Source organism: Lactuca sativa, chromosome 7, assembly GCF_002870075.4.
Source record: "Lactuca sativa cultivar Salinas chromosome 7, Lsat_Salinas_v11, whole genome shotgun sequence".
Lineage (NCBI taxonomy): Eukaryota > Viridiplantae > Streptophyta > Magnoliopsida > Asterales > Asteraceae > Lactuca > Lactuca sativa.
The window spans coordinates 203,803,455-203,875,543 of NC_056629.2; the positions used below are offsets into that span (position 1 = coordinate 203,803,455).

Genomic DNA, 72,089 nt, shown 5'->3' on the forward strand with positions numbered 1-72,089 from the left:
TGAATTCAATAGCTTTTTGTTTATCTCGGACTTAGTCAAGAAGATCCCGACTATATTCATCTCAGTAGTGAGTGTAGTAAATCGCTGCAACTGAGTTTCGAGCGTTTCTCCAGGGACATAATCGAAAAAAGTTGAAATTTTGTCTTAACATATCCTGACGACTTTCTTTCATGTTTTCAACTCCCTCGTAGACCTTAAAATCAATTAAAAAAAACTAAAAGCTAAAATAAAACTTAAAAGTCAAAATTAAAAAAAATTAAATTCAAAAGTCAAACATGAAAAAGTCAACCTTGAAAAAGTCAAACTTGAAGGTCAAACCGAAAAGTTAAATTTGAATTTTTTTTTTTAAATTAAACGAAAAAGTCTAGGTTTAAAGTCAAAGATCAAGCTTGAAAGTCAAATTCAAAATTTAAAGTCAAAAGTTAAAAATAAAAGAAAAAAAATTAAAACATAATTTTATTTATTAATTTTAATTTAATTTATATTTTTTATTTATTTATTATTATTATTATTTCAATTATTTTGGATGAAAAAATAATTTAGAATTAAAAGGAATTGAGTTTTGGGTTAAAAGTGTCAAAATAGGAAAAGTGGTGCGACAGGGAGTGTTTATGAACAAAAAACGAAAGGTAAGATGCATGTAGCAATGTAGACCAACTGGTAACGTGCTGGTCTTCTATGGAGGAGGCCCGGTTTCGAATCCCGGCACCCCCCTAATTCCCTTTCGATTTTTTGATGCGAGGACGAGGCGAGGATCCGATATGCTCTGCGAAGACGAGGTCTGAACTCGTGCGAGCCGTAAACCACCGAAGACCGCAAGCCGACGCCGTAAACTCCGAGCCGCAAGCTCGGACCGTGAACTTTAGGCCGTGAACCTCCGAAACCCTAGCCGCCGGCCGTGAACTGTTTCCGGCAGTAAGCTCCGGCCGAAAACTCTTCAACGATTACGTGAAAACAGCGATTTTTCGACTTTGAAGCTCCAAAAATCAATCAAAAACCTCTTTTTATGAAAAACACAAAGAACAAACCCCCCTTATTTTTGCGAGATCTATCCAAAAACCGAAAAATATTTCGAAAATAAGATCAAATATTGCTCCAAATAGAGTTTACGGCCCAAGAACTCGGTGTTTACGGCCGTAAGCTTGGACCGTAAACACCAACTATTCAGATTCCAAACGAAACAATAAAACTTTTTGACTGATACAACTTGGCTCTGATACCAATTGTAAGTCCCTAATTTGCCCGTGTATCAGTCAGATCCGTTTGATGGTGCGGAATCTCAATCAAACGGATGATGTAAGATAAAAAATAGAAGAGAAGGAGAAGAAGAATTAATACGAATCTTGTATGTATTGATATGAATTATAATCTGGATACAAAAGATTCACACACCCGATTTCTCTCTCTAGCCGTAAACTACTTTGTAGTTCATCAATCTCTACTCCTCACCCTAACACCTCTATTTATACTTGAATATGGGCCGGAAACAAATGGGTCGTAAATGAGTTTACGGCCGTAAGGTGTTTACGACCGTAAACTCGGCCGTAAACTAGGCCATAAAATCATAAAATATTACACAAAAATACAATTGCCCAGAAAAGTAAAGTATAAACCATATTTTGACCCAACAATAAGCTCATAAACTCAGGCATAACCTAAACAGGCTATCCTACTACTGTCTAACCAGTACTATCATGCAACTCAAAAGCACATATAACAAGCACATAAGGCATCCTCCCTAGATCCTTAGTCTTAATCTAGCATGCCGTTCTACTAACTAATAATCATAACATCAACTTGTATGGGTATTTTGGGGTACTTACTTGAGCTCGGCTGATTGCATGCACCACACCCTTTTCTCTTATCAAAATTCTTTTCTTTCTGAAATCTTGTTGCTTTACTAAAACTGTTTTCTTTCTCAAAACCCTTTTTACAAAGCTGTCTTTTCCTTTTGAAAACCTTTATATCAATCCCTTATTTTGAGTTCAGACACGCCCGAGGGTATGTCCGAATCCCTCAAACCAAGGCTCTGATACCAACTTGTAACGTCGCAAAAATCCGTACCAAAAATTTTTCTTTAAATCATTACAAAAGCCATGTTTATCGAAACATATCATAAAGCTTAACATAAATTAAGAGTATTAATTCCAAAACATAATTCATTATCAGAGTAAACATCCCAGGCTGACTAATCAATGGTGTGTGCTATGCGATCACCCCGAGCTCTTCCCTCTACTACCGGAAGTACCTAAAACCAAAACTGAAAATCGTAAGCACGAAGCTTAGTGAGTTCCCCAACCTACCACATACCCTGCATAAGCACATACAACACATACTGGGCCACACCCGCTATTTCGGTCCCCGCCCGCTACAACGGCCCCACCGCTCCAGGCCCCGCCTGGCTTCGAGCCCCGCTCGGAATACATATCTGTTTCACTTAGGCCTCGCCTGTCACTGGGCCTTGCCCGCTAACATATACTATCACATAAACATATCACAACACATAAGCTAAACATATATTAATGAATCCTGTCCTAAGGCCTCACCTATCTTGGGCCTCGCCTTTGTCCTGTCACTGATGAGTCATGGAACCCCGTCCACGCTCCTACTGATAGTGAGATACGGGCCCAACCCACATTCACTCCTTCCCTAACTTGGGCCTCGCCCCTGCTCTGCTGCTAATGAGATGTGGAACACCGTCCGCACTCTGCTATTGGTGAGATACGGGACCTCGCCCACACTCACCTCCCTACTAGGCACATACAACTATCACACGAACAACAACTATACTTTATCATGCAAACCATTCCTTTGGGCACCCGCCCGCTATCAATGAACCTTGGTCCTAAATATCATTCTGGCATACAGTGCATAGGGCTAACCCCTGGGTCTTCCTGCTCATATCTACATGGGCCGACATTGTAGCCTTAGACCCATTCACACAAAGGGAAACTCATCTGCACTGCTGAACTTGTTGATAACTCTCTTGCTGCTGAACGGAAATTCTCCGAACCGCTGCTCCACTAGCTCCCCGAGCTACCAATATCAATATACATATCACTTAGTTCCAAACTAAACTCTAGAAACCAAACTGAGTCAACTCTGGTCAAAGTCAGCATTTCTGGCTGACTCTACTTGCCGAGTCAGTCCTGTAACACCCCAAAGTTTGGAAAGTCAAGAAAAGAAAGAAGACCTCAATTTTAAGGGGAGACTCGGCGAGTCCATGGAGGGACTCGGCGAGTCCGAGCGGGATCCGGGTCGAGGTGTAAGCGACCGACTCGGCGAGTCGGCCAAGGAGACTCGACGAGTTGGGTCTGAGTGAGGAAAACCCTAAATCCGGGACTTGGAGCCTATTTAAGCGTCTCATTCTCCTTTCTAGGGTTCCTTTACTGGCTCTCTACCCCAGAACACCAAACCCTAGCCACCATATCCGTTTTAGAGCTAGATCTTGCCTTGAAGAGTGCACTAAAGCTTGGAAAAGGAAGAAAGGCCTTGGAGGTGCAAGAAGGGACTGTAGATCCGGGATTGAGAAGACATTTCAGACCAATTGGAGGTAATAAGTTGTTGCTTGGAATCCCTTTGCACCTAGATCTATTCTCATGTGTGATTTTTGGACATTTTGGCATGATAAGTAACCATTTCGAGTTAGAGGTCCAGATATGAGGTTGCTACCTCAGATCCATGTTTGTTTTGGTCTAGAATCCCCTAAAGTATCAGCCCTTGGTATGTTGAAGATGTATGTTGCCATAAACCCTAGTTTGAATGTGTTTTAAGCCTAGATCTCTTGATCTACACGTAAAGTTTGCCACTTTACGTGGGGGATAGGCCTTAGAAGTATGGATCTATGAGTTGGAAGCCTTGCTTGGCTCGAAAAGCCACTGCATGGATTAAGGACTGAATAGACTCGGCGAGTCCTTCGAGTGGACTCGGCGAGTATCTTGAAGATGAGGAGGAACTCGACGAGTGGGATGAACAGCTCGTCGAGTCGGATGAAGTTAGGCATCAACTCGGCGAGTTGGAAGAACAACTCGACGAGTTGGTTGAAGATTGCCTAGGACTCGGCGAGTCTATTAGTGGACTCGGCGAGTCAGGTCGCGAAACCTCAAACCCTTCGAGTTGAGACTCGAATCAGTGAGTCGGGTGGTGACTCAGTGAGTTGGACAGGACAGGACTTGGAACTAGTTGGACTCGGTGAGTCATAGAATTACTCGGCGAGTCGAGTCGCGAATAGAAAGACCCTGAGCTTATGAACTCGGCGAGTCATTAGGAGGACTCGGCGAGTAGGGTTGACCTGGAAGGTTGACTTTGACCAGAGTTGACTTAGTTGACTGTCAGACTAAGTGTTATATGTATATTGATAGCTCGGAGAGCTAGAGGAGCAGCGGTTCAGGGGATTGTCGAGTAGCAGCCAGAGGTTTATCAGTAGAGCTCAGCAGTTCAGGTGAGTTTCCCTTCAGTAGGAACGGGTCTAAGGCCACAATGCCGACCCGTTTAGCTAGCAGTCAGCTTCGGATTTCGGTCCGATGTAGTAGTTAGTATGTTTGATGCCTTCGTGGCTCAGACTGGGTTTATGTGTTTATGCCAGTTGATATGTTTATGATATGTTCAGTCAGCTTCGGACTTCGGTCCGATGTAGGGGACAAAGGTCCCAGTCAGTTTTGGACTTCGGTCCGATGTAGTAGTTAGTATGTTTAATGCCTTTGTGGCTCAGACAGGAGTTATGTGTTTATGCTAGTTGATATGTTTATGCTATGTTCAGTCAGCTTCGGACTTCGGTTCGATGTAGGGGACAAGGTCCCAGTCAGCTTCGGACTTCGGTCCGATGTCAGCTTCGGACTTCAGTCTGATGTAGGGGACAAGGTCCCAGTCAGCTTCGGACTTCGGTCCGATGTCAGCTCCGGAATTCGGTTCGATGTAGGGGACAAGGTCCCAGTCAGCTTCAGACTTCGGTCCGATGTCAGCTTCGGACTTCGGTTCGATGTAGGGGACAAGGTCCCAGTCAGCTTCGGACTTCGGTCCGATATAGGGGGCAAGGTCCCAGTTAGTCCGGACTTCGGTCCGATGCAGTGGGCAAGGCCTAGTATGCGCTTTATATGTTATTGTGTGGTATGTGGTAGATTGGGGGAGCTCACTAAGCTTCGTGCTTACGGTTTTCAGTTTTGGTTTCAGGTACTCGGTTTTCAAAGAGGAGCTCGGGAAGATTGCAAAGCACACACCGTAGTCAGTTAGCCTGGGAATGTTTGACTCTGATAATGATATTATGTTTTGAATTTAATACTCGAAAGTTATGTTTAACTTATGATGCGTTTTTATAAATCTAGTTTTAGTAATGTTTTAAAAGAAATTTTTAGTCGTGATTTTTGGGTCGTTACAAGTTGGTATCAGAGCCTTGGTTTGAGGGATTCGGGCACACTCCCGAGTGTGTTTGAACTCAAACTAAGGAAGTGGTATAGAGTTTTCAAAAAAAAATCGTAGTTACAAAAGAATTTTGAGAAAAGAAAACAATTTTAGAAAAAGTGTAAAGAAAAGAGTTTTAGAAAAAGCAAAAAGAGTTTTGAAAATAGAAAAGGGTGTGGTGCATGCAATCAGCCGAGCTCAAGTAAGTACTCCCAATTTTTCCATACAAGTTATGTTATGATTATCAGTATCAGTTTCAGTTTCAGCTTCAGTAGAACAACATGTTAGAATAGGACTAAGGATCTAGGATGATGCCTTATGTGCCTGCTTTATGTGTTCCATCTTGATGAGAATTGCATACTAGTATTGAGTAGACAGTAACGAGATAGCCTGTGTAGGTTATGCCTGATAGTATGAGCTTAGCATTGTATGCTAGTGCAGTTTCTTGTTACGAGAATAGTTTTGCCTGAGTATGTTTCCTTTATCCGAATGCTGCTTGCTTTGTGCTTTGTGGGACTCTGAGTGATGGGAGCTAGCCATTAGGTGAATACGTCACATCACATGTGATCAGGGTTGAATAATCTCAGAGTGTTGGATTTGGCCCTACTGCGCAGCTCTCGTTTGAGTCTAACCGTTGTAGGGACGAGACTTTTAATTGAAGGATTATCCGAGCCTCATTGCATGTGATGGTATTCAGGTGGTGGCTAATTGGCATTACAAGGAGGCCTTCAGCAGCTGAGGACTGGATTGGGTGGAGTCAGAAGTTCCCTAGGGCAAGCCTAGGAAGGTAGTAGCAGAGATCAGTAGCAGTAGAGCGACTTGGTGGAGTCGAGGCAGTTCTAGAGGAAAGTACGGATAGATGTGGAAGGTAGTAGGGGACCATACTACTGAAAGCAGAGGATCCGTACTCGATTCAAGAGGGGCCAAGACGAAACCAGGGAATGGTGGAGTGAGTGAGAAATCCCTCAGCAGTAGTGTGTAAATTGATCAGGAAGTGTTATATTTTCAGCATGGTGACATTGCGCGAGCTATCAGTTAGCAGTTCAGGCGTTGAGGAGGGATCTGGCTCGGGCTTTAGAGCCGGGCAGCTTGATGATCAGATGAGGGATTTCATTTCCGCAGAGATCACGCGCAACATCATTGATCAGACTCCAGTGATTTTCGGTTCGGTTAGAGAGGCCATTGTGGAGCTCATGGACCGTCATCTTGAGGCCTTTAAGGCCGGGATAGTTTCAGGACAAATTGGGACTCGTCTAGGTCCCGAATCTTATGGAGTTCAGGGATACATCAGGGAGGGAGATCCCATTTCTAGTTTCTGCCGTCAGGGGACAAGAGTGAGTGGGGCACCCTGTCTCCAAGAGAGACCTTTGTATGATTGGATAGTTGAGGAAGTTTCGCGAGCCATTCGCGAGAATCTGCCCGACATGGTCATGAGGATCACTGATAGATTGATCAAGAGGCTCCAGGATCAGACAGCTGTTGTTCAGTCGGCGGGCAGGGAGTCGGAAAGGAAGAGGAAAGCGGATGAGACTCAGGTAGCCTCAGGTTCGGGTAAGAGGCCCAAGGGTTCGGATTTGATGGCGAGGAACTATCAGAACCGCAGTCGATGCGGGAAGTGCGGAAGGACGCACATGGGTGTGTGCAGGCGTAGAAATGGTGATGATTTTGGCTGTTTCAGATGCGGTCGAATGGGTTATATTAGCAGGGATTGTACTGCTACCATTGCCCAAGGACTTGACCCGATATGTTTCCATTGCGGTCAGAGAGGCCACAAGAAGGTCCACTGCCCGATTTTGTTTACAGCAGGGCAGGTGTCAGCTCCTGCCCCTGGGACTTCGAGAGCCCAACGAACATCAGGGTCGGGCAAGGGCGCCTACGGCTCGGAGCCGAGTTTTCCGGTAGATTTCAGCAGGGATTCGAGCAGCACCGAGTGATGGAGGTATGTATCTTTTGCTTTTCTGTCCTCTATTATTGTGATATTATTGTTATGTTGCTGCACTACCTGCTTGTGGTCGAGTTTTATGCCATCTGCATACCTTGGAATTCGAATAGTGAATTGGAGGTCGTTTCCTCTAGATCAGGTTATTTCGGATTCAGTATCTGTAGCATGTATGTGTAAGATGCAGTAGTGCTTTACTACTTGCGGAGGGCGTTAGTCGAGTAATGATCAGTTATATTCTCAATTGTGATAGTTCAGAGTTTTTAGTGGAATAGCTAACGGTCAGTAAGAAAGTGGGTTGGGGAGGTGCACCCCAAACGCAGATTCACGGGATGTAGTCCCTAAAGCAATTACAGTTAAGGATCGAAGGGTGCTCAGTCAGATAGCAGGAAGGGTGCGGACCTGGCAGGAGTTAGTTGGAGCGCTGGCAAGGGTAAACGTCGGCGGTCAGCATATCGCCCTTCTAATGAAAGGAAGGTTGGAAATCCTTTAGACCAGTGAGCAGTAAGGATCTAGTCGAATCCAAGTGGGGGAGAACCCTTCCAAGTATACAATAATATGAGCCACGTGGACTCAGAATGAGTGCGCGGCCTCTGAGAGGAAATGATAGTAGCATAGTGATCGATGGAGCGAGAAGTTCAGAATTGGGAGTTCGAGGACCTTCCCAGCAGTTAGTTCATGTAATCGAGATGATTAGAAGCTGGTTGAGAATCCAGGATTGGAGGACCACCTGTAGAGGCTCAAGTGAGTCAGAATGGGGATCCTGAGAACGGATAGCAGGAGATGTTTTCGTATTAGTAGCCAGTGATAGAGTCAGTGTAACGCCTGTGTTTCGGGCATGCCATTTGTAGCAATGTAATAGTCTAGGTTAACCTCTGTAACCCGTTTTGAAATAATAAGATTGTATTATTTGAGTATTGTGTGTTTTGTGCTTAATTGCTTAATTATGTGGTTTGATTAATTAAGAATAAAAATAAGCGTCAAAATTTAAGTGTAAAATAAACTTAATATATTTGGTTAATGTTGTAGTAGTTGAAACGAGGTTTCCGAATATATATAGAACGCCCAAATCTGACTTCGTATGAGGAAGTTATGATTTATCGAAGTTCCGGCTTAGCGGTATACAGCCTGTTTTACTCGATTTGAGATCGAGCGGTTGTTAGCCGAAGCAATCTAAATGAGAATCGAAGATCTCATTGTTGGTATTGAAACGATAAAAAGTTAGGCGAGAACGGACGTCAAACGAAGAAGTTATGAATTTATAACGAAAGTTTCTGTCCCGGCCTATTAAAAATAATTAATAAAAATAAAGTCAAAATTAGCCGACGGAGTCTAAACGAAAGTCGTAGAGCATGGTCTCACCTTCGCGTGGATATAAAGAACGTCGAAAACGGAGTTCGTATGATGAAGTTATGAATTTCCGAAGTTTATTAATCATTTTGTATTTATTTTTAATTCAAAATTCGGAAGCATTATCCGAAGGAGTCACCGATCTGATCCGAGGTACGCCCCGCGTACTCGAGTACGCCCCGCGTACTCCGAGGGATGTCGACACTCGCACTCGAGCACTTCGGATACGTAAGCAATGACGTTTTGGGCAGTACGCCCCGCGTAACGCAGTACGCCCCGCGTACTCCGAGGCTCCAGCCTCCTATAAATAGGATGCGAGGGTTCCGGGTATTTTTGCCAATTCCCTCTCGTTTTCGTGTCGAAGCTCTGTGCAAAAACCCCCGAAGCTACCCCGAAGTCCCGGTATCATACTCTAGCCCCGAGGCAAGTCCCGAGATCCTGAAGATCCCGAAAAGTGCGGTTCCCGAGTCGAAGCTCTGCCCGCGAGAAGTTCGATTTTCGAGAAGATCTTCCAGATCTGCTGTGGATTACTACTTCTATAAGCCGTAGTGCTGTCCGATCATCTTCTGATCAAGTGAGTGTGTAGTTATTTCTTCTAATACAATAATACGAAGTATTTTACATAAAAATACGTGCTATGTGTATATATTTGGTTGTGTTATGTGTGAATGAGTATTCACTCTCTTCTATCTTATAGATCTGCTTATTTCTTTATGAGATATGTGTTATGTGTGTGTGTGCCTCATCTGTTATGTGATATATGTGTTGATTAAAGCATGCTATACAGGTTTTCTTTAAACTATGTATACAAATGTATATTTTTATCTACTAATATGTTGGGTAGAACATGGGTAGACCGTTGGTGTGTAATAAACAGATGAGAGGCCTCGTTGTTGTTTGATTGAGTCATCTAGCGGAGTTTAGATGACGACCACTGGCTATTCTAGACAGTCTTGTGGAAACATTAGCAGGTTCGCCACCTGTAGGTGTTAATGAACTTGGGTGTTCATTCGCTGTACTCCATCCCCCTCATGGTTGCCTTATTTGACTTATATTGCTGAGGTACCCCCGAAGCATGTGTTGTCACCCCGATGAAATATTCTTAGACTAGGTCCCTTATGTTAGTTGTTTTAGGGACATTAAAGTGAGAATAACAGGAATGGGTAATTGGGTTATTGTTGGTTGGTGAAAAATTAAATATGATATTTATTGTGGGTTGAAAACCCTATATGCTCACCAGGCTCCCAAGCCTGACCCACTCAGTTTTAAATTGTATTACAGGTAGTGGCGGAAGGGCATGAGATGGATGAACCATCAAGTTGTTTTGTTTACAAGTCTGCATATGTTTATATTTGTTATATGACTTGTAATGTATTCGTTTATGCTTATTGGTCTGAATCGGAACATGACACCCCGAGTTTTGATTATAATGAAAATACATTTCTTTTATGAAATGCTTCGGTAAACAATGTTTTATCATGTTTTGTTTTTGGGAACAAATTCCGCAACTCTTTCAAATCAAAAGGATTTACTCTGAAAATATTTAAAAGCATAAATGAAAATCGGTCTTTTCTGGCCGAGATTTTGGGGATGTCACAGTTGGTATCAGAGCATTAGTTTAAGCGAACTAGGAATTTGTTGGATTTCTAGACTTAAACTTAGAATGCTAAGTGAAGTTTTGAGATGTGTGTCTGTTGTGATTTAGACACGAGCACTAGTTTATTTTAGGAAAGTTGCCTAAAATGATTTATGTGCTAAATGTTATATGTTGCCATATATGATATTATTTGTTCGGATCTATGGTCTGTTGCCGACCGGATCTAGAAACCTTATGTGTGTAGGATTCTAAGCGTACGTCTACGATATTAGAACTAGCATGTAAACGTTTCGGAGTGATAAGGATGATTTGAATATCTATCATGATTGAGGATCTAATTTCACCTTATTCGGTGTAGATCAAAATGGTGAGAACAAGAAGTGGAGTTGGAAATGCTGACGAAAACAGGAATCAACCACCAGTGATTGAGCCAATACCTGTCGTAGCAGCAGCACCTGAGCCAATAACCATGGCTGGTGTGCAATTGATGATTCAGACGATGTTGGATCGTCAGATGGATGAAACTAGACGGTTGCTTCAACAAAATCGTGAAGAACTGTCGATTCGTGTGGAAGAGCCTGAACTGAATGAAGGGCACTCGGAAGGTGGAAACTTCAGTGGGTCTGTTGGTCCAGCCAACCCACCGATAGTTAGGCAAGATAACCATGATGGAAGGAATGATGGAATGGGATGCAAGTACAAGGACTTTTTGACTTGTAAACCATCGACCTTCAATGGAAAGGAGGATCCGATTGGGGTTATGGATTGGATCTCCGAAATGGAGTTAGCCTTTATAACATGTGGCTGTAGAGGCAAGTTGCAGACTATCTATGCCGTGCGACAATTCCGAGGTGGAGCCGTTCGTTGGTGGAACACTCTAGGGAAGACCTTAAGCCCTAGCGAGCCACTGCAATTGTCATGGGCAGAGTTCTTGGTGCAGTTTAAGCGCAAGTTCTGCTCGGCTCAAAATCTGTTGGAGTTGGAGAACAAGTTTCTGACATTGACGAAGGGTAGCATGTCAGTAGATGAATACACCAATAACTTCACCGATAAGATGGAGTTTGCCTTGCGTATCGTTCCAGACGAGCTGACAAAGGTGGATCGGTATGCGAAGGGACTTCCATGGGAGTACGAGGTGCCGGTACGTCAGGCACTTACTCTAGAGGCAGCTATCTGGGCTGCCAAGTCTGTGGAGAACATGATAAAGGGAAGAACCACCGACAAGGTTGAGGTTGGTGAGAAAAGGAAGTTTGAAGGAACATCTGGTTCCAGTAAGAAGAGTAAATTTTCGAAATTTGATTCGAAAAAGTTTGGAGGAAAAGGAGGCGAAGCGAAGTGGTGTGATAAGTGTAGGAAAAAGCACTTTGGGAAATGTAGCGAAGATGTAACCTGCTACAAGTGTGGAAAGGTTGGACATTTTGCCAATGAATGTCCGAACAACAAAAGGATGTGTTTTGGGTGTAATGAAGAGGGGCATATTTTGAAAGACTGTCCGAAGAAGAAGGAGGCAGCTAGGCCCAACATTCCACCAAAGCCGAAGGCAAGAGCCTTCCAGATGACACTTGAGGCTGCGAAAGATGAAGCTGATGTCGCTTCAGGTACCTTTCTCGTAAACGAATTACCTGCTCATATATTGTTTGATTCGGGAGCCAACTACTCCTTTATTTCGCATGAGTTTGGTAGAAAGCTAGTTTTGCCTGTTGATAGACTAAATAATGCTTTATTAGTCGAAGTAGCTAGTGGCAAGTTTGTACCTGTTAGCCATCGTATGAAAAACGTCTTGATCGACCTTAATGGGAATAAGTTTCTCGAGGAATTATTGCCTATCGAACTAAATGGTTTCGACATCGTCTTGGGAATGGATTGGCTTAGCGCCAATGATGCCGAAATTTTGTGCAAGAAAAAGATAGTTAAAGTAAACCCGCCTGGAAAGGATTCGTTTATGGTGTATGGGGACAAACACAGAGTGAATTCTGGAATCATTTCTCTAATGAAAGCCAGAAAGTGTTTGACCAAGGGATGTACATCATATTTAGCATTCGTGATTGATGCTAAGAAAGAAAAGAAGGTGATGCAGAGTATTCCAGTGGTGTGTGATTATCCGGAAGTATTTCCCGAGGATCTTCCTGGATTACCACCTGATAGACAAGTGGAGTTCAGAATAGACTTGTTACCAGGAACCACGCCAATAGCAAAAGCACCTTATCGATTAGCACCGACGGAGATGAAGGAGCTGATGATGCAACTTCAGGAGTTATTGGACAAAGGTTTCATTAGACCTAGTTCATCGCCCTGGGGAGCTCCGGTGTTATTTGTAAAGAAGAAAGATGGAAGTATGAGAATGTGCATCGATTACAGAGAGCTGAACAAGGCAACAATAAAGAATAGATATCCGTTGCCGAGGATTGATGACCTGTTTGATCAATTGCAAGGTTCGAGCTATTTCTCGAAGATCGATCTTAGGTCAGGATATCATCAGCTGAAAGTAAGAGAGCAAGATATCGAGAAGACTGCATTCAGAACTAGATATGGACACTACGAGTTCTTGGTTATGTCGTTTGGACTAACCAATGCTCCAGCAGCGTTCATGGATTTGATGAATAGGGTTTGTAATCCTTTCCTTGATAAATCCGTGATAGTGTTCATAGACGACATTCTGGTCTACTCGAAAAGCCAGGAGGAGCATGGCAGACACTTGCGAGAAGTGTTAGAAGTTTTGAAGAAGGAGAAGCTTTATGCGAAGTTCTCCAAATGTGATTTTTGGATTCGTGAGGTCCAATTCTTGGGTCACGTGGTCAACCAAGAAGGGATAATGGTTGATCCAGCGAAGATTGAAGCTGTGACGAAGTGGGAACAACCGAAAAGTCCCACGGAGATTCGAAGCTTTTTAGGATTAGCCGGATATTACCGAAGGTTTATCCAAGGCTTTTCTTCGATTGCTACTCCATTAACAGCTTTGACCCACAAAGGAGCTACTTATGCTTGGAGTGAGAAGCATAAAGAAGCATTCGAGAAGTTAAAGAAGAAGCTATGCGAGGCACCGATACTTTCTCTACCCGATGGAGTCGAAGACTTCGCTGTTTATAGCGATGCGTCTGGTGTTGGATTGGGTTGTGTTTTGACCCAAAGAGAAAAGGTGATAGCATATGCGTCTCGACAGTTGAAAGAGCATGAAAAGAATTACCCGACTCATGATTTGGAGTTGGCAGCGGTAGTTTTCGCTCTGAAAATATGGAGGCATTACCTCTATGGCACGAAGTGCAAACTTTTCACTGATCATAAGAGTCTCCAATACCTCTTTAATCAGAAAGAATTGAATATGAGGCAACGACGCTGGCTAGAATTACTTAAAGACTACGACTGCGAGATACTTTACCACCCCGGTAAAGCTAATGTTGTTGCTGATGCTCTCAGTCGGAAAGTCAATCTTGAAAGGAAGAGGCCAAGAGTGTTGAAAATTGAAGTTGTCTCGACTATTGTGGAAAGTATAAGGAAAGCTCAAGAGGAAGCTTCTGAGAAAAATGACCGAAAGGAGGAACGTTTGGGTAAAACGTTGGTGTTTGGTACTAACGGTCATGGACTGAAGGTATTCCAAGATCGTATTTGGGTACCTAAGTCAGGAGGAATTAGGGATCTTCTGATGGAAGAAGCTCACAAGACCATGTACTCGATTCATCCGGGTAGCACTAAAATGTATAGGGACCTGAAACCCTACTACTGGTGGCCGACGATGAAGCTTGATGTTGCAAAGTATGTGGCCGAGTGTGTGACTTGTGCGAGAGTCAAGACACAACATCAGAAACCTTACGGGAGTTTAGAACCATTGCCTGTGCCTATGGGTAAGTGGGAAGACATTGCTATGGATTTTGTCACTAAACTGCCCAGAACAAAGAATGGTCACGACATGATTTGGGTGGTCGTTGATCGATTCACTAAGAGTGCACATTTCATAGCGGCCAGGGAGAAATGGTCTATGGAGAAGCTTGCGAATTCTTACGTGAAGGAAATTGTGAGGCTTCACGGTGTTCCGTTAACGATTGTATCGGATCGTGATAGCCGTTTCACCTCAAGGTTTTGGAAAAGTCTACAAGAGGAAATGGGTACCAAGTTATGTTTAAGCACAGCTTACCATCCGCAGACTGATGGTCAGAGTGAAAGAACAATACAAACACTTGAAGATATGCTGAGAGCATGTACCTTGGAATTCCTAGGTAATTGGGATGAACATTTACCGTTGGTAGAATTTTCCTATAATAATAGTTTTCACTCGAGCATTAAGATGGCACCTTATCAAGCTTTGTATGGACAGAAGTGTCGTACGCCGTCTTGTTGGCTTGAGGCTGGGGAAAAGCAGTTTATGGGACCGGAGTTGGTTCATCAAACTGCTGAAAAGTTGAAAATAATTAGGGAAAGAATGTTAGCAGCTCAAGATCGTCAAAAGAGCTATGCTGACAAGAAGCGAAGACCGATGACTTTTGAGGTTGGAGATTCGGTTTTGCTTAAAGTCTCGCCGTGGAAGGGACTTATAAGATTTGGTAAAAGGGGAAAGTTGAGTCCAAGGTTTATTGGACCGTTTAAAGTCCTTCAGAGGATTGGGAATCAAGCTTACAAGCTCGAATTACCCGAAGAACTGAATGGAATTCACAACACCTTTCATGTGTGTTATTTGAGGAAGTTCACGGGAGAAGTTCCCGATATAATTCCAATTTCTGAATTGAGAATTGATGAGAACAAAAGGTTGATTGAAGAACCAGAGGCAATTGTTGACCGAAAGACTAAGAAGTTGCGACGCAAAATGGTTGGGTTAGTGCTTGTCCGATGGAAACACACGAATGGGCCGAATCTCACCTGGGAGACGGAGAGTGACATGTTGAGTCGCTATCCGCATTTGTTTGTTGATGTGTGATTCCGGGGACGGAATCATTCTAAGGTGGAGAGAATTGTAACGCCTGTGTTTCGGGCATGCCATTTGTAGCAATGTAATAGTCTAGGTTAACCTCTGTAACCCGTTTTGAAATAATAAGATTGTATTATTTGAGTATTGTGTGTTTTGTGCTTAATTGCTTAATTATGTGGTTTGATTAATTAAGAATAAAAATAAGCGTCAAAATTTAAGTGTAAAATAAACTTAATATATTTGGTTAATGTTGTAGTAGTTGAAACGAGGTTTCCGAATATATATAGAACGCCCAAATCTGACTTCGTATGAGGAAGTTATGATTTATCGAAGTTCCGGCTTAGCGGTATACAGCCTGTTTTACTCGATTTGAGATCGAGCGGTTGTTAGCCGAAGCAATCTAAATGAGAATCGAAGATCTCATTGTTGGTATTGAAACGATAAAAAGTTAGGCGAGAACGGACGTCAAACGAAGAAGTTATGAATTTATAACGAAAGTTTCTGTCCCGGCCTATTAAAAATAATTAATAAAAATAAAGTCAAAATTAGCCGACGGAGTCTAAACGAAAGTCGTAGAGCATGGTCTCACCTTCGCGTGGATATAAAGAACGTCGAAAACGGAGTTCGTATGATGAAGTTATGAATTTCCGAAGTTTATTAATCATTTTGTATTTATTTTTAATTCAAAATTCGGAAGCATTATCCGAAGGAGTCACCGATCTGATCCGAGGTACGCCCCGCGTACTCGAGTACGCCCCGCGTACTCCGAGGGATGTCGACACTCGCACTCGAGCACTTCGGATACGTAAGCAATGACGTTTTGGGCAGTACGCCCCGCGTAACGCAGTACGCCCCGCGTACTCCGAGGCTCCAGCCTCCTATAAATAGGATGCGAGGGTTCCGGGTATTTTTGCCAATTCCCTCTCGTTTTCGTGTCGAAGCTCTGTGCAAAAACCCCCGAAGCTACCCCGAAGTCCCGGTATCATACTCTAGCCCCGAGGCAAGTCCCGAGATCCTGAAGATCCCGAAAAGTGCGGTTCCCGAGTCGAAGCTCTGCCCGCGAGAAGTTCGATTTTCGAGAAGATCTTCCAGATCTGCTGTGGATTACTACTTCTATAAGCCGTAGTGCTGTCCGATCATCTTCTGATCAAGTGAGTGTGTAGTTATTTCTTCTAATACAATAATACGAAGTATTTTACATAAAAATACGTGCTATGTGTATATATTTGGTTGTGTTATGTGTGAATGAGTATTCACTCTCTTCTATCTTATAGATCTGCTTATTTCTTTATGAGATATGTGTTATGTGTGTGTGTGCCTCATCTGTTATGTGATATATGTGTTGATTAAAGCATGCTATACAGGTTTTCTTTAAACTATGTATACAAATGTATATTTTTATCTACTAATATGTTGGGTAGAACATGGGTAGACCGTTGGTGTGTAATAAACAGATGAGAGGCCTCGTTGTTGTTTGATTGAGTCATCTAGCGGAGTTTAGATGACGACCACTGGCTATTCTAGACAGTCTTGTGGAAACATTAGCAGGTTCGCCACCTGTAGGTGTTAATGAACTTGGGTGTTCATTCGCTGTACTCCATCCCCCTCATGGTTGCCTTATTTGACTTATATTGCTGAGGTACCCCCGAAGCATGTGTTGTCACCCCGATGAAATATTCTTAGACTAGGTCCCTTATGTTAGTTGTTTTAGGGACATTAAAGTGAGAATAACAGGAATGGGTAATTGGGTTATTGTTGGTTGGTGAAAAATTAAATATGATATTTATTGTGGGTTGAAAACCCTATATGCTCACCAGGCTCCCAAGCCTGACCCACTCAGTTTTAAATTGTATTACAGGTAGTGGCGGAAGGGCATGAGATGGATGAACCATCAAGTTGTTTTGTTTACAAGTCTGCATATGTTTATATTTGTTATATGACTTGTAATGTATTCGTTTATGCTTATTGGTCTGAATCGGAACATGACACCCCGAGTTTTGATTATAATGAAAATACATTTCTTTTATGAAATGCTTCGGTAAACAATGTTTTATCATGTTTTGTTTTTGGGAACAAATTCCGCAACTCTTTCAAATCAAAAGGATTTACTCTGAAAATATTTAAAAGCATAAATGAAAATCGGTCTTTTCTGGCCGAGATTTTGGGGATGTCACAGTCAGCATGCAGGATTGCGTGGATTCAGGAGTTGGGAGTTTGGAAACTTCCCAACGAAAGCTTCTTGTATCCGGATTAGTAGACGGTTGGTTTGGGAACCAAGCCGAAGAGTTCTTCGACGAAGCGCTAAGTATATCAAGGATATAAGATGTCAAGAATGATGCAGTATTCAGAGACTGAGGGCTGTTTTTGAGAAATCAGGATGAGGAATCACTAGCAGGACTAGGGATATTCAGGATGTTCTCGAGATAGTAGTAGTGTTGTAAGTCTGCGGGGGTAGCCGTAGCATTCACTAGCAGTCAGATAGTAGTAGTAGTGTTGTAAGTCTGCGGGGGTAGCCGTAGCATTCACTAGCAGTCAGATATTAGTAGTAGTGTTGTAAGTTTGCGGGGGTACCCGTAGCATTCACTAGCAGTCAGATAGTAGTAGTAGTGTTGTAAGTCTGCGAGGGTAGCCATAACATTCACTAGCAGTCATATAGTAGTAGTAGTGTTGTAAGTCTGCGGGGGTAGCCATAGCATTCACTAGCAGTCAGATAGTAGTAGTGGTGTTGTAAGTCTGCGGGGGTAGCCGTAGCATTCACTAGCAGCCGGATAGTATTAGAAAGTTGTAAGTCCGCGAGCGTGGTCGCAGCCTTTGTCAGATTGGTAGGTAGCATGAGTGCGTCGTTGGACGTGGGAAAGCAGTAGTACCCACCAATTCGGGTGCAGTAGTGAGGATATGGGAATCCACGAGTTAGATTCTGGATTTCCCAAATGGTTCAGTTATGGTTAAGTCGGCGATTTGTCAGTAGATCGTCGCCTCAGTTATGAGATCAGAGTAGTAGTGGACCGTTGGGGTTCGGGTATGTTAAGGGCTACCGTCAGTCTGGGAGCCATCATGTTGTTAGTCGTGGAATTGATGATGTCAGGGTATGACGTATGGACCCGATCGGTTGGATCGGAAGGTTGCTTGAGCCACAGTGACAGGATTGTTGGAATAGTGTCTAAGGCTGCAACTATATTAGGCAAGTATTTGACCCGGTTGTGCATGGTCCTTTTGGGTTGCCTTCACCATAGCAACTTGATAGGATGGTTTATTACGAGAGAGTAAATATTATTAATATATTAAAAGAATAATATATTGTTATTTGATTAATATAAGTCATAGAATTAATTGGAATTAATTTGGTGACTTAAAGAGATTATTTAAATAAAGGGGTATAAACTGTCAATTGTTTGATAGTTAAACTTTAGACTGTAAATCCATTGGGATATGCTTTGGACGAATTCTAAGAGTTTTAGGATAGCTAAAATCGTCCATATAGATATCTAAGGAATGGATTTGGATAGCCTTAAGAGAAGATTATCCAATTAGGGTTTAGGTTGTAACCTTTAAGGAGTCTACAAGTATAAATAGACCCCATGGCATAAGGAAATCGACACTTCTCCTAAAGCAAGAGAACCCTGGCCGATTTCCTCCCCTCTCATCTCTCCTAAATCATCTTCCTTGCTATTGGTGTTTGTAAGCCATTAGAGGAGTGACATTTGTGACTCTAGAAGCTCCAAGACCTCAAGATCAACAAGGAACTCAAAGGTATGATTCTAGATTTGTTTCAATGATGTTATTTAACCTAATTAGTCATTAGAAGTCTTGGATTCAAAGCATGTTTATTAGAAAGCCTAGATCCAAGCATTAGGGTTTTGCATGCGCACATAGGAAAGTTCTTATGGCTAAAACACATCAGTGGTATCAGAGCCTGGCTTGGTTTTCTTTAAATTGTTGCTTGATTAACTGAAACAAACCTGCAAAATTTGATTTTTAGGTTTCTGAGTCATGGACTCGGCGAGTTCCAAGGTGGACTCGGCGAGTAGGCCTGACTCGGCGAGTCCCCTTGTGCACTCGGCGAGTCCAGGCGTCAGGAATTGCCAGATTCAGGATTTTTTCATAATTATTTTATGGAAACTTACCTTAATCATAATAGATCAATCTAAATCCGATTTTTTGATATATATGACTATTATCTTGATCTAGTTAAAGGTATTTATCAACTAATAAAATATTTAATTTCCTTATATGATAATTAATTAATTATTTTAATTATTTTGGTAATTATCTTGAATAAAATCAAATATAGATAATTAAAATATTAATTGTTAATTGGAATTATTTGTTATTTGATCCTCCATGTTTTAAATGTTTAAAACTTGCCCTCAAGTTTTGAAATTTATATTTGTGATTAAAAATTTTAATTTAGACAACTTAAATTTCAAACCCTAGATTTTAAAAGTTTTAAAATACAGCCCTATACTAATATGATATTACTAGAATAATATATATATGTATAACTAAATGCTAGTCTTACCGTTAGTAGGCCTCATTCACGAAGCCAATCTATAAGGTGGGTATAAGGTTGCGGCCTATAAAATGGTGCTTAATGGGTGTACACTCACACCCACCGCTTGCTTGATTGGTGGAGGGTCGTTAGCCGAACGAGTAGGATAGGGCAACCTCATCCTCTCATTAAAAGTATAATAAGAAATATAAAGTAACTACACATATTTTAAAAATTTCCCAATCTTAGTTACTTTAGGAAAGGTGAATTGATGCAATCCCATGAAATTACACTTTGCACCTTGCTAAGAAGTTAGTGGAGCGTGTGTGGTTTACCGGCACACTAATTGGTTCTAAGCGAAGGTGGCAAAGGGTGATTCATTGTTTATCATAGTTCGATGGAGCGTGTGTGGTTTACCGGCACATCGAATAGGTGATCGTTACAATGAAGGTACCATGTGAATTTGCATGGTAATTCACACCCGCTTTGTGATCCTCGGTATCCCAGTCACAAACAAGAGGGGCATATCGAGATTTAAACATGCCATTGAATAGTTTCAATGAATCTCATCCGAACCTAGGAATTCTCGAAAACACTTAGGTCTAATAGTTTAGGTTTTTGTGATGGAGAATTAGTGAATCGTCATTCACTTACCTTCAATTTATTTGCATGTTAGATTACGGCATCCCTTTTCTAATATGTAAATGTTATTGTTGGATCCTAGCCCTAATTTTCTTATTGGGTGATAATTAGGGATTCTTATTCTAATCTATCTTTGTCCTTTCTAATTGTAGATGTCAAACGCAAACAACGCTGCTGCTAGTTCTTTCACGTTGATGAGCCTTTGCCAAAAGGTCACCTTCGATGGAACGAACTTTAGCGAATGGATAAGATACATTCGCACCATTGCTCGCTATGAGGATAAGGAGTATGTCCTCGATGAGAAGCTCGAGAAAATCAACCCCGAAATTGCTACTCCCGCCGAAATTACTGCTTTTGAGACTCATGAGCGAGATGCAACGAAGGTACATTGCATCATGATCGCTACCATGAACTCCGAATTCCAAAAGTCCTACGAGGACATGTACCCGTACGAGATGCACCAAGACTTATTGGAGAGATACCACCAAAACGCGAGACAAGAGCGTTATGAGATTTTCACCAACATGATTTCCGCTAAGATGGGTCATGGAGAATTTCTTACCGTGAACCTGCAAAAGATGCAAAGGTATGTCGACCGCCTTCGCAAGTTAAATGTTGACTTCGATGAAGACTTGGCGATCGATATGGTGATTCACTCTTTGCCTCCGATGTACAACCAATTTAGGATGACCTACCACATGAACAAAGAAGAGGTCACCCTAAGCAAACTCCAAGGTCTCTTGAGGGTCGCTGAGAGCAACTTCAAGGACAAGTCTGTTGCACCTACTCCCAATCCGCCCGCTGCTCCTGTCTTGGCTATTGGTCAAGGAAAGGGAAAGAAGAGGAAAGCTTCATCGAAGAACTATCGCAAGGTGAAAGCCCGAGATGGCACCTCTTCTAGTGGGACCAAAGTTGATCCCGCTAAGCCCTGCTCTAACCCAAAGGAGGCAGAGTGCCACCACTGCCACAAGATAGGACATTGGAAGAGAAGCTGCCCGGATTACCTGCAAGCAATCAAAGAGGGAAAGATCAAGCCATCTTTCGCAGGTATATACACAATCAAATCTAACGATTCTAATCATGCTATTTCTTGGGTTCTTGATACCGGTTGTGGTTATCACATTTGTTCTAATGTGCAGGGACTAAGAAGAAGTAGGGATGTGGAGCAAGGAAGGATCAATCTAATCATGGGGAACAGAAGATCGTCGCCTGTGACCAAGATTGGAGTGTATTCTTTAGTGCTTAGGAATAGTTTGGTTTTAGATTTGAACAATTGTTGCTATTCGCCAGAAATGGCTAGAAACATCATTTCGTTTCATGGTTTATATAGACAAGGATTTAGATTTTCTTTTAATAATGAGAATGGTTCTATTTTGGCTTATCTAAATGGTGTCTTTTACTTTGAAGCTATACCATGTAATGGAATATATGAAATCGTTATGATTGTTGATAACTTAGGAAATGATGTTTTGAATATTGATTCTTCCACTAGTATGGATAAAGCATCCTTGTGGCATTGTCGTCTTGGACATGTCAACAAGAAGCGCATCGCCCAACTCCAAAAGGATGGAGTGTTGGAGTCATTCGACCTTAGGGAAGATGACACATGCGAGTCTTGTTTGCTTGGAAAGATAACTAAGTCACCCTTCACGAGTACATGTGAAAGGGGCGAGGGTCTATTGGACCTAATACATACCGATGTATGTGGACCGTTTAGATCAACCACGAAGGATGGGAACTGCTTCTATGTGACTTTTACCGATGGCTATAGTAGATATGGGTATATCTACTTAATCAAGCAAAAGTCAGACACCTTTGAAAAGTTCAAAGAGTTCAAGAATGAAGTGGAGAATCAATTGGGCAGGAAAATCAAGATGCTTCGATCCGTTCGAGGAGGAGAGTACCTAAGTCTTGAATTCCACGATTATCTCAAGGAGTGTGGAATAGTTTCACAACTGACGCCTCCAAGGACACCGCAGTTAAATGGTGTGGCAGAAAGGCGTAATCGAACCTTATTGGATATGGTTCGCTCTATGATGAGTCGTGCTTCACTACCTATCTCTTTTTGGGGGTATGCCTTAGAGACTGTCGCCCATATCCTTAACCGAGTCCCTACCAAGAAGGTTGCCAAAACACCTCACGAGATGTGGACAGGGAAAGCTCCCTCGTTGGCACATATCAAGGTTTGGGGTTGCGAGGCTTTCGTAAGACGAGATACTCACGACAAGCTTGAACCTCGAAGTGAGCGATGTATTTTCATCGGCTACCCGCAGACATCCTTTGGATATCTCTTCTATAGACCGAAGGACAATGTGGTCTTCGTTGCGAGGAGAGGAGTTTTCCGAGAGCGAGAACTCATAAGCCAAGGAGACAGTGGGAGGCAAATCGAACTTGAAGAGATTCAAGAGTCGATAGATGAAGGAACCTTTACCGCTGACACTCAACCCGAGGAGGAAACTCCGGTTGAACCAATTGACGAATCCTTACCTCTTAGACGTTCCGATAGAGTTAGAGTTCTACCCCAGTTTTATGGCTTTCATATTACTACCGAAGGGGACACGTATATTAGTGATGGTACACTAGTAAACCTTGATGAACCTAATAGCTATAAGGAAGCCATGGCAGGCCCGGAGTTTGCAAAGTGGAAAGAGGCAATGGATAGCGAGATCCAATCCATGTATGATAACCGAGTTTGGAATTTGGTTGATTACGTGCCCGGACGTAAGACCGTTGGGTGCAAAGGGATCTTCAAGAAGAAGACCGACGTGGATGGGAACGTACACACATATAAAGCGCGATTGGTTGCGAAGGGCTTTACTCAAACTCCCGGCGTTGACTATGATGAGACCTTCTCACCAGTTGCGAAGATTAAATCTATTAGAGTGATGCTAGCAATTGCCGCATTTCATGATTATGAGATTTGGCAAATGGATGTCAAGACCGCTTTCCTTAACGGAAAGTTGTTCGAGGATGTTTACATGGCTCAGCCAGAGGGGTTTGTGGATCCGAAGCATCCGAATAGAGTGTGTAAGCTTGAGAAGTCCATTTATGGACTTAAGCAAGCGTCTCGCAGATGGAATCTTTGCTTCGATGAGAAAGTCAAAGAGTTTGGATTTGTACGAAGCGAAGACGAATCTTGTGTATATGTCAAAGCCAGTGGGAGTATAGTAAGCTTCCTCGTTCTATATGTCGATGACATATTACTCATAGGAAATGACATCCCGACCCTGCAGGAGGTTAAGTCCTGGCTCGGGAAGTGCTTCGCTATGAAGGACCTCGGAGAGGCTTCTTACATTTTGGGAATAAGGATAGTAAGAGAAAGAAGTAAGAGACTAATTGGACTTAGTCAGAATACTTACTTAGAGAAGGTACTAAAACGTTTTAGTATGGAAAACTCAAAGAAGGGAGAACTACCAATACAAAGTAATGCCAAATTGAGTAAGACTCAAAGTCCGAGTACCGAAGCTGAGATAGCATAAATGAGCCGAGTACCATACGCTTCCGCAGTTGGCTCAATCATGTACGTTATGACTTGTACTCGCCCTGATGTAGCCTTCGCTTTGAGCATGGTTAGCAGATATCAAGGGAATCCTGGCAAAGCACATTGGATTGCGGTGAAAAACATCCTTAAGTACCCTCGGAGGACGAAGGAATGGTTCTTAGTCCTCGGAGGGAGTGATGACTTGAAGGTGCGAGGGTATAGTGACGCCAGTTTTCAGACCGACAGGGACAACTACCGTTCGCAGTCGGGCTGGGTCTTTACCCTAAATGGAGGAGCAGTGACATGGAAGAGTTCCAAGCAGGAAACCGTAGCTGATTCAACGTGCGAATCAGAGTACATTGCAGCGAGCGAAGCGTCGAAGGAGGCAATATGGCTGAAGAACTTCATCGGTGATCTTGGAGTTGTTCCTGCCATAAAGGAGCCAATGGATATTTTCTGTGATAACGAAGGTGCGGTTGCCTTGACCAAGGAACCGAGGGATCATGGTAGATCAAGACATATCGACAGAAAGTATCACTTCATTAGACATCGTGTAGAAGAAGGACAACTCGTAGTAAAGAGGATATCATCAGAAGATAACCCAGCAGATCCGCTTACGAAGGGACTGAGTAGGGTTAAGCACTTGCAGCATGCTAGGAGTATTGGGCTGAAGGATGATATTAGCATAGATTAGATAGTATTAGAAACATGTAATAGATAAATGTAATTGACATTTGATGATTAAATAAAGGAGTTTTATTTATGAGTAATGTTACTATCTTATGTTAATTGTTTAGCTATTGTTTCATTTTGCATGTTTTGACTTCCAGAATAATTAAGATTATTAAGAATAATAGAAATTGTTCAAATGGTCCACAATCGTTCATATGTTGGGAGTAGATATGAATGAAGATTGTCATGAATTGGTGTGTAGAGTGTCTAAATGGTGTTAGACATAGCAAAGGATTGCTACAACGTTCATGAGTGCTTATGAACTAGTTTTGAGCATTGGAACAAACCCGCGCTTGCTGGAATCACCTTATGGAATACGATATAAAAGGTGATCGCAAGACGATAATATCATATGGTCTTAAAACCTAGATATATGGTTTATTATTTGTTATTTGATTGTACATTGATAATACGAAAACGCATCAGTAACTCGGTGTTATAAAACGTATTGTTGTGTATAGTTGGTTAATGAACAAGTAAATGCATATAAGTCGAAGTTTATCTGTAACTTTTATCTAAGAAGGTAAAAGCGATATCTCGGCCGCTCGATGATTTGATTTGACTTATGTGTCGGGCCCGGTCAGAACTGAATTGATGTGTTCGATGAAGTTCTATGTCGAATAAATCAGAGATCGAGAAACCTAAATGCTTGACTAACCATTCCATAGGATTGTCAGCATGATATCTAACAGAGGACTGTACGTTCCCTTATCTAAAGGACAAGATTGATTAGATCAGAGTTGACAGCGTCTTTGAGAGCTACGATTGCAAACCGAATTGTACTTGTGAATATAGTTACTAGACTTATCCAAGTGGGAGACTGTTGGAATAGTGTCTAAGGTTGCAACTATATTAGGCAAGTATTTGTCCCGGTTGTGCATGGTCCTTTTGGGTTGCCTTCACCATAGCAACTTGATAGGATGGTTTATTACGAGAGAGTAAATATTATTAATATATTAAAAGAATAATATATTGTTATTTGATTAATATAAGTCATAGAATTAATTGGAATTAATTTGGCGACTTAAAGAGATTAATTAAATAAAGGGGTATAAACTGTCAATTGTTTGATAGTTAAACTTTAGACTGTAAATCCATTGGGATATGCTTTGGACGAATTCTAAGAGTTTTAGGATAGCTAAAATCGTCCATATAGATATCTAAGGAATGGATTTGGATAGCCTTAAGAGAAGATTATCCAATTAGGGTTTAGGTTGTAACCTTTAAGGAGTCTACAAGTATAAATAGACCCCATGGCATAAGGAAATCGACACTTCTCCTAAAGCAAGAGAACCCTGGCCGATTTCCTCCCCTCTCATCTCTCCTAAATCATCTTCCTTGCTATTGGTGTTTGTAAGCCATTAGAGGAGTGACATTTGTGACTCTAGAAGCTCCAAGACCTCAAGATCAACAAGGAACTCAAAGGTATGATTCTAGATCTGTTTCAATGATGTTATTTAACCTAATTAGTCATTAGAAGTCTTGGATTCAAAGCATGTTTATTAGAAAGCCTAGATCCAAGCATTAGGGTTTTGCATGCGCACATAGGAAAGTTCTTATGGCTAAAACCCATCAAGGATAACTAGTGGAAACTAGTCCTAGAGGAAGATTTCGTTCAGAAGTCGTGGAAGCGACTAAGTGAGGAGTCCCTTGACTCCACAGCTGGGTTGGAGTTTAGTGTCTCAGTCAGATCAGTGTTTCAGGCAGCTCAGTGTTTCAGCCAGTTCAATGTTTCAGGCCGTTCAGCGTTTCAGTCGGTTCAGCGTTTCAGGCAGTTTAGAGTTTCAGGCATGTTCAGTATAGCAGGCAGTTCAGTGTTTGGAAGGTTTCAGAGTTTTGGGACAGTATTAGTATTTGTGTTGGAATGCAAGTGTTGACGGTATAGTTGGTTGATTTGGAAATGGCAAGTCTCTCTCATCAGGATCAGTTGAGCCTTCTGCCAAGTGTAAGTGATCTGTAAGGATAGCTAGGCAGGTAGCTTTTCTTTCAGGAGGGAAGGCTCGAGTTAGTAGGAGTTGAGTAATCAGATGGGATATAAGCAAGTTGAATCCAACAGCATCGTTTCAGTATGAGCGGCAGAATGGATAGAACAATTATAGATAGTCGAAGTATCTTCAGGAGTCGCTGGAAGTGACTAGGAGATTGCGATGGACTGTAGTGACCGGTGGGAGTCCGGTAACTCAGATATCGGTAGATTAGTTGGACCAGAGTGGTCTCAGTGCATCCAGTAGGCGGATGAGGGGTACAAAATTCTCAGTCGGAGGAAGTAACATTGAGGAAATTAGGGAAAAGAGAAGAATTCAGTATGTACCAACAGTAGTGACCAGCACTGTGAGTGGCTGGAGTGATGGACAGAAGGGTGTTAGTTTTCCAAATAGAGGGTTGGAGGCAGTTCGCAGGACAGTTGGTCATAGCAAACTTCGAGGACGAAGTTTAGTTTAAGTGGGGGAGAGTTGTAACACCCCAAAGTTTGGAAAGTCAAGAAAAGAAAGAAGACCTCAATTTTAAGGGGAGACTCGGCGAGTCCATGGAGGGACTTAGCGAGTCCGAGCGGGATCCGGGTCGAGGTGTAAGCGACCGACTCGGCGAGTCGGCCAAGGAGACTCGACGAGTTGGGTCTGAGCGAGGAAAACCCTAAATCCGGGACTTAGAGCCTATTTAAGCGTCTCATTCTCCTTTCTAGGGTTCCTTTACTGGCTCTCTACCCCAGAACACCAAACCCTAGCCACCATATCCGTTTTAGAGCTAGATCTTGCCTTGAAGAGTGCACTAAAGCTTGGAAAAGGAAGAAAGGCCTTGGAGGTGCAAGAAGGGACTGTAGATCCGGGATTGAGAAGACATTTCAGACCAATTGGAGGTAATAAGTTGTTGCTTGGAATCCCTTTGCACCTAGATCTATTCTCATGTGTGAGTTTTGGACATTTTGGCATGATAAGTAACCATTTCGAGTTAGAGGTCCAGATATGAGGTTGCTACCTCAGATCCATGTTTGTTTTGGTCTAGAATCCCCTAAAGTATCAGCCCTTGGTATGTTGAAGAAGTATGTTGCCATAAACCCTAGTTTGAATGTGTTTTAAGCCTAGATCTCTTGATCTACACGTAAAGTTTGCCACTTTACGTGGGGGATAGGCCTTAGAAGTATGGATCTATGAGTTGGAAGCCCTGCTTGGCTCGAAAAGCCACTGCATGGATTAAGGACTGAATAGACTCGGCGAGTCCTTCGAGTGGACTCGGCGAGTATCTTGAAGATGAGGAGGAACTCGACGAGTGGGATGAACAACTCATCGAGTTGGTTGAAGATTGCCTAGGACTCGACGAGTCAGGTCGCGAAACCTCAAACCCTTCGAGTTGAGACTCGAATCAGTGAGTCGGGTGGTGACTCAGTGAGTTGGACAAGACAGGACTTGGAACTAGTTGGACTCGGCGAGTCATAGAATGACTCGGCGAGTCGAGTCGCGAATAGAAAGACCCTGAGCTTATGAACTCGGCGAGTAGGGTTGACCTGGAAAGTTGACTTTGACCAGAGTTGACTTAGTTGACTGTCAGACTAAGTGTTATATGTATATTGATAGCTCGGAGAGCTAGAGGAGCAGCGATTCAGGGGATTGTCGAGTAGCAGCCAGAGGTTTATCAGCAAAGCTCAGCAGTTCAGGTGAGTTTCCCTTCAGTAGGAACGGGTCTAAGGCCACAATGCCGACCCGTTTAGCTAGCAGTCAGCTTCGGATTTCGGTCCGATGTAGTAGTTAGTATGTTTGATGCCTTCGTGGCTCAGACAGGGTTTATGTGTTTATGCCAGTTGATATGTTTATGATATGTTCAGTCAGCTTCGGACTTCGGTCCGATGTAGGGGACAGAGGTCCCAGTCAGCTTTGGACTTCGGTCCGATGTAGTAGTTAGTATGTTTAATGCCTTTGTGGCTCAGACAGGATTTATGTGTTTATGCTAGTTGATATGTTTATGCTATGTTCAGTCAGCTTCGGACTTCGGTCCGATGTCAGCTTCGGACTTCGGTCCGATGTAGGGGACAAGGTCCCAGTCAGCTTCGGACTTCGGTCCGATGTCAGCTCGGGACTTCGGTTCGATGTAGGGGACAAGGTCCCAGTCAGCTTCGGACTTCGGTTCGATGTAGGGGACAAGGTCCCAGTCAGCTTCGGACTTCAGTCCGATGTAGGGGGCAAGGCCCCAGTTAGTCCGGACTTCGGTCCGATGCAGTGGGCAAGGCCTAGTATGTGCTTTATATGTTATTGTGTGGTATGTGGTAGATTGGGGGAGCTCACTAAGCTTCGTGCTTACGGTTTTCAGTTTTGGTTTCAGGTACTCGGTTTTCAAATAGGAGCTCGGGAAGATTGCAAAGCACACACCGTAGTCAGTTAGCCTGGGAATGTTTGACTATGATAATGATATTATGTTTTGAATTTAATACTCGAAAGTTATGTTTAACTTATGATATGTTTTTATAAATCTAGTTTTAGTAATGTTTTAAAAGAAATTTTTAGTCGTGATTTTTGGGTCGTTACAAGTCCTTTGACTCGTCGAGTACATATACTCAGAACTCTCATAATGCGACCCAACTCGCCGAGTCACCCCAAGACTCGTTGAGTTCAACGATCTCTGAATCCCATCATGTCCAACTCATTGGGTCACCATTTAATTCACTGATATGAGCCTTAACCAGAAAAGGTTGAGGTTCTGCGATCCGACTCGTCGAGTCCAACAACAGACTCGCCGAGTCCATGGCAATATTCAACAGACTCGCCAAGTAGTTCTTCCAACTCGTCAAGTTCCTGCCTATCTTCATCCAACTCGCCGAGTCCACCCATGTGACTCGCCGAGTAGCTTCAGTTCTTAATCCATACAGTGGCTTTTCGAGCCATGCATGGGCTCCAACTCATAGATCCACCCTTCCTAAGTCTATTCCTCATGTAAAGTTGCAAACTTTACGTGAAACCAAAGAGATATGGGCTTAGAACACTCTAGGGCTAGGTTTTGTGACCAAGGGGCTTCACCAACAACTTATTGGCATAAACTTTATGGCTTTCTGGATCCTTAATAGCCTAGATCTGAGGTAGCAACCTCAATTCTACTCCAAACTCGAAATAAACCTCCCCCATACCCAAAAATGCCCAAATCTCAACCATAAGATAGATCTAAATGCAATAAGGTCAGCTTATTACCTCAAGGGATCTGAAAAGTCACACCAACTCTGGATCTAAAGCCAATCCTTGAATCACCAAAGGTTCCCTTCCTTCTTCTTCCTTCAAATCACCTAAAATGGCAAGAAAGCTTGAATGTGCTAAAATGGAGGCTTAGGGTTTCGTGTTCTGGATAAGAGAGGCTATAGAGAACCCTAAGGGAGAGAATGAGATGTTTATATAGTGCACAAAGTCCCGAATTTAGGGTTTTCCTCTTCAGAACGGACTCGCCGAGTCCTCTTGCCGACTCGTCGAGTCGGTTACTTACTCTTCGACCCAGATCCCGCTCGGACTCATTGAGTTCCACCCTGGACTCGACGAGTTGACCCCCTTGACTTAGGGTTTTCCTTTCCTTTCTTGGTCTTTCTGATTATGGGTGTTACATCACACTAGTATATTATCATAAGTCACTAGGAATTCCCAACCCACCCTTTTATGGTGATTTCTTGTACTTTGTTGTACGTAAGAATGATGTGTGAACATTTGAACAGTTTAAGTGTATGATTATTGTTTATGTTTTTTTTAATATTTTTTAGATTTACAAAAACAATCAGACTTCTTTTACAAAACAGGTACCTAACAGGTTTTCGTATCCTACGATGATTTTTAGCCAAACTCGTAAAGGATTTGACGTGGCAGGGCGAGAATGCATATAAAGGTTGGAGGTCGGGTAAAAAGATGTGGAATGCAATCCCCATTAATATCTGTCTCCGGTTGGATCCCTAATTGTCATCATGTAGATTTAGAGTCCTGTCAATGGAGCGGGTTTGGAGCGAATCAACCTTGATCAAAACTCTTTTAACAAATTTCAAAATCCGATCCAAACCCGCTCCGTAACCCACAAGGTTTTAAATAATCAGACACATACCCTTATCCACCGAATTAACGAATATCCAAACCCGCCCCGTAACCCAAAGGTTTTTTTAAATAATCAAACACATTTTAACTAATTCCTAAAATAAAATTTCTTAAATAAAAAAATCTATACTATATCTTAATACTTAAAATAACATTTGTTTTTAAATAAAAAAATTGATTTAGAAAAGGACACTACATACTCGAGGAATTTCAATCATAATTTAAAATCACTATTACAACAATTTTGCTTTGATTTATAACTGTCGGTTGTAGTGATAACGAATAATAATTGCCAACTTTTTTAATGTTAAAAAATGATTTATTGAATTAGAAATGGATATGACGATTTTTTGATGAATATAAATCGAATGACATTATGATTCTTGATAGAAGTCTATAATTTTAGAAACCGACTTATCGAGTCTTATGTAAAATCGTTTTTTTCTTTGGCATTTTCTTTTTGGACTTTTGATTGGAATTAAAATTAAACGTTAAGAATTATAAAATACAAATGTATAATTCTAAAATTTATATGAGGCGGGTTATAAATGGAGCGGATCGGTGATGATCCACACCCAACCCATTTAATAAAAAGGTTAGCGTGTATGAATCATTAACGGGTAAACAAATATAATTTTTACAGGTTTGGATCGAATCAGGATAAAAACTCACTTTATTGTCAGGTCTAAAATTTAGGCTCGAATCGAAGCAACCACAAATTATTTCCTTTTTTTGTTTTTTGGGTTTTTGAATTTGGGCCGCGCGTCCAACACATAGTATTTTCTTAGAATTTTATGTTTTGGACTTCAAAACTATTTGTTAGCCCATAATTATAACTGGTGAACCTCAAAACCCTAAATCGACCGGATAACATTAACCTTACTCGATTCGCTATAAAATGCTGTCGCTTCCTCAATCCATCCTCATCGTGGTTGCAGCTGTTCTTTCATCCAAGTTCACATCATCTGAGAGAGAGGCTGTAACAATATATGGTTTGCGACCCCTCGATCTGCCCTTGCTTGTTGCAATTTAGAAAGATTCGTGAGCTTCCTTATCTGTTTTTATCTGTTACAGTAGTACTTTTCAAATTCAAAGCGTTTTTGGCTGAATATGATGAGAGTTATTGTCGCCCCAGTCTTACGAGCTTCGTACAACTACGTCGCTCGATGCTGATAGACATATTCATAATCTGATTTTTCAAATTGTGCGTCTTTTCAATCTTCGATTTTCAGAATCGGAACATAAAATAATTTCAGAAACAATTAGGTCTTTGAATAGATTTTTTTTTTCCGATTTAATCTGAAGTTTTTTGTTTTGAATATGATGAGAGTTATTGTCGCCCCAGTCTTATGAGCCTTGTATCATTACATTGCTCAATGGTGATAGACATATTCATAATCTGATTCATTTTTCTCAAGTTATACAGAATAGATTTCAAAATGGTATGCAAAATCTTAGATTTTTTTTTGGTTATAATGGAATTTGGAGATGGTGTGCTTTGCTAATTGATTGATGTGATGATTTATTTACCCATTTTGTCTGTAATATCAAATGATGATATATAATATACATGCATCACCATCTGATCTCTCTTTTGCAATCACTCCATCCCTGATTGGTATTTTTTTATAAAAAATAATTTATATGTTCATACGTATTTCAAAAAAGAAGTTGTTGCAATCAATGATGTAAATAATTTTTTACACTGATGCTTATCTGTGATTAACTTAAATTGATCACCATCTTTCGGCTGAGATTATGCAACAGTTTTTTGTTATTTTATATTTATTACAAACTCTTTATGAAATCAATGCCCATGGTATCTAATGTCTTTACCTAATCAATGTAGAAGACATCTCGTTTGACGGGCAAATAATAACGAAAACAGACATTGCGACACAGTTTGCTGTATCTTAAGCTCACTGTTACTTTATTTTGCTGTTCATATTTTCGATTTATGTCAATGAAAGTCATTTTTTATTAAAATTTTTCTAAAACATTCAATTGGATTTGTTTGTATATGTGTTATTTTCAACTAATAATGATGAATTATTCATTAAGTAGACGCTTTCATATTAATTATTTTGTATCGAAATTGTATACAATATATTTTAGAAAACACAAATACAACATATTTGTCTCATAATAATTTCTAGGAGACCTGTTGAATATGAAATCCATATCCATATGATAGATCACTTTTTGTAAATAAACATTTTAAGAAAAAGTGAACATTTATAATTTTAAGTAGAGAAATTTTTATTGAATAATTATAATTTTAAGTTGAAGAAGTTATTGGTGTGGGATCTACTTTGGTAGCAATAATGACAAAAAACATATTAAGAGGTAATGGACAACAGTAAGTTATGAGATAAATTAGAATTTGATTAAAAGAACTTTAACTCGCACAAATAAAATTAAGAAAAATAAGAAGTGGAATGTGATGTCAAATCGAAGCTAAACTTTACAACGTAAAAAAATCTAAATCATATGAAGGATTTAGTAGGTTTAGGCTGAAGGAGGGGTTAGTGATTGAATTGGAAATTGATTGAGAAGATATATCATTTAGAAACCGCAATGAAACATTAGTCGATTTAGGCTGAAGGAGGGGGATCTTGTTGGCACGATTATACCGCTAATTATAGTCTATTACGTCAATTAAAATTTCATTATAATTGCAAAGATCGCATATACAATTTCGATATGTTTTGTTTTATATTTACAAATTTTATCCTTTCGATTTACAAAAATTCCAATTTATTTTCCACCACTACTCAGCCATAGAACCACCGATAAGGAAAATGACAATAATAAGGCGGAGAATCGGAATTAGAGGTTCGCAATAGGTGACAGGGCTGGTCTCCGGTGACTTCTGCTGCTTCGTCTTCTCCCTTGATCTTTACACAATTGGAGGGGCTGATTTATAGTCTCTCAAAAGTATGGGGGGTAATATGGTCATCGTCTTTGTCCATGAGGTCTTGACCGGTTGTAAATAAGAGCGAAGGCAGAAATCGAGGGAGGTTCTTCGATCCTCGTCTGATCGAGAACGAAGAAGCAAGAATGGAAAACAATAAAAGGTGGGGTTGTTCATGGGATTTCTCAGGCAAACCGCAAGGAGAGGAAGGAATTCGTTTTCCGATGATCCTTTTGGCATTCCTTGACTCCGTCGTCAATTACAGATCGAAGGCAGATCATTGACTCCAGAGAGTTTCATGGTGTCGTGCTCTTGACATTCCTTGACTTCGTCGCCGACAACTACAGGTCGAAGGGAAGGATCAAAGGCAGATCAGAGAGAGAGAGAGAGAGATGTGGGCCCCATTTTATTATTAATAAAACATTAAATTAAATTAAAAAAATATAAAAAATATATCAATAGGGCAATTTAGTCATTTCAATTTTTATAAAGACCATTTTTTATACAAACTAGTTCAAAAGAACCACTAATCCAAAAAAGTTAAACCCCTAAAAAAATGCGTACAACAGATATTATTTTTGCAATTCTTTTTAATTCGAACAATTATATAATATCAAAATCGTATGAAACATGTAGGAAAATTATTTCATCTAATAAGATGAAAATATAATATTCTATTCAATTAAATTATCAATAGGTAGAAAAATATAAATAATATTAAAATGAAGATATTTGTGGCTATCTTTTAGTAACATTTATTGAAAAGAAACTAAACTTTAAAAATTGTCTAAAACAATGCTGGTTAATCAGACTACGATTCCAAAAACCATAATTCAATTCGTGAAGCCAAAAATAAGCCAAACAAAGAGACAAGAAATAAACACCTATTCGCCTTATTCAACATTTGTCTCCCCTATCATTGTTTTTAGTAGATTCTTCTGTATGTTCATTGGACAAGTAAACAACATCCTCACATTTGCTTGGTTACGAGCCAAATACATGAGAACACTTGGTATTTCATGGTGTTCCAAACCTATCGGTTGCAATTCTTAATAAATTTCATCATCTATGAACATTCACGATCTTTGTTTCAAATGTTTCTGGTTGAGGTTAAGGTTCAACTTCATTTTCTACTTCATCTACGAGGAGTTTTTTTTTTCCTTCACTTTTTCATCATCTACCACCATTTGAAATGTCATATAACAACTATTCTTGTACACGTCATCGTTTGAAAAGAGTTTCTTTAATAGGTAAATTAGGACCATTGTTGATGGTAAGTTTGCGTTGTACTAAAATAGCCATTAACAAGCAAATTAGATGAACAACATGTATTTGTCGTGATTTCAGAATATGAGCGGGTGAGGGAAGGTATACAAGTATTGATATTTAGGTTATTACTTACAAGTTACGTTAGTTCATACTTAGTTATTTTTGTTATAAAAAAATTGAAGTTGTTTTGTAGCATGATTCACTAGAATGATGAAACCATTCATCAGATGGTATATATACATTACAACAGTTTGAAAAAATGTTGAAGGGTATTAATATTCTCAAATCCAAGCAACCACATTTTTTTTTTTCGAATTTGGGCCGCGCGTCCAACACATGTTTATTTTATTTTCTTAGAATTTTGTGTTTTGGGCTTCATAACTATTCTGAGTTGTTAGCCCATAATTAGAACCGGTGATTCTCAAAACCCCTAAATCGACGGGATAACATTAACTTTACTCGATTCGCTGTTGAAAGCCGTCGCTTCCTCAATTTATCCTCATCGTGGTTGCAGCTGTTAACATCATCTGAAAGAAAGGCTTTAACCATATATGCTTTGCTACACCTCGATCTGCCTTTCTTGTTGCAATTTATAATATCTAATGTAGAAACATCTTTCGGCTGAGATTATGCAACAATTTTTTGTTATCAACTCAAATCAATGTGTAACGTCCCAAAATTCAAGACTAAAAATTTCTTTTAATAAAACATTACTTTAAGCAAATTCATCATTTCAAAACATAAACAGAGTATTAGTTTCCAAAATACATGTTCGTTATCAGAGTAAACATTCCCAGGCTGTCTAAGCTATGGTGTGTGCCATGCGATCACCCCGAGCTCTTCCCTCCGCTACCGGAAGTACCTGAAACCAAAACTGAAAACCGTAAGCACGAAGCTTAGTGAGTTCCCCATCCTACCATATACCATGCATAACCACATACTGCACATACTGGGCCACGCCCGCTATCCTGGGCCTCGCCCCCTACCTCGAGCCTCGCCCGCTACAACGGCTCCGCCGCTCCAGGCCCCGCCTGGCTTCGAGCCCCGCTCGGATACAGATCTGTTTCACTTAGGCCCGCCTGTCATAGGGCCTCGCCCACTAACATATAATAGCACGTAAACATATCACATCACATCACATAATCTAAACACATACTAACGGATCTTGTCCTAAGGCCTCGCCTATCTCTGGGCCCCGCCCTTGTCCTGCTACTGATGAGTCATGGGACCCCGTCCATACCCCTACTGATAGTGAGGTACGGGCCCAACCCACCCTCACTTGGGCCTCGCCCCTGCTCTGCTGCTACTGAGATGTGGAACACCATCCACACTCTGCTATTGGTGAGATACGGGACCTCGCCCACACTCACCTCCCTACAAGGCACATACAAGTATCACACAAACAACAAGTATAAACTATTACATAAACCATTCCTCGGCCACCCGCCCTCTGTCATTGGACATCGTCCCGAATATTATACTAGCATACTGTGCCTAGGGCTAACCCCCGGGTCTTCTACTCATAACTACATGGGCCGGCATTGTGGCCATAGACCCATTCATACAAAGGGAAACTCACCTGCACTGGCTGAAATCGCTGATGATCCCACTAGTTGCTGCCCGACAATTCACTGAACTCCTGCTCTGCTAGCTCTCCGAGCTATTAATATCAATGCAACACTTAACCTAACTGACCCCCGACAGCCAACCAAGTCAATTATGGTCTAAGCCAAAGTCCTGGTCAAAGTCAACCTTCCAGGTCAACCCTACTCGCCGAGTCCACCTACTGACTTGCCAAGTTCATATGCTCCTGGTCCTTCCATTCGTGACACGACTCGCCGAGTCAGTCCATGACTCGCCGAGCCCAACGATTTCCGAGTCCTGACCTGTCCAGCTCGCTGAGTCTCCACCCGACTCACTGATTCGATCCCACTCGTCGAGTTCCTCCTCAAATTCATGATACTCGCCGAGTCCACTCGAAGGACTCGCCAAGTCCATTCAAATCTACATACATGAAGAGGACTTTGGAGTCATGCATGGACTCCAAACTGTAGATCTATCCTTCCCAAGCCTATTCCTCACGTAAAGTTGCAAACTTTACATGTAGAGAAGGAGATCTAGGCACAATACCCCATAAACTAGGGTTTAAGGCAAGAAGGCTCCATAATCAGCTCAAGGGCAGATACTTTATGGGACACTAGACCAAAACAAGCATGGATCTGAGGTAGCAACCTCAGATTTGGACTTCTAGCTCGAAATGGTTACTATCATGCTGAGAATGCCCAACACACACATAGATCTAGGTGCAAGGGAGTCCAAGGACTAGCTTATTACCTACAAAAGCTCAGAAATGTCTTCCCAATCCTGGATCTACAGCCCCCTTCTTGCACTCTCAAGATTCTTCTTCTTCCTCCAAGCTCAATGCACTCTTCAAGGAAATAATTGGCTCAATCAATGGATATGACGGCTAGGGTTTGGTATCCAGGGCTAAAGAGGCAGTAAGGAACCTTAGGAAGAAGATTAAGACGTTTATATAGGCTCCAAGTCCCGAATTTAGGGTTTTCCACGCACAGACCAGACTCGCCGAGTCACCTTGGCCGACTCGCCGAGTCGGTCACTTACTCCTCGACCTGGATCCCGCTCGGACTCGCCGAGTTCCTCCTTGGACTCGCCGAGTCGCCCCTTAAAATTAAGGTTTTCTTTCCTTTCTTGGCCTTCAAAACTTTGGGTGTTACAACTCTCCCCCACTTAAACTAAACTTCGTCCTCGAAGTTTGCTATGGCCCACCGCCTGCGATCTGCCTGTAATACCCAGCCAATTATTCCAACACCAGCTGCCTTCCCTCGCTGGCCTGCCGCTCGGTCATTCCGACTAACATTAATCCTTGCAGATAATCATTTCGGGTCAATCCTGACCCTGAACGTTCTGGAACACAACTTACTCAACCGACATTCCTTCTGGTACTACCGAGTACTGCACTGAACCCATAGGGGTTCTCCACTTCCTTCCTTGAGCGATTTCCTTGCCTCCCCAAGGCAATGCTCCATAACCAACTATTTCCTCTGCCACTGAGAAGACCCGATCTTCACCAATTCTATTACTCTCGCTACTTCCAGTACGGGTCATTATCGCCAGTATCCACTGGGCATTTCTTTCTACTATATTTTGGTGCCGAGCACCTCACGATCCACTAACCAAATTCCACCATACGCTGCATAATCGCACTGCCACTGACTGGCAATTCTGCTGTTCCTCTTTTGACTTCCGGATGAACTGAGACCATCCATACTGCTCAATCTATCATGCCATTCATGCGCTACAACCTTGGGATCCTCGATCCCCCTATCTTGACACTAAGGTCCTTACCAGGTCCCACCTGTGCTGCTAAAACTCACGTGCCTCGCCCACGGGTCCCACCCGCCTCTATCCTTCTAGTCCCATTAGTCTAATCACTCTCGCTCGGACCTCGCCCACGGGTCTCACCCAACCATACTACTGAGCAACCCTGCTCCCAGGTCTAATCTACACTGCTAATCTCATACGGGCCTCGCCCACGGGTCTCACCCAACTATATCCTGGAGCGGCCTCTCCCAAGGTCTCACCTCTCTAGGGCTATACAGACAACTCCCTATCATTCTCATCCACTACCCATTCCTGATCCCTATCTGATCACTAGGAAATAAGGGCCTCACTCCAACTCCTCTAACGAAGCTACTAAGGAATGCTACGGCTTACCCATAGTCTTACATCACCATCCATTGTTGACTGCTAGTGAATGCTACGGCTGCCCCGTAGTCTTACAAAACTTCCACCACTGACTGCTAGTGAATGCTACGGCTGCTCCGTAGTCTTACATCACTTCCTACCACTGACTGCTAACACAAAGGCACCCATGTGCCATTAGCTCTCAAGATCCTCATTTCGACTCCCTCGAGTCCTACGGGCGATCCACAACCTGAATTCCCAATCACGCACTAACCATTACCATCACACGCACCAGCTGATGGGGAGTTTCTCAACTCCCAACCCTGAAATCCTCAATCCATCAAACGCTGAACTACTTCCTTTTCTTCTCGGAGGTCGCGCACTCATCCTGGGTCTGCGTGCTCCTACCTTTGCACACTCGGATGATTCTCCCCCACTTCGATCCTCCTTACCCCTTGTTACTCAATACTCAAAAAGAAATCCCAATCCTTGCTACCATTCCATAATCAATCTGCTGAGGAACCCAAGCTTACCATAGCTAGGGATCTAACCAATCCATCTCTAACACTATACAACTCCGATCTAGCAAGACATACCAAGTCTCTCCCAAGCATGCTACAGTTACTGCATCCTATGTAACCTTCTCCAATAGGGTACATCCCCTCACTACCATTTGAATATCCAAGGTATGCAGATGACATATAACTCGATCGCAATCAACCGCTCAAAAAATAAAATACTCATACCGATAATGATGCAGAACCATAACAATATAATCATGCACAAATAAAAGAACTGAAAACAGAAATCGCATACCTGCAACGTCTGGTGCTGATCGCGCCTCTAAGGTAGTCATCTGAAGAGCTCTGCCTCCTACCGCAGGCGCCTCTACACGGCCCTGACGTCCGTCTGTGATCCTTAGAGTTGCAGGGGCAGGTGCCATCACCCGCCCTGCTGAAAACAAACTGGGGCACTGGGCCTTCTTGTGGCCCCGCTGATTGTAGTGAAAACATAACGAGTCTGATCCCTACGTGGTGGTAACAGTACAATCCCTGCTGAAATGACCAGTCCGACCGCACTTGAAACATCCAGACTCACCACCGCTACCACTCCTACACGCGCCCCCGTGCGCCCTGCCACACTTCCCGCACCGACTGCGGTCCTGATAATCCCTCGATCTTGAATCCGATCCCTTGGGCCTTTTGCCCGAACCTGCAACTACCTGAACCTCATCCGGCTTCCTCTTCCGGATCTGCTCCAAATCAATTTCCCTCTCTCTAGCCCGAGAAATCATATCTTCCAGCGTTTTACAGCTGGATCTACTCACGAACTCCCTGATGTCATCCCTCAACATCTCGTGGTATCGGGCCTTCTTCATCTCCTCATCCGCGACATACTGCGGTACAAGAAGAGCCCTCTCCCTGAACTTGGCGGTGATCTCCGCCACAGTCTCAGTGGTCTGCATCAAATCCTGAAACTCCCGTGCCAACTGCTGCACCTCAATAATCGGCGAAAACTCCGCCCTGAACCTGGCCGAGAAATCGCTCCAAGTCATCGCGTCCAACGCGACATCATCCCCTAAAGCATGACCAATCTCCTCCCACCAATCCCTTGCTCTGTCCTTCAAAAGACAGGAAATGAGTCTGACCTTGTCCCCCTCAGGGTACCGGCTCGTACGGAATGCGTTGGCAACATCAGCCAACCATCTGCTACTAGCGATGGGGTCCCTAGCCCCATGATAATCTGGTGCCCCACAAGCCCTGAACTCTCGAAATGTCAAGGTACGCGCTCCCAACAAAGCCATCATCTCGGTACAGAAGGCTCCCAACCTCTCATCCAAAATCTCCAGTATACCCTCCTTGACCGTGCCAAAGATCATAAGAGTCTGATTCAAAATGTTGCGCGTAACGTCAGCGGATATCAACTCCCTCATTCGCTCCTCGAGCTGCTCGGCCCCTGAACCCGAGCCTGATCCCTCTCCAGCGCCTGATCCGCCCGCGGGTCTCTCTCGCAACGTCACCATACTGAAAATATAACACAATCACTATCAAAATACTCATCACTGCTGCGAGACCAAACACACCCTACCGATTCCCGGTCTTGTCTCGGCCTTTCCCGAATCGAGTACGGATCCTCTGCTTTCAGTAGTACAGGCCCATACTACCTTCCAAATCTATCCATACTTTCCTCAGAAATTGCTTCGACTCCACCAGGTCCCTTTTTCCACTACTACTGCTCCCAGCACTACCTCATCCTAGGCTTACCCTAGGGAAACCTCTGACTCAACCCAAACCAGTCCTCAGCTGCTGAAGGTCTCCTCGTGATGCCAACTAGCCATCACCTGGATACCGTCACATGTGACGAGGCTCAGATATTCCTTCAAGTAAAAGACTCGTTCCTACAACGGTTGGACTCAAACAAGAGCTGCGCAATAGGACCAAATCCAACACTCTGAGATTATTCAACCCTGATCACATGTGGCGTTTCGTATCCACCTAATGGCTAACTCCCATCACTCAGAATCCCACAATGTACAAAGCAAGCAGCATTCGGACAAGGGAAAAATCTAACCATAACATACTCAAGCAATCGCATCCACATAGCAAGAATCTGAACTAGCATGCAACACAAACTCATAAACTCATGCATAACCTAAACAGGCTATTCTACTACTGTCTAATCAGCACTATCATGCAGCTCAAAAGCACAAATAACATGCACATAAGGCATCATCCCTAGATCCTTAGTCCTATTCTAGCATACTATTCTATTATTTGATGATCATAACATAAACTTGTATGGGTATTTTGGGGTACTTACTTGAGCTCGGCTGATTGCATGCACCACACCCCTTTTCTCTTTTCAAAGCTCTTTTCTTTATGAATCCTTTTGCTTTTCTAAAATTGTTTTATTCTAAAAAAACTTTCTTTTTACAAAGCTGTTTTTTCATTTTTGAAAACTTTTTATCCGATCCCTCGGTTTGAGTTCATGCACACCCGAGAGTATGCCCAAATCCCTCAAACCAAGGCTCTGATACCAACTTGTAACGTCGGAAATTCAAGACTAAAAATTTCTTTTAATAAAACATTACTTTAAGCAAATTCATCATTTCAAAACATAAACAGAGTATTAGTTTCCAAAATACATGTTCGTTATCAGAGTAAACATTCTCAGACTGTCTAAGCTATGGTGTGTGCCATGCGATCACCCCGAGCTCTTCCCTCCGCTACCGGAAGTACCTGAAACCAAAAATGAAAACCGTAAGCACGAAGCTTAGTGAGTTCCCCACCCTACCACATACCATGCATAACCACATACTGCACATACTAGGCCACGCCCGCTATCATGGGCCTCGCCCCTACCTCGGGCCTCGCCCGCTAGAACGGTCCCGCCGCTCCAGGCCCCGCCTGGCTTTGAGCCCCGCTCGGATACAAATCTGTTTCACTTAGGCCTCACCTGTCACAGGGCCTCGCCCACTAACATATAATAACACATAAACATATCACATCACATCACATAATCTAAACACATACTAACGGATCTTGTCCTAAGGCCTCGCCTATCTCTGGGCCCCGCCCTTGTCCTGCTACTGATGAGTCATGGGACCCCTTCCATACTCCTGCTAATAGTGAGGTACGGGCCCAGCCCACCCTCACACCTTCCCTAACTTGGGCCTCGCCCCTGCTCTGCTGCTACTGAGATGTGGAACACCATCCACACTCTGCTATTGGTGAGATACGGGACCTCGCCCACGCTCACCTCCCTACCAGGCACATATAAGTATCACACAGACAACAAATATAAAATATCACATAAACCATTCCATGGGCACCCGCCCTCTATCATTGGAGCTCGTCCTGAATATCATACTAGCATACTGTGCCTAGGGCTAACCCCCGGGTCTTCTACTCATAACTACATGGGCCGACATTGTGGCCGTAGACCCATTCATACAAAGGGAAACTCACCTGCACTGGCTGAAATCGCTGATGATCCCACTAGCTGCTGCCCGACAATTCACTGAACTCCTGCTCTGCTAGCTCTCTGAGCTATCAATATCAATGCAACACTTAGCCTAACTGACCCCCGACAGCCAACCAAGTCAATTATGGTCTAAGCCAAAGTGTGACATCCCCAAAATCTCGGCCAGAAAAGACTGATTTTCATTTATGCTTTTAAATATTTTCAGAGTAAATCCTTTTGATTTGAAAGAGTTGCGGAATTTGTTCCCAAAAACAAAACATGATAAAACATTGTTTACCGAAGCATTTCATAAAAGAAATGTATTTTCATTATAATCAAAACTCGGGGTGTCATGTTCCGATACAGACCAATAAGCATAAACGAATACATTACAAGTCATATAACAAATATAAACATATGCAGACTTGTAAACAAAACAACTTGATGGTTCATCCATCTCATGCCCTTCCGCCACTACCTGTAATACAATTTAAAACTGAGTGGGTCAGGCTTGGGAGCCTGGTGAGCATATAGGGTTTTCAACCCACAATAAATATCATATTTAATTTTCACCAACCAACAATAACCCAATTACCCATTCCCGTTATTCTCACTTTAATGTCCCTAAAACAACTAACATAAGGGACCTAGTCTAAGAATATTTCATCGGGGCGACAACACATGCTTCGGGGGTACCTCAGTAATATAAGTCAAATAAGGCAACCATGAGGGGGATGGAGTACAGCGAATGAATATCCAAGTTCATTAACACCTACAGGTGGCGAACCTGCTAATGTTTCCACAAGACTGTCTAGAATAGCCAGTGGTCGTCATCTAAACTCCGCTAGATGACTCAATCAAACAACAACGAGGCCTCTCATCTGTTTATTACACACCAACTGTCTACCCATGTTCTACCCAACATATTAGTAGATAAAATATACATTTGTATACATAGTTTAAAGAAAACCTGTATAGCATGCTTTAATCAACACATATATCACATAACAGATGAGGCACACTCACACATAACACATATCTCATAAAAGAAATAAGCAGATCTATAAGATAGAAGAGAGTAAATACTCATCCATACATAACACAACCAAATATATACACATAGCACGTATTTTTATATAAAATACTTCGTATTATTGTATTAGAAGAAATAACTACACACTCACACTTATAAACAACAATATAATTAATACACTCGAACCAAACTCGTATTATTATTGTGTTTAAGAAAGTTAGTATACACTCACTTGATCAGAAGACGATCCGACAACACTACGACTTATAAAAGTAGTAATCCACAACAGATCTGGAAGATCTCCTCGAAAATCGAACTTCCCGCGGGCAGAGCTTCGACTCGGGAACCGCACTTCTCGGGATCTTCGGGGTCTCGGGACTTGCCTCGGGGCTAGAGTATGATAGCGGGACTTCGGGGTAGCTTCAGCACGAAAAACGATGCAAAAGACTAGAGAGAAGAGAAGAAAATGAACAACAAAGAAGGCTGTCTTCGGATCCTTTATATAGAGGCTGGAAGCCTCAATTACGCGGGGCGTACGCCTGTACGCAGCGCGTACTGCTCCAATGTTCGTAAGCGCATGCGTCATCCGAAGCCACTTGCTGTGATGTCGACACCCTCAGAGTACGCGGGGCGTACTCGAGTACGCGGCGCGTACCTCGGATCAGATCAATGACTCGTTCGGATAATGCTTCCGAATTTTGAATTAAAAATAAATACAAAATGATTAATAAACTTCGGAAATTCATAACTTCTTCATACGAACTCCGTTTTCGACGTTCTTTATATCCACGGAAAGGTGAGACCACGCTCTACGACTTTCGTTTAGACTCCGTCGGCTAATTTTGAATTTATTTTTATTAATTATTTTTAATAGGCCGGGACAGAAACTTTCGTTATAAATTCATAACTTCTTCGTTTGACGTCCGTTCTTGCCTAACTTTTTATCGCTTCGATACCAACAATGAGATCTTCGATTCTCATTTAGATTGCTTCGGCTAACAACCGCTCGATCTCAAATCGAGTAAAACAGGCTGTATACCGCTAAGCCGGAACTTCGATAAATCATAACTTCCTCATACGAAGTCAGATTTGGGCGTTCTATATACATTCGGAAACCTCGTTTCAATTACTACAACATTAACCAAAGATATTACGTTTATTTTACATTTATTCTTAATTAATCAAACCACATAATTAAGCATTTAAGCACAAAACACATAATACTCAAATAATACATTATTATTATTTCAAATCGGGTTACAAAGGTTAACCTAGACTATTACATTGCTAAAAGTGGCAAGTCCGGAAACACAGGCGTTACACAAAGTCCTTGTCAAAGTCAACCTTCCAGGTCAACCCTACTCGCCGAGTTCATATGCTCCTGGTCCTTCCATTCGCGACACGACTCGCCGAGTCAGTCCATGACTCGCCGAGTCCAACGATTTTCGAGTCCTGACCTGTCCAACTCGCTGAGTCTCCACCCGACTCACTGATTCGAGTTCCAACTCGAAGGGTTTGGGGTTCCGCGACCTGACTCGCCGAGTTCAAGAGCAGACTCGCCGAGTACAAGACAATCTTCATCCAACTCGCCGAGTTGTTCTTCCAACTCGCCGAGTTCATGCCCAACTTCATCCGACTCGACGAGCTGTTCATCCCACTCGTCGAGTTCCTCCTCAACTTCATGATACTCGCCGAGTCCACTCGAAGGACTCGCCGAGTCCATTCAAATCTACATACATGCAGAGGACTTTGGAGTCATGCATGGACTCCAAACTGTAGATCTATCCTTCCCAAGCCTATTCCTCACGTAAAGTTGCAAACTTTACGTGTAGAGAAGGAGATCTAGGCACAATACCCTATAAACTAGGGTTTAAGGCAAGAAGGCTCCATAATCAGCTCAAGGGCAGATACTTTATGGGACACTAGACCAAAACAAGCATGGATCTGAGGTAGCAACCTCATATTTGGACTTCTAGCTCGAAATGGTTACTATCATGCCGATAATGCCCAACACACACATAGATCTAGGTGCAAGGGAGTCCAAGGACTAGCTTATTACCTCCAAAAGCTCAGAAATGTCTTCCCAATCCTGGATCTACACCCCCCTTCTTGCACTCTCAAGATTCTTCTTCTTCCTCCAAGCTCAATGCACTCTTCAAGGCAATAATTGGCTCAATCAATGGATATGACGGCTAGGGTTTGGTATCCAGGGCTAAAGAGGCAGTAAGGAACCCTAGGAAGAAGATTAAGACGTTTATATAGGCTCCAAGTCCTGAATTTAGGGTTTTCCACGCACAGACTAGACTCGCCGAGTCACCTTGGCTGACTCGCCGAGTCGGTCACTTACTCCTCGACCCGGATCCCGCTCGGACTCGCCGAGTTCCTCCTTGGACTCGCCGAGTCGCCCCTTAAAATTAAGGTTTTCTTTCCTTTCTTCACCTTCAAAACTCTGGGTGTTACACAATGCCCATAATATCTAATGTATTTACCTAATTAATGTAGAAGACATCTCTTTTGACGGTAAGATAATAACGAAAACAAACATTACAACATTGTTTTTTTTTTCTTAAAAACTTATTGTTACTGTTTATTATTGTTCACATTCTCGATGTTTTGCCTATAAAAATAAATTCTTATATGGATAAATTTTTCAAAGAAATCACAAGTTAAAAACTATTGAATTTATTTGTAGACTACGAGGTGTGGAAGAATGAAGAGGGGGTGAATTTATTTCATCGGTTGAGCCTGTGTATCTAAACAGCGGTGGAGAGGCTGATGATCCCGCCTTGACGATGACTACTTCTTCCTTCCGGATATCGGATCCAACACTGATGATTGTTAGAAATGTGATTTTGATTCATTTAGGGTTTTGGAAGAAGACGCCAAGATGAGGTGGGAGTGTTATTGTTTTTTTTCTTTAGATAATTTTATTTACAACAAATGTAAAATAGATTAAAAATGACATAAGTCTTTATATATGAATGAAATACCAACCACGATACAAATCATACATACTTATAAAGCTAACATTTTTTCTTGAATCTCATGCATTTGAAACCCCCATTCTTTTTTTCTTTCACCACATTCATTTGAAACTCCCATGACTTTTCAATTTCTTTATAATAATAATTATAATTTGGTAGTTAGGTTAAATAAATATCAAATCTAAAGTGTATTCATATATAAACTAAATTTCAATATTAAAATAATATCTTCAATTCTACTTATCAAATTATGTTTTTTAACTTTTAACATATTATACTTAATTTATTAGTTTTAATATATTGTTGGATGTAAACCATTATAATTTTAAAGGGATAATTTGTGAACAATTTGTATAAAATACTTAAATTATTAATTAAAATCTAACATTATACACTTAAATATAAATTTTATTTAACTTAAACAACCCAAAGATTATTTTATAAATAGTTAAAAGTGATAAATTATAGTGTCTTTCTAATAATGATTGTAAGTTGGTTAATAAGGTTAAATAAATATCAAACCTAAAGTGTAATCATAAATAGACTAAATTTCAATTTTAAAATAATATATTTACTTCTATTGATAAAGTTATGTCTTTAAATTTTAACATATTATACTTAATTTATTAGATTTAAAATGTTGTTGCATGTAAACCATTATCAGTTTAAAGCTACAATTTTTGAATAGTTTGGACAAAATACTTAAATTGTTAATTTAAATATAACATTACAGTGTCAACTTAAATATAAATTTTAGTTCCACTAAAAAAACCAAACAATATTTTGTAAATAGTTAAAGGTGATAAATTATAGTGATAAACGCTGAATACTAAATTGTAATATCAGTTTAACTAAAATATTTCTTAAATATATTTATATAATCGTTAAAAATTTTCAAATAAGTAGCTTAAAATAACTTATAATAACAATAGTTAAAAAATAACTCTATATAAATGATTATATTATTACATTTAAAATAAAAAAATAATGTTTGATGTTTTAAATAATTATAATGATAGAAATTAAAACATTAAGCAAATATATTTTAAAAAATTAGTTAAAAATAACAACTATAAATAATATTAAACCATATATAATATTTAATTTTATTGATATGTAACTCGCGAGTAGAAGTCATTCAAACGATTGAGATTATGACGTTATAATAGATTTATATATTATCATATAATTCAAAATAGTCAATATATTATATCAATTTAATATACGAATTATTATATCAAATTTAACAACAATGTTAGTGTTATATTTTAAAATATATATATTTGTAAAGACTTCAATTATATAGGTGTTTCTGCGCATTACAATGTCAATTCAAATATAAATTTCAGTTCCATTTAAAAAAAACTAAATAATATTTTGTAAATAGTTAAAAGTGATAAATTATAGTGATAAAAGCAAAAACAAAATTGTAATTTCAATTTAACTAAAATATTTCTTAAATATATTTTTATAATCGTTAAAAGTTTCCAAATAAGTAGCTTAAAATAACTTACAATAAAAATAGTTAAAAACAACTTTATATAAATGATTATATTGTTAGCTTTAAAATAAAAAAAACAATGTTTGATGTTTTAAATAGTTATAATGATAGAAATTAAAACATTAAGCAAATATATTTTAAAAAATTAATTAACAATAAAAACAACTATAAATAGCATCAAATAATATATTATATTTATTTTTATTCATGTGTAACTCGCGGATAGAAGTCATTAAAACGATTGAAATTATGAAGTTATAATAAATGTATATATTATCATATAATTCAAAATAATCAATATATTATATCAATTTAGTATATACAAATTATTATATCAAATTTAACAACAACATTATTGTTATATACAAAAAAATCATATATTTGTAAAGACTTCAACTATATAGGTGTTTTTGCGCAACGCGCAGGCATTCGCTTAGTTAGCATCATAAAGACCTTTTATATGACATTAAGACCTAAAAAAATTAGACACTAAATATTTCTAAAAGCCATAAAGAACATTTATGAAGATTACTATTTAAAGTTTCGACATCTTATCAAATTTATTAATATATTTTTATTATGCAATTTTGTTTTTAGGACGAGGCATTGTACTGTTTAGCCACTAAAGGAGGCCACTATTGTTGGCCCAACTTCCATAGGGCCCAACTTTTATAGCGTCCCTGCTACTGCTACTGCTATTGCTAATGTTTCTGTTTTTACCTACGTTTACCATTTTTCTCCATCTTTGCTTTCCCAAATTCAAATTATAATTTATATTTCTCCCCATAAATTCTGTTCAGTATAAACTCTAAAAGCACCATGGATATGGTGTTCTGTTCAAAACCCCATTGCTTTGGTTCCCAACTACAGCCGTATCAGCAATCCATCGTTTCACCTTCACCTCTTTCTTCCTTTCAATCCAAAACCCTTAATTTTGCCCGCTCAATATCTCTGTTTGCCGCCAAAAAAACAAGGGTTATTTCCAATCTTGATTCTCGAGTCAATGGTGCTCTTTCATCTGACCCTGATTCTAGCTTTCTGGACAGGGTATGTTCTTTAATCTTTTTTTTGCTTGATATTTAACATCGCTATGCATTTTGCTAGACCCAAAATTGACATTTATCATTAATGATTTTAGAAGATATTAGTTCTGTATAATATTCTAAGTTCTTGTAAGATTAGAATATTTGATAAAAATAAGTTGTATAACAAGTAGAACGGAGTTGATGAAGCTTTAGAGTGGAATATTTGATCTTCTAATCCTCACTCCGTTATGATGGATTGAAGATAATTTTAGTGTGTACTTAAGCCTATAGCGATCACTTTTACTTTGAGTAGGATTAGGATCAATTTCCTCAAAGAATTTCCACAAAACATAATCTATAGCTTAATAGTGCACTAAAATGGTTAGGACACTTTATATATAAGTACTATGAGCGATGCATAATAAACTTGTTTGATTACTTTGGTTGTGAATTTTCGCCTCTTTCTTAGCTTACCCACAACATATGAGTTAACTATCTGGTACTTTTCTAGTTATCTGATAGTTTTCTTCTTTTTGCCTTTAAGAATCGAAAGTGCTACTATTTGGAATCCAGTAGCCATAAGAATCTGTACATTTTTTTTCCCGATTGTGGTGCTTTTCTGCAGTTCAGTTAACAACAACAATAATACCCAAATCAGAATGTTTTGGCCCTAAAAGATGAGAAATCTAATGGTATTTTTTGTAAGTTTACCAAAAACGAAAATACACTCTTTAATTGGACCAATAATATACATATCAATAGTAAAGCTATTGTTGTATAATTAAGGGATGTCCTTAAAGAACTTGTGTGCTTTATCCTTTTTAGCTGAACTCAGGTAAGAATTGTATAGTAGTGACCTAATTTAACTAAAAGCCCATTATTCCCTATGTCTGAAATCACAAACACACGACACGAGTAGAATTTGATTCCATCAAGTAGTGTTATATGTAGGAAAAACATTGTAATATGATGCATGATAAGAAATTCAGCATGTTACAATTGCAGCAAAAAGCATTGGAAGCTGCAATGAATGATATCAACAACTCATTCGGGAAAGGAAGCGTGACGAGACTTGGCAGCCTTGGTGGAGCTCTTGTGTATGTTCTTATTTAGGACAAAAGACATAAATGCCCTCCAAAAAACCACAGTCTAAAAGCTTTTGAACCGAAAACCAGAAGACATTGCAATCTTAATCTTGTATTATAAATCAGAATTATTTATGGAAATGAGTTTATGGCTTTTACAGTGAAACATTCCCAAGTGGCTGTCTTCCTTTAGACCTTGCATTAGGTGGTGGCCTACCTAAAGGGAGAATTGTAGAGGTATTCATTTTTGTTTTCTAATTTTCTTTTAGAATCTGATAATATATTAATATTAATATTAATATTAACATTAACATTCTGTGCTTTGTAGATTTATGGACCTGAAAGTAGTGGAAAAACCACCTTAGCACTACACGCCATTGCAGAAGTGCAGGTTTTTTTTACTTGTAATTTTTTTTTAAAAAAAATGAATCTTTTTTAGAATTTTTATGAATGATTCAGAAGCTAGGAGGGAATGCAATGCTTGTAGATGCAGAACATGCTTTTGATCCATCATATTCCAAAGCATTAGGAGTTGATGTGGAAAATCTTATTGTTTGCCAACCAGACAACGGAGAAATGGCACTAGAAAGTACTAAATAAAACCCTCTTTTAAATAAACCCTAATTTCTCAATTTTATTTTTTATTAATTAATAAAAACTTTTTAATTTTCTTCCTCCAGTTGCAGATCGCATGTGTAGATCTGGTGCAGTTGATCTCATTTGCATTGACTCTGTCTCAGCTCTTACTCCACGTGCTGAGATTGAAGTAACCTTGCTTTTTTACTTATACATATTTACATTTTTAACCTTGCTTTTAACTTTTACCCCCCACCTATTTTGACTTCAAATTGATATGTAACCAGTAGAATTATAAAAATATCATGAATTTTACAAGTAAAAAAGATGTGGATGTGCACTTTTAACTATTATTTCATAAATTGATGACATTAATTTAGACCCATATTATTTAAAGTTTCATATTTATATTATGATTTATGAAGGGCGAAATTGGAATGCAACAAATGGGTTTACAAGCACGGCTTATGAGTCAAGCATTGCGTAAAATGTCAGGGAATGCATCAAAAGCTGGATGCACTCTTATCTTTCTTAATCAAATCAGATACAAGGTCTCTCCACTTTAATCTTTCTTTCATTAAATAATAAAGTTTTTATGTTATTATTATTTTTTTAATTATAGAATTGAAAAAATAAATCAGATTGGAGTGTATTATGGAAATCCAGAAGTTACAAGTGGAGGTATTGCCTTGAAGTTTTTTGCATCTGTTCGACTTGAAATACGGCCTATAGGGAAGATAAAGTCTGTAAGTAACCACATATATAATTTTTTTTAATACCATTTTCATTTTTTTCATGAGTTGACTTTTTCACAGGTCAAAGGTGATGAGGACATTGGGCTTAAGGTTCGAGTAAGAGTTCAGAAGAGTAAGGTAAATAATATCTATCTATTTTTCTGCACTTTCTGTATATTAAAAACAAAATTTTCATTTTTTAAAATATGTTGTGTAGGTTTCTAGGCCATACAAGCAAGCAGAGTTTGAAATTATATTTGGAGAGGGAGCAAGCAAATTGGTATGTTTCATGTTCATCTTTTTTATTTTGCATAATTTTATTAAACTTATTAAATTTATATATACAGGGATGCGTATTAGATTGTGCTGAAATGATGGACATTGTGTTGAAAAAGGGCTCTTGGTATAGCTTTCAAGATCAAAGGTTTGTCTTCTAAACTCTTTATATATATATATATATATATATATATATATATATATATATATATATATATATATATTTCTCATATTCGTGTTTGATTATCATGAAGGTTGGGGCAAGGAAGAGATCGGGCATTGCAGTATTTGAGAGAAAACCTTCCTCTTTGTGATGAGATTGAAAAGGTATTTTTTATTAATAATTCTTGTAAATAAAGAATTCATTAATTGCATTTAGATAATATAAAGGTTAAAAAGTTAAAACTATACGTTGTATTTACATATGATACAAAATATTCATATGAAAATTCATCTTATTTGAATATTTCCAAAGACCAACGAAACGTGGATACGTGATTATGGAATGTAATCACTTATTCCAGTACCCAATCCATTCCATTCTTTCCTGATTCCATTCCATCCAAAAGGGAATATTAATATTATTTATGTCATGCAGCTTGTGAGGTCTGCAATGATGGATGGAAATGGGCAAGCAGTTACTTCATATGCCCGAAACTCAACACCAATCCATGAAGAAGATGAATTACTTGAAGAGCTACAATGAAATATGTTTAACACATAAAAATTGTAAAACATTTTGTAATCCTTTTTTTTTTCATTAAAAAAATCGTACATGTTTTAAACCTTGGTTTATGCCCAATATTATTAATATATTAAGAGAGAAAACATGGTGGGTATAAATTAAATTTTGAGTTGACATTTATATGTATGTAACTTTCCAGTTTGTGTGCTTTGAATGTGTTCCTAATGACATATTAGATGTAAAATAGTTTCTGACAAATTTGTGAATTCCCTATCAATAATTGACTTTTGATTTTGTAATTTTAAACCTCCATTGTAATATCATTTCTTCTCTTCTTATAGAAGACCAGGTAAACCGTATTTGCTCTCTTTTTATTATGTTTAATCTTTTTTATTTTTGTAAATTAAAACTTTGTTATTATAATTATATAATAGCATTGGTAAACAAAAAAATTATATATAATAGAAAATTAAAAAAGAAAAAGTTGAATTTCACCCTGGGCTAAAAATGAATTTTAGGAATTTGTAGATGAACACGACGTTGGGTTTTAGAAATTTGTATCTCGTATTGACACGAATTCTAAATTTGTGTTTTGTGTCAAACACAAATGTATCTGTTTAAACATGCACCATGTATAAGACATTAATTAAATTTGTGTAACGTACAACATGTATAGACACTTGACAAACAACAAGCATATACATGAATTAAATGCATGCTTTTCTTGCTAAAAAATGGTATTATACAACTTGTCTATAAATTCATGTTTTCTTATAACACGGTTAAAAATGTGTATATTCATGTCATTTCAAGTAACAGATTAATTATGTGTCGTGTTCATGTTTACTGTCCAAAACACATTTTACAAGTGTCTGACATGTCTAACGATACGAAAACATGAATTTCCAGTGAATTCTTCAATTGATTTTGGGTTTGGATGAAGAAACATCTTCGATTCAATTTGCAAATATCATTCATATATTTGATGTGTGATTATGATTTTCCAGTAGTTGAAGTTTTTGGATGTATAATCTCAATTTTTGTTTACAGGCACAAAAAGATAAAAAAAAAAAAAAAAAAAACAAAAATATAATATTTTTTTGTTCAGGTTAACCATCAAATAAAATGATATAAAATAAACTTAAAATTGTGTGTATGTGGACCCTGGGAATGTAAAAAATTATGAAAGCACAATTAAAATTGTGTGTATGTGGACCCTGGGAATGTAAAAAATTATGAAAGCACAATTAAAATTGTGTGTATGTGGACCCTGGGAATGTAAAAAGATATGAAAGCACAAAATTAATGTTTATTTTATTTATTTACTTTTACTAATAAATATATGTAATAACGATACAAATAAAATGTTAGCTACCATTTTAGAATATATAAGTATTAAAGCCGACTAAACCTACCATAACATATCATAATTGTATAAATAGTGAATTAAATAAATAAATATGAGTGTACAAATACAACAAAAAAAATAAAAATACTTTCATGATAACTCTAACAAAACAAGTAACATTGGTAACTCAAGTTATATGATACTTTATTTCACAAAACATGAATACATGATCATCGAATAACATATCCATTCCATTATATTGCTTATTCCATGTTAAATGTCCATTCTAATTCTAAGCCTATATCTTTGTAGTTGTAATCTCATTCGATCAAATCAAACAAACCAAGATTTTTAGGGTCTACACTTTTCTAGTGCAAAATAAAGATTAAAGTGGCAAAATCATACAAGCGTAATTGGTTGCATGCATAAACATAGGAATTAGTAAACAAGAACAAGATTTGATGTATTATATTGTACACATTTACTTAAACAATTCCATAAAATGGACGAAAATACAAGAAATATTAAACATACAGAAGCATATATAGATTGATTCTACTGTGCCAAAGCACTTGTGCTGTAGACTAGAAGAGCACCTCCTCCTAGAATTCCAGCCAAGGTAACAGCCCATATCAACAACCCTGTCGTCCCTGCATTCATATATATGACAACATTTCTTGAATTTCAGCCTTAAAAACAAGATTATAATTTATACCCACAAATTAATTAAAATGAATGCCATGCAATTAAGGTACAAGAACTTAAAGCAGGAACGCTTCAAGGGCTTGTACCTCATGATTTGAAAGATGTATAGAACTATAGATTCTTTTTCTTAGTTTTTAATTAGTTCTTACCCCCAGCATAGACATCACCACTTGGTGCCCATTCGTCTTCATTATAGATAGGACTGCATATTAGATTACCACAATAATTAGGTCATAAAATAGCAACTTATTTTGGTATTTATATATATCCCAATGGATTAATTAAGAACATCCACAACATATAGGAGCTTATTTAGAGCTCTTTCTGTGGAATAAGTTCATCAAAGTCAAAAAAATAACTATTGTACAACTTTTTTTTATGTACATCGCTTTTCATTTTAATTGTAAATTTACAAGCTCTCTAGGTATATATGCATTTTCATAATTATAATTATCTCTTATTGATTTATACCTGTATCCATCAACATTAGCACCATACTTATCAACAAACTGGTAAACACCCTTTCCCTGAATACAAATAACACTTCATCATTAGCTCTATCATATGATATATGGGAGTCGTTTTTCTCTGTTAAAGGGTATTTACGGTATTCTTTAGTTTAATTGTTTTATGTGTTATGAGGCCACAAGGAAGCGAACAACTTACAGTTGGCTTCCTTCCGGATGCATCTACACCATCTCTCAGTTGCATACCTCCTCCAGTTCCTGTAAACAAAACCACGTCGTTTACATCATCACTTCATTTGTGTGTGTGTGTGTGTGTATATATATATATATATATATATATATATATGTAGAGAGAGAGAGAGAGAGAGAGAGAGAGAGTAACCGTAAGGCGTGTCGGTTTTGATCTTCTTGATACCGCTGGCTTGAATCTTGAAGGAGGTTTTGGTAAGTGAAGGAAGGCCTTTCGCCGCCGGCTTCTGGAGGCCGGTGATGGAAGAAGGTTTGAGGTTAAGAGAGGTGGAGATGGCTGCGGCTGCCATTTTTGTTTTCTTGAAATCTTACTCCTGAATGGGAGCTGATGATGGCAGTCTATGAATTTAATCAAGCAAAAACAATCGGTGATATCCATTCTGACACGTGTCACTCTTCTGTGGTCTGGTTTTGGATATGATTGTGCACCATTATCGTCAAAAAATAAATAAACACAGTAGTGTTTTTATGGCTACTAGAGTGATAATGAACATGCCGTAATCTGTGGACACGTGGAAGAAAGCCATTGGTTCCTGACTTCAAGTTCAGTGGTTCATGAACGTCATAAAGTCATGGGTCAACCCGGTTTTTTTTTTTTTTTGAGATAGTCCATATGAGGTGTGAGACTGTGATTCGTATAAGCGTTTAACCTAAATTAAAGAGGATCCCTAATTATGTAATTTTTTTAATTTTATATTTTAGAACCCGCGAGAAAATCATTCACAGAAACACACATGCCAAGATCCGATTACACTTCTCATTTTTTCCCTTATTATTCGAACCACATAAACACCAAAGCAATTATAGTATCAACAACTTTGGTAGGGGAGAAACCAATCTTTTAAAGATTGTCATTCTTGTCTTCTATAGACTCCAAAACATCCATAACATATGGCAATTAGTATGTTCTTTTTATTTGGGCGGTCTCCCCATGTATTTTTCTTTTGAAACACTTTTTTTTTTTTAATAATTCGAAGCTTGTAAGATTTAAATATGTCGTATTATTATACGATGTCCTAGAGATTTTTAGGATGTTTCAACATCATCTAAGTCACTCTTGCATTATCTAAAATGTTCTAGATCGTTTAAAAGTCTTCCGAGTCATTCTAGCTTCGTCTAACGTCTTCCCAATGACTCTGGATCGTTCCATCTTATACCAGAGACTTCTATAATATTTTAACGTCTTCCAGGGTCTCGTAGGATATTCTTGATATCTCTGGGGACTCCTTGATTGTTCTTTATTATTCCAGCGTACTCTAGATGGTCGTGGAGACGTCTAAAAACTTAGGTCGTGATAGTGTGCTTTGATTTTCACAATGCAAGCCATGTTGATAAGTAGCGATGCAACCAGGTGTGGGTCGTGACATGTGGCTGCCATATCCCAAAACATTGATCTTGGGTTTTGGACCTTATTTAAAGAAGGTAACATTTAAGGTTTGCTCTAATTTTTTAGCCCCTGCCTCTAAAAGTGAAAACGCTAGCCAATTTTAGTGTACTTACTGTGTTCTATAGTTTTGAGTAAGTTTTGGTGAAGAAATGAGCATTTGTGTAACATCCAAAAATCAGAGTAAAATATTTTGTTTTTCAAAAACAACCCAAACACCAAAATTGTTTACAAAACATTGTTTTAAACGTATAAATCGTAAGTCAGAGTATCCCAAAATCCAATAAAAATCCGATGTGCACGATCACGCATTTAGCCTGACTGGACCACACACAACCATACAAACAACAACATGCTTACATAAGCCTTCAGCCTGACTGGACCGCCTCACCGGGCCTACAGTCTATCTGGACTGCTCTCTGGGCCTTCGGCTTGACTAGACCGCCATGCAGGCCTTCGGTCTATCCAGGTCGCCCTAGGTCTTGGCCTTCATTTGCATCTAGTCTGCCTCAACCCAACGAACCATAACATGTCGACAATACAATATCAAACAATAATCAACAAACACATGTAGTCTTAGAGATCTATCAGTCTAACCACATAACCAATGAATCCATATCTCAACATAACAACACACAATAAAACAAGATACCAATTCCAATGGGTCGGCCTTGGTGCCTTCGACCCATAAGTATAGTGAGGAAAACTTACGTCTCAGCCCGAACAAATAGCTGAATAGGTCTCTGCTCCGAATATCAGCTCTACCAGTCACCTATTCATCAAATAGTGACCAATCTCAAATACAAGAGTAAATTACACGAATGGTCCCTATGGTTTGAGGTAATTTGCACGTTTGGTCCCTAACTTAATTTTTTAACTCGGAAGGTCCCTACTGTTTGTTATTGTTACACGCTTGGTCCCTATTGTTTGTTTTTGTTACGCATTTGGTCCCTATCTTACGTAAAAAGACAATTATTTAAATAGGGAAAAATGGTAGGGTAGGTAAGGTAAGGTGATGGGGTGGGGTTGGGGGTGTGTTTATTTAAATAAATTAAAAAATCAAGGGAAAAATAGAATTTTTATGTAAGACAGGGACCAAGCGTGTAACAAAAACAAATAGTAGGGACCTTCCAAGTTAAAAAAATAAGTTAGGGACCAAACACATAAGTTACCCTAAACCATAGGGACCATTCGTGTAATTTACCCCAAATACAACTCAAAATACCCAAAATACACCTAGGTCAAACTTGCTCAAATCCTGGTAAATGCCAAAAAGTCAATAAGTGAACCCGAGTCAACTCAGCTAAGTACGTTGGGTGTACTCAACTTGTACGCAGGACATACTGAGGCCTTGACCAAACCACGAGATGTTGACTATGTACGCACAACGTACCATCTGGTACGCCCAACATACGCGACTGACTCCTTTTCGTTCTTATTAAAAGCTTAATCCTTAAACTCTTTTGTCCAACTTCCAGATTTAGTCCTAAACTAACGTCCATAATAAAAAAGTTTCCAACTTTATGGTCTTGCATGGCTATTAAGTGCCCAACAACAAAAACCCTAACCCCTTAACTCATCAAGACACTAAAACTCATGCATGGAGGGAAACTAACAATCAAGATTACATTTTTATGACCTTAGACACTCCAAAAAGTTTGGAAGGACAATCCATTTGGGTCTAGAGCATGTCATACTAAAAAGCATCATTGATTGGGGACAAAAGCTCATAATAACATCATACAAGTTAGATCTAATCAAATAAGCCTCAAGGTATGAAATTTATACCCTCTAGAGATGTAGGAGGGTGCAAAACTTCCAGATCTAAGGTTGTTCCAAGCTTCTAAGTTGCTCTCTCTTCCCTCTTCTTCCTTTATAAACACCAACACGCACACAAATGGCTCAAGAATGCTCAAAAATGAATTGGGGCTTGCAAAGGTCGAATTGGGGCTGGAGGCTGGTGAAAGAAAAAGGAATTGGGACTTAAGGATGCTTAAATAGGGTCTAAACCCTAAATATTAGGGTTTGGGATTTTGGTACGTACGCGTACGCCCAATGTACATGGTGACATCCAAAAATTACAAAAATGCCATTTTGGTCTAATTTGCCATAATTCTCATATCCAGGGATAAAATGCAATTAATTCTCATACTTAGGGTTAAAAATAAAAATACCTCAATATCAAGATGTTACAATTTAGTGCATTGTAGAGTTTATTTCTAAGAAGACCCTGTTGGATTAATGTCTAAGTCCATAACTATATTTGGTAAGACTTGACCCGACCCGGCATGGTCCATTTGGGTTGCATACCATCATGCACTTGAATGAGAGAAATAAGACACTTATGGTTATTAATATATTATAAGTTCTAGTATATTAATAATAAGAATAATAAGATTATTTAATTAGTATTGATCAAGAATTAATCTTGGATTAATTAAGTGATCAAAAGAAGACTAATTAAATATATGGGTTGATTGTGTAAATCATCCATACTTGTATAGTGGGCTAATGCTCCATGGATAATCAAGTTGGGCTAAAACCCATAGGATGGTCCATGGATGCTCCATGGTGTATTTGTACCCATGGATCCAAGGAAATGGAAAGCCATGACAATTAAGAGTTTACCCTAATTGTGTAACTATATAAGCATCTTATTATTGAGGAAAAATCGGCCACTAGTGTGTGTGAAGAAAGGGCTAGCCGATTTTGAAGAGTGTAGAATTCTCTCAAGTTATTCTAAGTGTTTTGATGATTGTGATTCCATTTGAGGTGTCACACTTGGGGCACTAGGCACTCAAGCTTCATGAAGACATTCTACACCAAAGATGTATGTATTCTATCTTGCTATAGTTATTGTTTTGTATGCTAGATTAGGATAATACCTTGGAAGTTCTTATTTGCATGTATAATAGAGAAAACATAGATCCAAGGTATTTAGGGTTGCATGTACACTTAGGAAGTGTTAGAATGCTCAAAACCCAACAGTGGTATCAGAGCCAGGTTGTTTTCTGTTATATTGATGCAAATATTTTATTTTCAAAGTTGGAAAAAAAAGAAAAAAAACATGAAGTTTGTCAAATTTTAAAATAATTACTTGTTCTTGTGAAAAACTAATTATTTGTAAAATTTGAATAATTTGCTTTATGAGTTGAATAAGGTCAAATTTAATAAAAGATAAAATAATATGATTATTTTATTAGTTTTAAAAGTTTGATCTAAAAAGTTTTATTTTTTTTTGAAACCTCCATAAGTTATGGATTTGAAAAGGTTTTAAAAAAAAAAATTGATTTAAAGTTTTTTTTTGGAGTTACAAAATTTGGTGTTAATGTTTTAAAGGATTCCATAACTTAAGAATAAGTTATGGATCACCAAAAGTTTTTTGTTATCTTGTTTTATGAGTGAATTTAGATTAATGATGAAAATTATGTGATAGTTGGTTTTAATCCAAATTAATCTAAAAGAAGTTCATAAAATGTGTTTATGTAACTTAAAAGTCACATTTATGAATCTTAAAACTCATAAAGTTGGCAAAGGTTACAAAAAATGAAGAGCCTAGTTCTAATTAAATGGTTTTATGACTCCATAACTTGTCCTCAAGTTATGGAGGACCAAGAGTCTCTTCATTTAATAAAATAAAATAAAAATAAAAAAAAGGTGTAACCTTAATTAATTCCATAAGTTATAAAATAAAGAAAAGTTAATTCTTTTATTAGTTTAAAGTCTTCCATAACTTGTCCTCAAGTTATGGAACTTGAAGAGTTTTTGGATTAAAACTACTTTAAACACATAAGTTATGGAATTAATTAGTTTTGAATAGTTTCAAAACTTGCCCTCAAGTTTTGGAATTTGTAAAGTTTTCACTTATGAATACTTTAATTCCAAGTTAGCCCTTAGAATTTTAAAAGTTAAAATTCAACCCTTATACTTTATAATATTATAAGTTAATAATATATATATGTATAAGAGTAAAGTCAGTCTTACCGCTAGTACGCCTCATTCACGAAGCCAGTCTATAAGGTGGGTATAAGGTTGTTGCCTATAAAATGGCAACTTAATGGGTGTCCACTCTCACCCACCGCTTGCTTGACTGGTGGAGGGTCGTTAGCCGAACGGGTTTGACAGGACTAGAATTCTCCCTTCATTAAAAGTATTAATGACAACACTAAGTAACTAAACTCTTAATAATACCCAATCTTAGTTACTTAGGAAAAATGTGAATAAGGTGCTAATCCATGAAATTACACTTTACACTTTGTCTAAGTCGTTAGTGGAGCGTGTGTGGTTAACCGGCACACTAACTTGGACTTAACAAGGTAGGTAAAGGGTGACTTAATATTTATCATAGTATCGATGGAGCGTGTGTGGTTAACCGGCACATCGATTGAGGGGTAATTTATTAAGGGTACCAAGTGATTTGCATGGTTACTTCACACCTTGTTTTGTGATCCTCGGCATCCCAGTCACAAAACCTGAAGGGCACACTCGAGATTGAAACATGCCTTTGAAAAGTTCAATGAATCTCAAAGATCTAGGAGTTTCAAAACCAATTAAAACCTAATAATTCATTTCATTTATCTTGGTGGAAATTGGTGAATCGTCATTCACCTACCTTCAAATATTTTATAGCTTGGATTACGGCATACCTCTTCTAAGTTATAAAATAGTTTGTTGGGTCCTAGCCTTAATATTTCATATTGGGTGTCATATTAAGGACTTTAAATCAACTATCTTGAATATCTCCCAAAAGATGTCTGGTTTAGACACCTATGATCTTCCCAAATCTCTTGAAACAAGGTTTCCTAATGAAGATGATGTCCCATGGATATCATACTTCTCTCACCTCCTCCAATTATTCTCCCCAACCCACAAGTTCTTGAAAAAGTTTAAGGTCACTCAAGTCCTATTGGCAAGGCAAGGTCTAGGTGTGGTCACATCTTGGAGATGTAGTCACATATTGACAAGCCGGGAGAGTTGGGTGTCAAAGTCTTGAGAAAGTTGGTGGTTCAATCACTTTCTAAGTCACATAGTGAGTTCCTTTGGGACACCTATGAAACAGACTATGACAAGACCCTTATGATCTTATCTATTTGTTAAGATCAACTTTCTTAAAATTTGATGGACATTGACAATAGTGACACAGGAAATCCGAAAAGCATTCTCTTCCCAGTGGAAAGGGATCGGCCATAGTCAACTCGGTTGACCAAATGGTAAAGAGAAAAAGCTAAGTCCGTGATAGTCCTGTGTACCTTTATCAAAGGGTCCATATGTTTATATTGCCAAAGGAAGGGGCATTGGTTGCGAAGCTGCCAGATTTACCTAAGGATGTTAAAGTTAATAAGTTTGACTCCACTTCAGGTAAATTCCACTATCTAACTCTGTTAAGTTTCTATTCTGAGATTCTTGATACATGATGTGACTGGGTCACATGGTGATGTTTAAGAATCAAAGAAAAGTGAAGAAACTTAAAGAAAGAATATGCTGAATCTGATCGCGTAGATGGATTTCTATCGCGTAGCCTGAAAAATCGGATTCGTGAGCTACTTCTCAGGAGTTATGAGATATTGCTTAGGAATAGATAACAACAAGTTTTCATATGGATTGTAAGGATAAGTTTTTCCGCAAAGTTTTAAAATAAAAAGAAAATTTTTGATTTTATTTATTTTAAAATATCCTTACAATGGCATCTGTGGAAATTTTTGTTGCTTATAAGATTCCATTAGTAGCAAGAGTGGAAGTATGAAATTGATTCTTTCATTTGTGGTAATGTCTAAATTTACCAAATAAGGAAAGATTCTCATCACCCAAGTTTCAATTGGACCGGAACTTGGAATCATGCAAGTTGTATAGCATGATGAATGAGAACTTTCAAGTTTTGGAAAATTAAGACTAATTACTTGTTCACATGGATGTGTGAGTCAAGTAAAGGACTTAGGGATCGAGTACACATTCTTGTGCACTGATTAAGTCCACCACTAAAGATCGATAAGAAGAATCAAATAAGGCAGAAGGATAAAAGTTTCTCAAATCTGAAAAGATGGGAGAGTACTTTAGTATCAGTTTTGTGATCATCTTAATGATTAAGAAACCATATCAAAATTAGTTCTCTAAGGAAATCTTAGTGCATTCTTATGACTAAGAAGAGGAACTTGAATTGTTGAAATGGTTAAATCAAGAAGATGAGTCATACTTCGTTCCAATACAAGTCTTAGAGTCATACTCCAAGATTGTCATTTGAGTGACATGTCTTAAAGAAGGTTTAAAACACTTGTCAAATGTAAGAGTAAAAGTTTTCTACTCTTGTACATTTGAAATTGGTAAGTTGTGATGTTTTGGATAAAACAAAGACCAACTTAGGCCAATTGGGTAAAGTGTTTTTCTTGATTAGAATCCGCACTATCTCTTGGATGTTTGACAAGGGAGTCTTATATGTCAAGAGGACAGTGGGAGTCTTAAAGGTCTTGAAAGTCTCAAGAACTAATCAAGAATAAAACCTAAAGTTCTTCTCTAGCACACAATTTGAGGTTTATAATCTATTGTGTTGACATATCAGTGCCCATTCCAGTTAAAGTTGGCTTTGCATATGAGTTCTTAGAGTTCTCAGTTTGTTGCATAACAACTTGGAAGCAATGGCAGGCCCTTGAGCTGCCAGGTGGCAAGAAGTTAAGATTGAGTTCAATCCATATGGTTTTGGATTTGTCATTATCTTTGTCTTGTGATTATGGTTTGACAAATTCATATGGGTAGGAACTCATACACCATATAAATCTAAGTGTCATAAGGTTTCTCTCCGATTCATGAAAATGATGGTGAGGAAACACTTTCACTAAGTAGATTTATCTAGATAGCAATTGTGATATTTGCATTCTCAAAGTCGTTAGTGGAGCACGTGTGGTTAACCGGCACACTAACCTGGACTTGTGAGAAGTGGCAAAAAGGTCTAAACATTATGATTACGGCATCCCTCTTCATAATTGTTTAGATACACAAGTGTGCTATCTAAGGGAAGGTGTATGATTTTGATAAAGACTTATCAAAACAATCTAGTATCAGAAATCTGAACTTTGGTAAGAAAGTCAGCTGATTTCTGAGTACATGTCAAAGCTAGTGGGAGCATAAGTGTTATGCTAATAATCATCATGTTAGTGGGAGCATGATAATTATGATAAGTATTGCAAGTTAGCAATGTTAATTATAGAAAACAAAAAATTTCAATTGGGAAAAAGTTGTTTTGCTATAATTAAGGGAGAGGAAATTATACTTCATATCAAATCTATAAGGTTTAGATCTGAGGTTTTAATCATTTAGTCAAGGATATATATATGAATTTCATGTTGGAATGGATCAACATAAGGAAATTCTGTATATGAGTCCATTATTTGCGTTCTAAAATTCGATTATGATTACGGCATCCCTTTTCATAATCTGAATTATGAGAACTTGGCAAATTGAAATGGAAATGTTATAGCAAAAGACTGGTTTAGTCTTTATGTGAGACATCATGAATCGTGTCCCATATGCTTCGGATATAGGATCGATTACATGTGCTATAATCATCCGTTCTAAAATTTTCCAAATGCCTGGGGCATTAAGAAGGGAAAAGGTTTAGAACTGGATATGACTAAAAGGATTAAACAATTGTCGAGGACAATCTAAGGTTTACCAAAGATTGGTTGCTCAAGGACAGTTGGAAGTATAGTGATAATTCTGGAAGGACCATATTGACATAATCTGTAAGGAGGCAACTCTTGTTCAGAAGTGATAGTCAAAATGGAATCTGGAAATGTTTCAAAGTTAGAATTTTCACTCTGTGTAAGATTAAGGAAACTTAATGCAAGAAGGATGGTTCCAAGGAGTTGATCTCCTTTGGAATGATCTGTAATGTTTGTTGTCAAGTCTTTATGACTTTGTGCATAATCATTACAAGAGGATCAATGCATATAAGTTTAGAATCTGACAGATTCCAGTAAATGGCATGAATTTGGAATTCTTGCATTTGCAGTAAGGATTTGGGAGTGTGAAAAGAGAATCATTGAAGTTATGTTCAATGGATCTAGTTCACAAAGTAAAGATCATAGACAAACATAGTATGCATACTTAGTGTGTGGCATGACTAGTGTTTAGAAAACATAGTGTACATGCTTGGAGCATGGGACAACTATTGTTTTAAATTCAAGATTAAAGTTGATAGCTGAAACAGTATACAATGAATAATGTGTAATCATATGGTGATAAATAAAAGGTGTTTTATTTATGTTCAAAGGGTTGATACCATATTGGATTCAATTATTATTGTGTTTCACTTTGCATGTTTTGACTTCCCGAATAAACTAGGTTATTCTTCCGGAATGACTAAGTTATTCAAACCATCCACAGTCGGTCGTATTTTGGAAGTAGATATGAATTAAGACTGTCATGATGGGTTGTAGAGGTCTAAGGTGTTGGACAAGGCTACAACAATCATGAGTGCTCATAAGTTCTGAGTATTGGATTCAACCCGCGCTCATTGGAATCACTTCATGGATTTTATCACGAGTGATCATGAGACGATAATATCTTATATTCTTCAAACCTAGAGATATGAGTTGTTACTATGAGTTGATAGTACATTGATAGCACGAAAACGCATTTGGTAACTCGGTGCTATAAAACGTGCCTTTGTGTATGATTCAACAAGTAGTAGAACAAGCCATATGAGTCGAAGTTTATCCGTTCCTTTTACCTTCGGGATAAAAGCGATATCTGTGGGCCCCTCGATGATTTGATGATGACAAATGGAAGTGCTCGGCCGGGCCAGGACTGATTTGATTTGTTCAATTAGTCAGTTGTCATAAATCGGAAATCGGGAAACAACAAATGGACAGAGAGAATGATTATAATCCATGTCTCAGTCCATATGATATCTAGAATGGAGGAATATATGATCCCTTATCTAATGGACAAGTCACTGACAAAGGTCAGAGTTCATCTACAAGGTCAGAGTTCGACAGAAGCTTTTGAGAGCTACGATTGCCGGTTGGTTCCTGAAGTCATACGCAATAATAGTTTTAGACTTATCCAAGTGGGAGACTGTTGGATTAATGTCTAAGTCCATAACTATATTTGGTAAGACTTGACCCGACCCGGCATGGTCCATTTGGGTTGCATACCATCATGCGCTTGAATGAGAGAAATAAGACACTTATGGTTATTAATATATTATAAGTTCTAGTATATTAATAATAAGAATAATAAGATTATTTAATTAGTATTGATCAAGAATTAATCTTGGATTAATTAAGTGATCAAAAGAAGACTAATTAAATATATGGGTTGATTGTGTAAATCATCCATACTTGTATAGTGGGCTAATGCTCCATGGATAATCAAGTTGGGCTAAAACCCATAGGATGGTCCATGGATGCTCCATGGTGTATTTGTACCCATGGATCCAAGGAAATGGAAAGCCATGACAATTAAGAGTTTACCCTAATTGTGTAACTATATAAGCATCTTATTATTGAGGAAAAATCGGCCACTAGTGTGTGTGAAGAAAGGGCTAGCCAATTTTGAAGAGTGTAGAATTCTCTCAAGTTATTCTAAGTGTTTTGATGATTGTGATTCCATTTGAGGTGTCACACTTGGGGCACTAGGCACTCAAGCTTCATGAAGACATTCTACACCAAAGAGGTATGTATTCTATCTTGCTATAGTTATTGTTTTGTATGCTAGATTAGGATAATACCTTGGAAGTTCTTATTTGCATGTATAATAGAGAAAACATAGATCCAAGGTATTTAGGGTTGCATGTACACTTAGGAAGTGTTAGAATGCTCAAAACCCAACAGACCCAACCTCTATATTGTTTTTAGACCATTGTAAGTCAGAAAGTCTCTTTAATTATGTATTTCTTCCATAGATCCAGGCTTGTGGATAAGTTTTGGTCACTTTTGGTCCCCTGTCTTGATATTCTTGGAGTTGGAAGAACTTTATAACATTATGCTTGATTTAGGATGATTTCTAAGCATTTTTAGGGTTACTTGAGTACATGTTTGGGCTCCCTTGGACCCATGCAACGGAATCATGTCATTTAGGGGTCTTTATGAGTTAGGGTTTGAGATTTTGAGTGACTGAGTCATGGATATGGATAAAATTGGAAACTTTATCCATAAAGATCATTGTTTAATTTAAATTTGAGAATATGAGTATTCTTCTTAATAGATTAAGTGCTTAACAAGAAGTTGGTTATGATCTGAAAAGCACGACACGACCAAGAAAGGTTCACAATGTGAAGCTTCAATTATGACTATTTTTTCGCCTAATGTCTGCGACACGACCAGGAGTTAAGTCACTGCACATTGACCGTTTAACTTTTGACTAATTTGACTTTTGGTCAAACTTTGATAGATTTAAGATATGGTCTAACGTCTAACCTTTGATTGATATTTAGGTGGTCCGTGTCGCTAATTCCTTCGAGGACACGTGCATATGACTTCAACTCTTTATATCATATGAGTTTTTTTTACTATACTATGTAAGATTATTTCTATAATTTTGTTTTAATGTGTTTCGCAGGATTATTTCTATAATTTTATTATTATACATGGACCATTTGCATAATATTTAAATTTTACGGATACGAAGATTATTAATATAATTTTGTTATTACACAATACACAAGACCATTTATATAATTTTACAAATTATATAAGAAAAAATAAATTACTGCATGATGTGTTGCGTTTTTACTCAAACTGACATATAGGCTATAGCCATTGGAAAATGTTTGCTTTGCTTTTGCCATCCTGTGTAGAGATAGCAACGGGGGCGGGGAACACAGGGGACCCCAATCATCATCCCTATCCCCGAATCCTCATTCTAATCCCCATCCCCATCGGGGAATATAAACAACCCCCATCTCCACCCCCAACGGGGATTGGGGATCCCCAACGGGGAAACGGAGATTTCTTTTTCTCTTTTAACATGCAAACTTTTACGTAAGAAAAAACTCTATATTTCAATTTTACCAGCATAAGTTTAAAGATTTCATAAAATATATAAGTACCCATAAATTGCATAAAAAATATAAATAAATTTTCTATCAAATTTAAATACATACATGAAAAATTAAGTAGAAAAAAATTATCAGATTGATATTTAAGGTAAAATAGATCAACCAAAGAGAACAAAATATATATACACGAGTTTAAATTAGATAAAAGAAAAAGCAAAAAGTATAATTTCAACAAAGTAATTACTAATGAGTTAAGTTACTTAGATCAAATTTTATGTATTATAAACTATACTATAAATATATGTTCTGTATTATTTTTATATATTAATATATGTCGGCGGCGAGTCCAGGGTCGGGGATTAAGGGTATTCCCATCCCCATCCTCACTTTTTTTATTCGGGTATTCCTCATCCCGGGTCAACCTAGGGATTCCCCAGTCAAAATGGGTGCGGGTTTCGGGTTCCCCATTGGATATGGGGTTTTTTGTCATCCCTAATCCTGTGTTTGATAGTTCGAACCTCTTTTCCCCTGTTTATTTTCTAAACATTTTAGGCATTTTATAAGTAAATTAGATTAATAATGTATTTTGTTTATACTTGACATATTAATTTTTCTTAAATTGTCAAAAAAGAATTAGCGTTTGGAGATTAACTTGATTTAGGTTAATATGTTTTAACTCGAACTAAAATTACTCATTTAACCTTCACCGGTTTTTGATCCGCTACATAGTCCGATCAACCTGTCATTTTCACCACCTTTGCATATATCATGTTTCAACTTTAGCGAATAAAAAATGGATGGTCAAAAATATAATATAATGGTCCTTTGCAGCAACTAGCCACCCATAATTTAAAGATTTAAAACTTTCCCCATCATTTAAAATTTAAAATTTAAACACGAGTGTATTGTTTGATTGAGTGAAAAGGGGAGGAAGGAGAAGTTGTCATTATAATATTATTATTATTATTATTATTATTATTATTATTATTATTATTATTATTATTATTATTGTTTTCTATAACCACCTTTTGTGCCTCAATAATAACATTGATTTAATAATAAATGTCTGTTATTTTATTGTTGAGCAAACAAAAAGTTTTAGAATTTGATTTTGAGGAATATTAGTGATTTCTATTATGAACCATAGGATCATAGATATAAACTGTGACGAAATGATAATGGAGAATTCTACATGTATCTTCTCAATTGTTTGTGGTACTTCTGTATGAGCAGATGAGTATGTAATTTATGTTTGACTTTTTGTTTACAAGAGTAACGGGGTGTATATAGTATCACTCATGACAATTAAGAAACGTTTGTCAATTCATTTCATTATTCAAGTTTTTTTTTTCTAGTTCGACAAAATTTCAAAATTCGTCCTATGGTTTATCAAAAGTCTCACTTTAAGGGTTAAGGGTAAGAGCCGGTCTGAGGAATTAAAATTTTTCAAAGGCCCATAACAAACTAAAAAAAAAAGGTTCCTTATCGTTATTATAAATTTTTATTTTTAAATAAAAATATATAGAATATATAATAAAAAAATTAAGCCCTATGCAGCTGCCCACTCCCCCCCCCCCCCCCCCCCCCCCCTCTCAACGCCCCCATGTTAAGGGTAACGTCATACCGATGGTCTTCGTGGTTTTATTTTCTTGAACGGTTGGTCCTTATCCATATAAAAAGATAATCTTATACTTTTTGATGTCTTTTTTCTTTTAATTTACCTATTTTTATTTTTTGATAATATTAAATTAAAAAACACACCACCTCACCCCATAGGCCCATACCTAATCGTTCTTCATATACCTCTTTCTCTACCACCCCTATTTCAACCCCATACACCACCTTCATCATCCCTGACCTCCTTGTCTAAACCTCTACCATTACACATTCTACTCTATAGCAAGTAAAGCTTCATACTTAAAAGGTCGATTAACACCTTTTACTCATGTGAAAACTAAGATAGGGCTAATCAAATCATTTCGTGATGTAAATCCTTCAAGGGAGGAATACTTGGAGTGGAATCAATGTACAAAGTAACTCGACCCCACCGATAGTAGGCATATTGTAACGTCCCAAAAATACTAGATAAAATTTTGTTTTTAAACAACCAACATTCGTTCATTACTTTCAAATAGTGGTAGTATCAAAAGTATGTCCAATAACATCAGAGTAGTAACAAATTCATAATATAAAATCTCATGTGAATGCGATGCAATCATGCAAGACTATTCCCCTTGGAACTAGAAGTACTTGAAGTGTTTAAACCACAAACTGTGAGCACAAAACTTAATGAGTTTCCTAAAATACCACATATCATACATAATATAGCAGGTTTATTTCAACCCTAGTAAATGTTGTGAGCCAAATCATATTCTTACACCTTTCCATGGGCAAAATCGTGGTCTTTACTTGCACAAGTGCTAAGGACCTGATCCTGATTCTCCATACAATCTGGAGCATCTAACCATATAGGGACCTCAGGGACCAATAAAGTTGCACACTTTATTGAATCCATCCACTCAAAACATCATGAATATGAAGAAGAAGCATTTAAGCATAGATCTAGAATAGGCTAACCAACAAGATCAGAAAAATGAGACTTATAAAGGTCCTGAAGTTGCTCAAAATGAATTCCTAAGCTTGCCAAAAGGATCTCTACACCAGAAGAGACTGCTTTTTCCTTAAGGAATCACCAAGAACACCAAAATGAACTTAAAAAATGGAGAATAGGGGATGAGGGTTTGCTTCAAGGCTTTAGGATGTGATAGAGGTTGAGGGTGGAGGAAATCCTAGCCATCATTTCCCTTAAATAGGGCCTTAAGCCCAAAAATTTAGGTTTTGCCCATAAGCAGTTACCATGTCGTGGCCAATACATAGCCATGTCGTGGTGGCTAAATATGATGTGTGTTTCCTATGGCCATGCCACGTCCTGGTGACACCTCCACCATGTCGTGACCCTCCAAAAACTCATAAATTTTACTTTAAAAATTCATACCTTAAATACGGATGTTACACATGTCAAGTAGAATTGGGGGATGAGAATGAGCGGTTTCAGTTTGTATATCTTTTTCCTCTGAATCAAAATCATCATCTATGGTGGAACCAACACCCAATTTGGAAATTTCTTAGAAAATAATTTTTTCCCCTATATTGATGGGTTTCTTCACCATAGCCTTAGGGTTTAACTTCCCTAAGACACGTTCTTTATTTTTTTCATGACAATATCTAGTAGAAGCGGAAGGACTACAACCCATTCTCAGCGAAGGAAGGTTGTCAGGTGGAGCATCTGATAGTTAAACTTGACAATTACTTACCTGAAATGAATGTTACAACATACATGTTTTAAAATTTTAATATTATATTATTTTCAATTTGATGAGATCTTTCATTCATGGTAATGATTTTTGCAAAGTAAAAAGGATCTTAATATCCAATCTTATCGTGGACGGAGTGGAACAGAGTAAGTCCTAGTTTGGAGACGGTACTATCGGCTACATCGGCTTAACCTCAGGTGGTACTCTATTTGGGAGAAGAAACGAGCTAGGTAAACTGTTACAATTATCTCTTTATACTCTCTCTATACCAGTGGTCAATTTTCAAAAAAAAAAAAAAAAAAGACAATTGAAAACTATAAATACAATTATCATCCACGTTAAAAACCACATCTTCTCAACAATTCTATCCCAACTTTCTTCCATTATTTTTTAATTCTCTCTAATTACATTTCAGTTTTCTTCAACTGTATTTCAATTCAATTTCAAATGGATGTTAATCATGTCAATCCCCTCCGATCACCCAAATCCAAGAATCAAACGACAAATCAACACAACGCCAAAAATCCAAAAACAGTATGAACAAAAGAAAATGGTGTTGGTAAAAGCTTACATTGGCATTTTGGAAGATAATAAACATTGAAATCAACAAAGAGCTAATGGTTTTTTGGTGTGAGTTTTGAAAAACTTTAAATTGCAAGCAGGGGGTCGGACCTTTCAACTTATCAAATTAACTCTAAATGAAGGGATATACTAACGAAAATTACCCATTTCAATTAATTTTCAACCAAAAGATAGGTGTTTGTGTTTTCAGAATTTCCAAGGTCTATTTAAAATTCAATAAAAAATGAGTATCACGAATGCTATATAAAAGATTTTTCACACGGTCAGAGATATTTTAAAAATTCAGTCTAATGTTTAAGATTTTAATTATTTTGTTCTAATTTTTATTGTCGTTTTATCGTTATTTTCACTATTATAGTAGTTTATGTTTATTTGATGAGATATTATTTTTAATTTTAGTTTTAATTTAAAAAGTATTTAATTTAAAAAATAAATATATAAAGAAATTGAATGGATTGAAAACAATAAGAGAAATAGAATTTTCATTTCACAATTTGTGTGAAAGTAATATAAAAAAAACATTAATATAACCAAAAAGATCGACAAGTTGGTAAAAATGGATGGACCACTGATTATTAACTGTTTTGATTACCTCCAACTTACCTTATTAAAAATTAAACATATTAAGAACAAAAGTGCAAATTAAGAGTTTCTTATTAGGAAAGAGGCAAGAGTGAACATGAAAAATAGTAAAATAGTGGTGTCCACATTGTGGGATATGTT

The 72,089-nt window shown here is 38.6% G+C and overlaps 2 protein-coding genes and 4 non-coding genes across 6 annotated transcripts; 5 read left to right on the forward strand and 1 right to left on the reverse strand.

Moving 5' to 3' along the window:
- Window positions 1-31,680: 31,680 nt before the first annotated feature.
- Window positions 31,681-31,770, forward strand: LOC111884787 (small nucleolar RNA U31b). The gene has a single exon (XR_002847896.1). It is a non-coding gene; the product is annotated as a small nucleolar RNA U31b (small nucleolar RNA).
- A 120-nt stretch (window positions 31,771-31,890) lies between these two features.
- On the forward strand, window positions 31,891-31,980 carry LOC111884785 (small nucleolar RNA U31b). Its single transcript, XR_002847894.1, has one exon. It is a non-coding gene; the product is annotated as a small nucleolar RNA U31b (small nucleolar RNA).
- A 101-nt stretch (window positions 31,981-32,081) lies between these two features.
- On the forward strand, window positions 32,082-32,166 carry LOC111884780 (small nucleolar RNA Z195/SNORD33/SNORD32 family). The gene has a single exon (XR_002847890.1). It is a non-coding gene; the product is annotated as a small nucleolar RNA Z195/SNORD33/SNORD32 family (small nucleolar RNA).
- Window positions 32,167-32,249: 83 nt separating this feature from the next.
- Window positions 32,250-32,335, forward strand: LOC111884783 (small nucleolar RNA Z196/R39/R59 family). Its single transcript, XR_002847893.1, has one exon. It is a non-coding gene; the product is annotated as a small nucleolar RNA Z196/R39/R59 family (small nucleolar RNA).
- A 16,306-nt stretch (window positions 32,336-48,641) lies between these two features.
- Window positions 48,642-52,645, forward strand: LOC111884742 (DNA repair protein recA homolog 1, chloroplastic). Its single transcript, XM_052765434.1, has 13 exons — window positions 48,642-48,990; window positions 49,974-50,065; window positions 50,215-50,290; window positions 50,382-50,444; window positions 50,513-50,642; window positions 50,734-50,819; window positions 51,055-51,180; window positions 51,271-51,375; window positions 51,445-51,501; window positions 51,581-51,643; window positions 51,711-51,787; window positions 51,894-51,966; window positions 52,238-52,645. Exons 1-13 carry the CDS (start codon window positions 48,763-48,765, stop codon window positions 52,343-52,345), a joined length of 1,284 nt encoding a protein of 427 aa, XP_052621394.1. The 5' UTR covers window positions 48,642-48,762; the 3' UTR covers window positions 52,346-52,645.
- Window positions 52,646-54,076: 1,431 nt separating this feature from the next.
- LOC111884730 (photosystem II 10 kDa polypeptide, chloroplastic) lies at window positions 54,077-55,430 on the reverse strand. The gene is made up of 5 exons (XM_052765435.1): window positions 55,227-55,430; window positions 55,044-55,102; window positions 54,849-54,904; window positions 54,527-54,579; window positions 54,077-54,322 (listed from the first exon to the last, which is right to left on the reverse strand). Exons 1-5 carry the CDS (start codon window positions 55,381-55,383, stop codon window positions 54,228-54,230), a joined length of 420 nt encoding a protein of 139 aa, XP_052621395.1. The 5' UTR covers window positions 55,384-55,430; the 3' UTR covers window positions 54,077-54,227.
- Window positions 55,431-72,089: the final 16,659 nt, after the last annotated feature.

What these genes read in the sequence shown, in the direction of transcription:
- LOC111884742 (XM_052765434.1), top strand. Translation starts at nt 48,763, where the DNA reads ATGGATATGGTGTTCTGTTCAAAACCCCATTGCTTTGGTTCCCAACTA. An exon ending in ATTCTAGCTTTCTGGACAGG is followed by an intron (nt 48,991 to 49,973) that starts GTATGTTCTTTA and finishes TTACAATTGCAG; the next exon opens with CAAAAAGCATTGGAAGCTGC. An exon ending in TTAATCAAATCAGATACAAG is followed by an intron (nt 51,181 to 51,270) that starts GTCTCTCCACTT and finishes AAAATAAATCAG; the next exon opens with ATTGGAGTGTATTATGGAAA.
- LOC111884730 (XM_052765435.1), bottom strand. Translation starts at nt 55,383, where the DNA reads ATGGCAGCCGCAGCCATCTCCACCTCTCTTAACCTCAAACCTTCTTCC. An exon ending in CATCCGGAAGGAAGCCAACT is followed by an intron (nt 54,905 to 55,043) that starts GTAAGTTGTTCG and finishes ATTTGTATTCAG; the next exon opens with GGAAAGGGTGTTTACCAGTT. An exon ending in GCTAATGTTGATGGATACAG is followed by an intron (nt 54,580 to 54,848) that starts GTATAAATCAAT and finishes TCTAATATGCAG; the next exon opens with TCCTATCTATAATGAAGACG.